General features: G+C 40.1%; 1 protein-coding gene and 1 long non-coding RNA gene across 5 annotated transcripts in view; both read right to left on the bottom strand.

Annotated features, from left to right (window-relative positions):
* The window catches only part of b3galt2 (UDP-Gal:betaGlcNAc beta 1,3-galactosyltransferase, polypeptide 2), a 12995-nt gene extending 2675 nt beyond the window's left edge, over nt 1-10320 (bottom strand). Inside the window, exons 1-2 of one of the 4 annotated variants that reach the window (XM_031282380.2) lie at nt 9470-10320; nt 1612-1721 (exon numbers count right to left, since the gene is read on the bottom strand). The gene's annotated coding sequence lies outside the window, so the exon portion shown is untranslated. The other 3 variants (XM_031282378.2, XM_031282381.2, XM_036007339.1) reach the window with 3 other exon arrangements.
* A 7835-nt stretch (nt 10321-18155) lies between these two features.
* On the bottom strand, nt 18156-39125 carry LOC116038177. The gene is made up of 3 exons (XR_004102047.2): nt 38933-39125; nt 23502-23505; nt 18156-18166 (listed from the first exon to the last, which is right to left on the bottom strand). It is a non-coding gene; the product is annotated as an uncharacterized LOC116038177 (long non-coding RNA).
* Between the last annotated feature and the right edge of the window lie 32964 nt (nt 39126-72089).

Here is a 72089-nt window from a genome sequence, read left to right on the forward strand (position 1 = left end):
TTGAAAAGGAGAAGCTGAATCAATATGACAGCTTTGTAGCATCTTTGATTGGACAGGGACGTAGAACACAACAGACTCTGGGGATGTGGCTTTCTGAGCAAAGAAAATGGTAGATTTAGAGAATACTGTGGTCAGTTTGAAGATTGCTGCTGTAAATTTACTCTGCATACAGCAACAACCCCTAACCCATGCAGATGTCTGCCTCGTTGAAATACACACATTTTCAGAGTAAAACAATCTCGCAGTAAACACAACGGACTAAGTGAGCACATTGTTCTATTACTTTACACAATGAAAGAAACTAAGAAAATTCCCTACATAATCACAAACACATCTCAGTTAAGACTCTAAAAATAGTAAAAGGAAGTACTCCATAACATTCTTCTTGGAAACTATGAGCTGGCTGTCTGGTGCTGGGTATGGTGAGATGGTAGTTGCTTCCTGCATGTCATTATTCAGCTTAATGCCTGGGGCAGAAGTATAAATTGCAGGTTTGCTCAACGTGATGCCGGCCAACGCTACACTGAGCCGCTTGGGCGAGCGAGTGCCATCAGTCCCCCACCGTGCATCGACAGCTAGGGAGGAGATGTATCTGTCAAAATGAGTTTTCAGGGTCCAGCAGGCAGTGGTGCCAAAGCCTGAGCCAGCCTCTGGTGATAACAGCCTTCACCCACCGTTCACTTTCCACCTTCGGCTTATCAATGCTGCCTACTGTCTAGTCGAGACCACCCAGGCTGCTCGATCTTTTACCACAGGAATAAATAACAGGACATACAAGGAAACACGCACATAAATGCACACATGCATACACACAAAGATGCAACAACGCAGGACAAATGTGACATGAATGATTGCATCTGTTGCCCACAGGGAGTATGGCGCCAAGGGAAGCACAAAAGGAGATCACGTACACACACACACACTGATTCTCTCACTCACCAAGGCAAACCATCCGTTTGCACAAGCACAAAATGTACTGTACATGGAACATAATCATATGCACACCAAATACTGTACACACAATCATGTTTTTGTGGTCACAGACCCAGTAACACAAAAGCTAATGCAGCTCAGACTTAATGAACACAACACTCGGCACACAGTCACTCTTGTGTCTATAGACACACACAAAAAAGGGATGTGCGTATCTGTTAAAGAAAGTGTTGGGAATCGGAACAAAAAAGTTGATAACACGATGGCTTGAGTTGCAAAATGTTAAGGTGCTTTTATTTACAAAAAAAGTGGTTAAACCAACACAGGACGTCCACAGCAAAAACATAAGGAACAAAAAAAAACAACCATGTCTTTACACAAGGTTTTCACTAGCAAAGTTTCTCAAAGTTTCACATCACCTGTCTGGATTGTAGCCAAACTCAGAACACCCTGCTTAGGTGGCCAGAGGCTTATATATGTTAAGCCCCTCCCACTAGACCAAACAACTCTTAATTGCTTCAATTATCTTATTTATGTTACCATTTAGACATGTATAATTTCACTGCTAGTTTCTACCATAAACAAATAACAGACTCTTGAACAAACCATTTTCCACTCATCTAACTTTAGAAAACACAAACACTTACACACATTTTCAACTAGAAAATCTACCCTCACCTATGACCCAGATATATGGTATCTCCCACCATCAGCACACCTGAGTGTGACTGCTGTAGGCCCTGTGTGAAGCAGCACTTTGCCTCAGCTCTAGGGTTCAGACCCAGGGACTGGAGAGGAGAGAGAGAGAGAGTTCAAAATAATGGTTTGTTGTAAAATAGAAATGACTTAAATGAATAAGCTGAACTGACTAAACTAAAGTAATGTGGTGTTTTTTTCAACAGTGTTTTACTGAATGATATGTATAAAAGTGAAATCCTAATTATATCCACACTAGAAACGTACATCATCATTGCTGTGCATGTGCATGCACGCACACACACGCACGCACACACACACACACACACACACACACACACACACACACACACACACACACACATCACCAGTGAAAAGAGAATATGCCAGCAGAAACTTGCAGGTTGTACTGGACTCTAGTGAATATTAATGTAGCAGCAGTGCAAGTCTTGAATCAATCCTTCCTTCCTGAGTGTTTTCATTCATTGACTGCCTGCATTGCCTTTTTGTTTATTTGTTTGCTTGCTTTTTGATAATTTGCAGGTACCGTACAACAGAGCGTTATTTTGTGCGAATGCTATATGCCGGCTTAGTGTGAGGCGTATTTTTTCTAAACTTCCAATTTTCATTTCCTGCTATGTTTGCTCATTCATCATGACAACTGGCAAGGAACACGATAACCTTTTCAGGCGAGTGTGCTTACCCAGCGCAAGCAATTACAGGAGAATGAGAGGGGCCAGGGCCGGCTTTGTTTTAAAGGTTAACATACTTTACATCGAAGCATATCCAACGCTTGAGAGATTTTTCCTGTCAACTAAATGAATATCTAGTTACGTGAGCTCTGATGAAGTGTGCACACACCGAGGGGCACATATACACATAATGATGGATGCCCACACCCACCCACATGCTGACGACCATGAATGGTTAAGTCTATGACATTGTTTTTTGTTTTCCACGTAAATGTCAAATTCACGGGGAGAGCAGACATTCATTTTTACTTTTTAGCAGTTTGATTTATAATCTACGTATGCCTCTCTTCATTAATTCATTTTCTTTCTTCCCATCAATGTCACTTTTATGCAAGCCAATTAGTTACACTAGCACTAATTAAAGCCCCAGTGATTCTGCAGCCGTCAATAACCAAAATGAAGGCTGGTGGAGTGACACAGTGGTGACATACTAGGCATGCATTAAAGTGTTGTGTCTGTCACCACATCAGCTTCAAACCTATAGAGGAAAAAAATAAAGTGAATACTTCTACAGCGAGGTATAAACGCCATTCTCCACAGTTTGCTTTCTTTGTTTCCACGCCTATATCAACAGCCTAGCCTGTTTTTGCCTCCACATTGTGCGTTATGCATGCAAAACAAGCTTTGCTGATGTCGAGGGGGATATGACCTTCATTCAGTAAAGCAGTGCACGTTGTGATAGTGACACATTTTCCTCAAGACAAATACAGTACATCTCCCATTTGTGAGCCGTTTAGAGTGCTGAAGTTCGAAGTTAAATTCTGCTTTATTGAAACAGGCCTGACTCATTATGTGGCTGACTGAGGTTCACTGCCTTGAAGCAACAACTTCAACCACTGCATTTATGATGTATTCTAATGTGAAAGTAGGATATGTGGCCTTCATCAGGGTAAAGAAAAGTCTGAGTTCTTAAAGTGGCCATATTATGCTCATTTTCAGGTACATAATTGTAATTTGAAATTGTATCAGAATAGGTTTACATGGTTTAATTTTCACCAAAAAAAACAAAAAACAAACCAAAAACAAAAACACCATATTTTTGTTGTACTGCACATTGCTGCAGCTCCTCTTTTCACCCTGTGTCAGGTCTCTGTTTTAGCTACAGAGTGAGACCTCTCAACTTCTGTAACGTCTTTGTTATCAGTCGCACATGCGCAGTAGCTAGCTAAGGATTACATGAGCTAGCTAGCTGTTTCTCCAACTTCGGCCTGTAAAAGGCAGGATTAGCCAGGAGACTTCTTCTAAATGAGGGCGCACTTCCAACTTTGTGTGGAATACCTGCAGAACAGGGACATGTAAGTAGTTCTCTACAATTTATTTTGTAGATTAGGGGGAATTTGTGTGTGTTGCAGCAGTGTTTTGCCATTGAGAACGAGCTAGCATGTTAACGGTTAGCCACCTAGGCTAGTTACGTAGAAAGCTGTGTAGATTTTGAACAGCTCACCCGGAGACTGAAGGCAGGACACATTCAGAAACCAGTATCTCACTCAAAACACCATGGATGTTTTTTTTTTCAAAGTTTGTATGTGCGTGGAAGCACCAGAGACACAAAATAACACCCCAAATCCTAGACAAAGTGTTTTTTTTTCATAATATGGGCACTTTAAAAAATCCCTGATGAAGGCCATATGTCAAAAGAGTAATTTAACAAAGAAGAAATCATTGTTCTGGCTGAATGAGGACCATCGCACCTGGGGTTGCAACCATTGTCTATTTTCAATATCAACTTTTTTTTTTTCTCGACTCCGAGAAGGCTTCACGCACCTCAAATCTGTCATAAAGTTTGTCTATTTGATGCTTTATCGTATTGGTGAGAATACAGTTGTTATGCCTGATGGCCATTAGTGAGCAAGGAGGACACCCACTGTTTTGTTTCTGTTTAATTTAAGACTCAGTCTCCATTGTTAGCATTCCAGATGGGAGCCAAAAACCAAACCTAAGTCTTAAGAAATATCTTTGACAATGGAAACAACTTTATCGTCAATCTCTCACTCTCTCTTTGAGATCTCTCCTCCCATTGCTTTCTTGCTGTATTGCTTATGTTGGCAGGAAACATCTAAACTACTTTCACTGCCATTGTGGCTTGGCCTACATAGCAAAACGTTTTAAAAAGTTCACATCTGCTTTTGTTCTCTCAAGGTCATGCTGGGCTCATCTTAAAAAGAATCTTCCAGGGAGTTCAGTTTATTATTTATTCAGAGCTGTCCCTTGAAAGCAAAGAGGCGGCTATTGTGTCCACACCTCTCCCCTCAGTGCTGCTGTGGTCTCGTCTTAATCCTTCCTCGTCCTGGTCACTTTCCTACCCAGCTATTCAGCTACCCTCTTCCTCAACAATCTGTCATTTCCTGACTATTGTTTACCATCTGATTGTCACGAACAGTTCATTGCCAAGAAAACAAGTGAAATAGAGGTAACGGTTGGTGCTATTGCTTCTTCCTAACTTTCTGTGTGAATTATTATTTGACAAGCTGGTAGTCCCAATTCTCCATAAGTGGTGTGGGGTTTTCATAATGTTGAGCAAATTGCAGTGTTTCATAAAAAAGGCTCCCAATTTTTTTTTTTCAGATGTAGCCCCACAGCCCTATCAGATAAAGCTTCCTATTATTTAAAACCACCCGATAGGGTGACCAGACGTCCCGAAATCCAAGCAGTTGTCCCGAATCCCGAATCCTGCCCTAATTGTCCCAAAAATTCTCCCAAAAAAGTCTCAAGAGCAGACTCTTGAGTAGTTATATTCTGATAGAACATTAAAAACTGTTCATGGTGATTGAGTCGTCCTGCAGCCAGCTCCCGTCGGCTGCTCATTGGCTGCAACAGTACGTAGGCCCTAACACGCATTGCTATTTTTCATTCATTCATTGTTGAAATGGAGGCTCAGGCTGGTGTCCCGGGACCCGATGAACACGTAGCTAAAAAGCAAAAATGTCTCTGCAGGTACCGGGAGGACTGGGTAGGGAAATACCCCTGGATTACTGCAGTTTTATGTGATGCAAACAAAGCGTTTTGCAATGTATGTAGGAAGGTTTGGTATTTCAATGGAATGCTAACGGTGCTAACGGTTTGTAGCATTAAAATGGCACCATAGGAGATTCTCGGTCCGAGGAGAAGCTTACCCCCTTGGTCGCGACCACCATGCGCGAGTATAAACAGATTTACGGAGTTACGGAGATCCCATGACGTCACATTTGCGCACGCCAGGTTGGGAACGGCCAGTGTACTGAACGTTTAACTGACTGTCACTAAACTTTTAAGACTAAACTGAAAACTCTCCTCTTTGATAAAGCTTATAGTTAGGGAGTGAGGAGTTGCAGTGAACGCCTAGACCGGCGGGGCAGGGTGTATAGCTGCAGACACAGCACCCCTGCTTTTCTCTGCTTCTTTTTACAGTCATCAGATTTACCTATCGTATAATCAATAATATAGTGCCTCTCCTAGTTATGCTGTTATAATTCTAGACTGCCGAGGAAGTTCCTTCTTATGACACGCTCTTTTCTTTTGTTTCCTTTTATGCACATCCTGTCTCAGAAGTGCTTGTTACTCACCTAGCTCTGGGGAGTTTACTCCCCGGAGTCCTTATGTTTCTTCTTCGCCCAGAACATCGCCTCAGATTAGGGTGACACCAAGACCTGGGTCTTGGGTGCAGCTGTGGCTATGGACCTGCTACACCCTGCTACGCTCTGCAATTCCCTGCAATGCCAGACTACGTCCTGCTGCGTCCACCGCGTCCACCCATGCTCTGCTGTGCCACGCTACATCCTGTACCGTCATAACCCCAACCGTCAGACACCGCCCACCAAGAGTCTGGGTCTGCTGAGGTTTCTTCCTAAAAGGGAGTTTTTCCTCGCCACTGTCGCAATAGCCACTGCTAATGCTTGCTCTTGGGGGAACTACTGGAATTGTTGGGGCTTTATAGAGTGTGGTCTAGACCTACTCTATCTGTAAAGTGTCTCGAGATAACTCTTGTTATGATTTGATACTATAAATAAAATTGAATTGAATTGAATTGAACCCCCACCCCCTCCCCCAACCATCTTGTCAGTGATTGGCTGGAACGTGTTTGTTGTATTTTGAAGCCTATCCTGTGCCTCTAGTGTTTGTTTGACATTTACGACCCCTGTGTTGTCTCCCAAGACCGGGCTTTTTCACAGTGTATTTAGGGGGCAGGCAGCTAGCGGATCAAGGACAGATGCCTACGATTTGAGACAAAAATTAAATTGCGCTGAAACCATGCAGGAACACATAGTGCACCTTTAACCAGCTAACTACTTGAACTTTTTGTTTATTACAGCCTCTATTTGAGCCATTCATCCTTTTCTTTAAGCTAACTGCTAAATTCTTCTCACTTGCTAACTAGTTTTCAAGCACTCAATCAGTCTCAATCAGTGTTCAGCTGTTACAGCTTAGTCAACTTACTTACTTTTTTAATTAGTCAAGGTACTCCACAATCTTTCCACGTAGCCCCTAGCAACTACAGACGTTCCCAAGTAGCACTGGTTGGAAAATACTGGTATGACACATACAAATCGGATAAAAATGTGAAATAATGGCTACATTCAAGTAGGCCTATCATTTGCCAAAGTGTATTTATTCATTAATTAACTTAATTAACTTCTAAATAAATTAATTTAGCATTGCAATTATCCTGTTTTTTTAATTAAACTACTGGGCAACATGTGACATTGTTCATTCAATTAAATTTTGTTTCCCTCTTTTGCACGTGTAGGCCTACCTGTAGGCTACCTGCTTGAGTTCACTCAAATACAAGTTGTCTCACTTATTACTTACTGATTTAAAAGATCTGACTCTGAGATTTAGGCCACAGCCCAAATACAATTAAAGTAAACCGAATTTGTGTTCAAATCACTGAATTACATTTTATTAAAATCAACAGCAACATCTATTTCCAAAACCCAGTGTCTCTGTTCCTTTGGATAATCAACATACTTTGTTCTCTTGAAAACTATACACAGCAAACACCCTATCCAAGAAATAGTCCCAATAAAAAATGGCAAGAAAGAAAATGTTTTTTGGAGGTATTTGAGTGACCTAACCCTTTGAGTATGTTGTTTGGTGTATATCCGACTCAACTAGGATAGGACCGCTGGGAGAGGGAGGGTTGCATTCACGCCAAGTGTTGCAGAGCAGATGAGTGACACTGGATGGCCAGCTGTGTCTTTTTTTTACCCTTCATCACTTAGAGGCTGGTCAGATCTGGGACAGTCCACTGGAGCCCCTATCACAAAGCATGGCCATATCTAATCCTTAAAGAGTCAGTCGGTTCTCTCTTACACCTCTGCAGTTTAATTCGCACCTGTTCTGACCATCTCTGCCTTCACCTCAACACAATACAGGGAGGTATTTTCTTTTAATAGAAACTACTTCCAATTAAAACTTTCCTGTTAATAACAAGAGCTTTGTTTCTTTAAAGACATTTTTCTGTTGCGTTTTTTAGAACTGAAATTACTCGGCTAACCAATTAGTTGATCAACAGATCATTAATAGGCAAAAATGCCAAAAATCCTCAAGTTTCTTGAGAGGATTTTATGTTTTCTTTGTTTACTGTGACAAAAAAAGCTATTTGAAGATGTCACCTTGGGTTTTAGGAAACCAATTGCCTTTTTTTTTTTTATTGTTTTCAACATTTCTTCAAGACCAGACAATATGTATTTATACAAAAATAAGGCAGATGATCATCAATGAAAATAAACACTATTTAATCCCCTGAAAGGTGGAGTTTGCTATTCAAATCAGCGAATATCTACTTAAAGGCCGCAAGCTGTCCGTTCTGTGTATGCTGAAAAGTATCCGGTGTTCATACACAGCCCTGGCTCTATAAATGGGAAACAAACTATTCCGTTCGTGCTCATACACAGGAAAGGGCACAGGCCATGGATTTATAAAGACAAAGGGAGTGGGAGCGAGAGGGATGGTAATCTGGCACATGCCAGATATGGCCAAAGCTAATGAGAAAATGTTTTTGTACACTGTGTGAATTGACCATTTAACACACAAGTCAAAGCTGTATAATGTAGACCTACAGAGCAACATTTACATTCATTTGTCCTTTAAAAAAGGCTGTAACAAAGGATGGAGCAGCCTATTAAAACTGGACTCAAAAATACAAGAGCCCTCTGGGAAATAAAGCTTTGGCAGCTCTGAGTTACTGTAGCTGTAGTAAATATTAGATGATAGTGATTTTCTTCCACTCAGCGAGAGTGATACCCAACCCTTCTCATTGTGTTGCTGCCAACTTTTACCACTGGATTTGATTCCAACTGTATTTCTGTTTTACTTCGTTAATAAAGCACGGCCATATTCTCCTCGCTTCGATGGGATGTCTGGGATGTCTATTCAGACGCCACAGCAATAAATTATGAAGTGGTTTAAAAATTATACCCTATTAAAGTTTCATAGTCTAGTGGGCAGAGTGAATACGCAGATGTTGAGTTTAGCTGCTGTATTTTTTTTTTTATGTCCATCTCAGAAAGCACAGGCTTTCAGTGCCAAATAGCTCAGGCAGCTGGACGTGATGAAGTGGATAAAAAGCACTGTTAATTGAACTGGATCAATGGGAACTCCCTGGCCTCGCCTCTTGGCAGGTCCAAGGAGGAGTTTCCTAAACTTCAATCTATGTAAAGGAATACAGTTTGGTCTACTGACCCCTTTTTGATGTCAGTGATTATACCTTCAGGAACTTACCTTCTGCTTTGGGCAAGGATGAATGAAAGCTATCATCCACCTTCATCCTTTGGGGGTGAAGTTATAATAAAAATCAAAAAGTAGGCCTATTCTTAAATTTCCTCCTGCCTGACAGTGTCACTGAAACATTTTGGAAAGTCACTGGTGCTCCAAAAAGTGCCTGATGGATAGGAGATGCAGGAAGTTGGGACATAGACAAGGGCAAGGGCATCTAGATGGATAGATGCATTGATAGATGAATGGATGGATGGATGGATGGATGGATGGATGGATGGATATTAGTCAAGGCGGCTGGGAAGGCTGGATGTAATGGAGGGGAGAGGAGGGCGGGGAAGGCTAAATGAATAATGAGGATGTGGAGGACTGATGAGACATGCAGTGCTGCGTACCTCCTCCTCCTCATGCTGCTACGGCTGCTGACTGGGCTGCGGTCGGCTTACGGAGTGTGTGCACTCCGGTGCTTTTACCGGCCATCACCGCCTGTTTTTGATTGGCAATAACCTGCGCTTTAATGCCTCTCCTCTTCCAGCTCCCTCTCCTCTAATCACACTAACACCTGGGCTGTGTTAGGCTGCGTCCCTCCTCGTCCTCATCCCCGCAGGCTCAACAAACCTGCAGGTTTTTGGTTCTCCTCCTGCTGCGAATCCTCTTCTCCTTTCTCTCCTGCTCCTTGTGTCCGTTATACACCACAGTCTCCCTCTACCTCACTGCTTAATAAATAATGTTAGTTCCCCTCGCTGTTTCACGGTTGTTTCCTAATCTTATCATAGTTTATCTCCTTCCCAGGATATGTTATTTTATGTTAAACATGTAAAAGAAAACAGCACAGCATCCACACACGATTATCCGGAGCCCGAACGGCTCTAAAAAGGAGGGGAGAGCAGCGGCGGCAGAGCAGAGTGAGACTGGTCCTTCACGATGCTCGGCAGGCTGATAAACACTATCAGCGCAGTGAAAGCGATGGAGAAAAACAATGAATAAAAAAATATACTATCCCACCTCTTGAGTCCAATCACTGCCAAAATGTTTACCGAGTAGCCTACTGAATGAAAAACAAAAACAACTAGTCGTCTACTTTCACCTCCCCGCTTCGGTTAGCCAGTCCGTTCCTTTTTGTTTTTCTTCTGCCGTTATTTTTCATCCGCTCCGTCTTTGACCGATCCCTGCCGGATTTCCCAGCCGGGCAAGAAAGCTTCTGGCCCGTGCTTGCAGGCTGTCAGACACCGCTCTACTGACGGAACTCTACCGCGTCACTGCATTATTAGCGGAGCATCTCACGTGACCCTTATGCTGCGTTCAAGGGGCGTAAGTCCATATTTGTACATTAGGACAATGAAACATGTCTCAAATAAAAAAACAGCACCTTCATGAAACCATAGGCCTAATTGAAATGTCCATATTTGGCTAAAGATGTCAGAAAACCACAATTAAATTATTCTGAAGATATTTCTTTCTCCTAATCAATTTTTTTCAAACTTTTTTACAATCGAAACAAACAAAAACAAGGAGAAACTCATGGATAGGCTACACATCCAGGAGGTCACTGCTCTTGATGTGGAGATGGACGGCTGGCAGCTTTATTTCTGTCATGTAATTTCGTTTTTGTTTGTTATTGTTATCGCTTGGTTGTAGTGATGATGTATTCCCTTGAATATGACATGTGCCTTTTAGATGCAGCTACTAGCCTAAATAGAAAAGTTAGCTAGCTATCTTATAATTCCACCATACTTTCATGTTGTACTAGTTACACAGAAAATGTCCTTTACAGCAGGCTGGTGGTCAGACAAGCTAACTAGACAGCGCAAGCTAGCTAACTAACTAACAAACGGCAATTTACACTTGTGTTAGAGACTCCTCCTTGCTCTGATTGGTTGTTTTTCTTCATGGCATTTAGAGAGGCAAAGTCCGTCCGCTTCCGGTGGACCACTATGGGACCTTAATTCGGACAAAATATGAATAGTAGTGAAAGCCAAGAAAGACTCAGTTTATTGTTAAACTGTTTAAGTATATGATTGTGAAAATACGTAATTAGAAAGACTACACACTTCAAAGTTGCATGGATGACATCTCTCTGAAGCTACAATGTCTGTGTGTATCGTACTGGGATGTAACGTTACTCACACGAGCTGAGGATCTCGCTCATTCTTTTGCTTCTCTGCTGATAAAACTTTACTGGATAAAACACATCAGGTACAATAACATTACATGTGTTGTGGAACAGAACTAAGCTAGCTAGCTAAGCAAGCCGAGCATCAAGCTAGGTGACATACTTCTGGCCACTTTATTAATGCATTTATTTAAAATTGTATGCCCAAACTGGTTAATATAATAGCCTGCTCAATTGTTAACTGTCACATTAAGTAACATTTAGAAACAAGGAAGGAAGTGTAGGCTATGAAGCAACCTAACAAAGATCCTGTAGGACTGAAATGTTTTTATTCATCTGAGAAGAAAGAACAAATGATGCAACTTTATTGTGCATTTGACAAAAAATGATAAGTCTGTTGTCATATGTATATTATGTATATTTTGTGGCCATGTCCATGTTAAAGCTTTAGTGCATAACCTTTTGATATGAATGAACGTCTGTTACATTCAAGCTATTGCCAAATGAGTTGATACAAAGATAATTAAGACTATCAGCTCCACACCACTCTCTCTGTATTTCTCAGTATGACTTTGTTTAGAGGATTGTGTCGCCTGGCGACTTTCACACACAGAAACTCAAGTGACGTTAATTACCTCTTCTGAAGAGTCCATCATGTTTTTTTAATCCTCCGTGTACCGACAGTTTTGTTGTCATTACTTAGAATTCCTCATGGGGGCGACAGAAACTATGCACTATAGCTTTAAGGTATTTAAGTTAATATTACTATTTCTTACTGGGGTTTATATTGTTTATGTTACAGATATCACACACAAATACAAACAGCAAACTTATTTGTATCCTCATTCTTATTGCTGGCTAAAGTTGCCAAAGAAATATCCGTGTCCACTCCTTTACAAGAGTTCCACTGTGGATGAAGTTCTAGAGCAGTTTTAATTGTCATTCTGACAATAGTGTAGATTGTTTTTTTCTTTTGTTCCAAAAAAAAAAAAAAAAAAAAAAAAAAAGAGATCTTGGCTACATGTCAATGTCCAACAATGGCATACTTTTACTTTTGATTGTGATTGTGATGAGCATTTGCTTTAAAGGTCCAATATGTAATATATTTACTATAATAAATCCAAAAATGACCCCAAAAAGTCATCAGATAATTAAGGAAACATGCTAAGTTTAAATACTATCTTTTCTGACAACAATGCTAATGCCAGTATTTTCACCTTTTGAAATTTCCGTTTCGTGACGGAATTTTGTGTTTTGGTCTGTGTGTTGTTATCAACTGCCCAGTTTGACAGCCAGGCCGGGTTGCCAGATATATGTGTAAACCCAGCGCGCTACAACTGTAACGTTAGCACAGCCATGAAAGCAGCAAACAAACTAACAGGATCATCGGAGATAGAGTCTACCCGACATAAAAAAAGGCATGTTTCTAACAGTTATGTGACCAGAGACGTAACAAACCCCAGGTAAATATTGGCGATGTATTTGAAAGATGGAGACAGTTTAGAGCCCAAAAGGACGTCGGGTTGGCTAATTTCTTCCTGAACAGGTAAGCATTAGCTTCAGGCTAATTTATCACGGCTACAAAGGACGGGCATTTTATGTAATTTCAACATGAATGTACTCACATTGAATTATATAGCTAGAGTACCCGAGTTGTTACTCGCAAAAACAACTGAGACACAGCCAGTAAAGACTGTATCCCGACTGGTCCTGGCTAACGCCGCCATGCTAACCCTGCTAACTGCTAACGTTACCGAAGGACTAGGCAAGCGGGCTACGGCTGTTTACAACATGTAGCCTGTTCAGTGGCCATAGCCAACAACAGTGAGTTATTGTAAGCCAAGAGATGGGGGCTGTAAATCGGAAAGAGAGGACTGTGAGTTTGCAGTGTGTTTAGTGATTGTTGCCGTAATTCTAAGCCAATAAAGTGTGTTCAGTCGGGTGGAGAGGACGTCAAGGTAGTGTTATTTTTAGCGGTTCCTACCATAATTCTAAGCCTAGGAAGTGTGTCTGTCCGTCGGGTGGAGAGGACAGCGAGGTTGTTGTGTTTTTAGCGGTTCCTACTGTAATTCTAAGCCAAAAAAGAGTGTCTGTTCCGCGTGAGCACGGGTTTTTATGACTGTTAATATAGCCAGCATCTAACGTTAGCTACTCCGCTGTGCTGCGAAGTAATGTCTGGCCATGTGAGACAAGCGTCTAGCAACATTGTTGTGGATGCTGCAGTCTCAGCCTGGCAACCTCCGTGAACTTCGATCCTGGGGAGGAGGGTGCGGGGGAGACGACTCTCTCCAGTATTTTGAATATGTGCTGCAGTACCTATTTTAAACACTAGCTGTCAGTATTAAATATTGCACCTTTAAATTACAAATTTAAAAGCCTAAGTGGATGGTATTTCCAAATAGGAAACTCATTCCTTCTATTTTTCCCACATTCACTGAATGCAGCATCCCTCCCTCCTCTTCCTCCTCGCCCCCTCCTCTGAAGCCAACCACCCTGCTCCCCTCTGTGGGCGGAAAAAGGGGATTTAACTCCGTAAGAGCATGGTGGCCAGAGGTTGTCTGGTAACAGCTGGATTTGCCACCATTGTGCTCTTTGTTTAACCCTGCCTGCAATGCTTCTCTCTGGACAGCATGCTTTTAATTCACATTTTCGCCTGTTTGTTACATTAGTAATGCATCATTATGCACACATGATTACCAACTATATTTAGCATGCTTTCACATCTAGACTGATGAGGGAAAAAACACACACTCAAGGTCCTTGACAGCACTGACTCTACTCTGACCTCCACTACAGCATGATGATGAAACCCAACCTGTCTCATTAATGACTTAAACACAGTGTGAACCATTCATCAGCCTTCAGTCGTGTTTGCGCTCATTCAAAACTCCAGAGACTGCCGTGTTTCCTGACAAGCGATAAAAGCAGCTTGTCTCTTTCCCTCTTTCTGCAGTGGAGCAGATGGAATTATGGCTCATGCAAAAGCAGCTCACCACTTTGGGGAAAGTAAGCCGGTGGGAGAACGGCCCCTTTGCAGCACTGTAAATATTGTAAGGTAGCACCACAGCATAGGAGCACAGGTGACTGAATAATTAATAGGAGCTGTGTCTTTGACAGATATACTTTGGAGGCCATTAGCTCGGCTACCTGGCCGGTGAAAGCATATTTGTCAAAAGAAAGTAATACCGGGGTGGTGATTGATTTCCCGAGGCTGCCAGGTTAGAGGCAGCGCGCCTCTGTACATTAATATCATGTGGCATCTATTAGATAGGTGACTTCCTCAACTCGTCTGGCCCAGCTGCCTTGGCAAAGACCAGCGTATCAAAATTTAAATTGTCATCATTAATTGCTGGTGCTCAGGGAGTATCTTGGAACACCACGTCTGCCTCTCCTGCTGTAACTCGGAGAAACCCAGTCTCCTGCACACAGACACATATGCAGATGTAGACAAAAATGCACATGGACACAAACACATTATTATTTTTTGCTTAAAGGCCTTACTGATGCCTTTGCAGTCAATTTTTATAAAGTGGATTGCAGTTCCTGTAATGTGATCTCCTTTTATCTCACAAAATTTAAACACCCATGCCTTGAAGTGGAAAGTCAATAAAAGCATGTGTGAGCTTTGGCAGGAAGTAAGGTGCTATCCACAAGATGTGTCTACTGTGGAAAAGCAAATAAAGACATTTCTTTATTGCAGTTTTTTCTTCTAAAAAGTGAAAAACACAGTTTCTTTTGTATGCAAAGCAATTAGTTCATATACAAATGGTCCAACATTTGCATAGCAGCCTGGAAACTATTTCACATTTGAATAATTTCTAATTTCTATGCTTTCAGTCATGGTCAATTCGCCAAATTGGCAAGTTCTGAAAAAAGAAATGCTTAATGACATAGCAAATAATGCATATCTACCTATTCATTCTGTGAGTGTACCCATTTTATAAGTCAATTGATTTTTTCTTTGTTCTAATTCTTTCAAAAGAACATTTTCCTCAGGTTTTTATGTACCTTCCTTTTGCTTTTTCACTCACATACTGCTGGAGGAAGGAATGTTTGGTTATCTCAACGCTACGCCTTTTAAGAAATGCAGTCTCAGATTACATGCGAGCTGTTATTGCTTCTCTTAAAGAGTGCAGTCGCAATATCCTGTGGCGGAGCCTCAAGTGTAGGCAGAGATGTCTCTGTGAATATCTTTGCCTTCACTCAGACTCAGGCCTCTGTTCAGTGAACAAAAAAATGGGGGTCAGCTCTGTTATACGCTAGGACATTATCTTATAAAGCATGAAGCATTAATTCACTTAATTTCATATTATCTTCGGAGCTAATTATAGCGTTAAATTACACAGGTATAAATGTTACTTTTATCATTCAAATCATAAGAGGACACATTTACATGTGAAAAAATGGGTTTTGCTGATAGCGACTACCATCAACACATTTTAATTGTGTGTATATGTTTTGATTAAGTTAATTGCATAAGTCACACATACTGCATGGCACATGCGAACACATAAAGAAACACCTGAGAGATTAATTTGACCAAATTAATGACAAAATGAAAATGTAATTTATGTCAGAACCATATGGAAATGCATTTTCCTGAGCAGATCCAATCAAAAAATGCATGCAATTCAAACAGTTGGCAGGCAGTTTGGGGAGGAGCATGCCTGTCAAAATGGATTGTCTGGATTCTCGCAGATGGGCGCTGCATTTACTGTCAATATATAAGGACAGAATAATGAGAGCCAGCACACATGCATGGTTGTCTGTGTTTCTTCACAAGAAAGAGAATGTGATTTTATACAGGCAACACACTTTAATTCCATATGTAAATCCATCTCAACCATATACACACACGTTTGGACATGATATTTGTTACATCCTGGGCTTCGGAAAACCAGTGCTGTACCCCAGTCACTGCCAGATATAGATGTGGTCAGACAGTCTGAGATCAAGCCACAATGTACAAATGAGCAATGCAAATAAGAAGAGCTGGAAGTGAAAGCAGGAACTCATGTTGACAGTTATGATGGATGCATTAAGCGTTTAGTTTAAATGTAATAAAATAATAAAAATACAGAGGCTTCATGTGAACTGCATGGTCTTAAAAAACATATAAATATATGGTCTGGCTCCTGTTCAAATTTGAATTGAACATAGATGCAGTCCATTCACGATGCACATACACGTGAAATAAAGGGAGAAGGAAAGCAGGCAAAACATAATCCAGGGGTTGTATTGTCATTGTCAGCAACATAATCTTTAAAGTCCAATCTTGAGTGTGTGGATTTGGGACATATATATATATATTTATATGCGAAGCAGAGCTGAAGAAAATAAAACCAAATTTTTTAAGGGTATAGTCTTAAGGCCACTTAGTCTGCAGAGGCATGTCTTACAAATCTTGATTTTTTTTTTTGTTATATGAATAATAAAAATATATGTATCTGTATTCTAGCACACAAGAAAAATAATACTATGGGACTAGGCCTACTTCAGCTATAATTGACTTTTCAAGGCTGAATATGACATTGGAGCATATCTAACACATGCTTGCAATATGCCACATAAAAAGACATGTTTAACTGGCTCTCACAAATGGATAACGATCCAATCCATTTCGTAATACGTGCTTCCGATTATATGTGCTATATAACCTTATCCAATTAGTTGTATATTAATATGATTTAAAAAGATGAAGTGTGTAGGAGGAAAGCAAGAATGTGGAGTAGTTAGAGAGGCTGTCCATCAACCACAACCACACCACTCAGCCTCAAGGCTCTATGTGGGCCACCTGGATGAAATGTCCTCAGCCAAGAGACTGAGTACATACCAGCTGCTGTAAGATGTCCTCTGACCTCAACTGTCACCTGCAACCATGAGTAATAAACACCATTTATTTCTGTAAATACCAGAAATGTGATCACTGTAGCTTGTTGTTTAAGTGCAATAGTTATCATAATGAGATGACTGTTTGCAATCCTTTCAGGAAGCACAAATTCAGTTAAGTGCCCAACACATCAATGACAAAAATGGCCAGAGAGGGATTATAACTATCAGCAACATAAAGAAATGGCCAGATCGTTTTCTTTTTAGCAGCATTATCACACATTGCATTAGGCTGCCTTTTTATTAATAGCATTCGGTCTGTGTAATTACATACAGCAGTGAGTGCGGGAAAATGGGAAGCTATTGAGATGCTAGGCTTAGCTGTTTTCAAAAAAAGATCCAAACCATGATCTTATTGTTTTCCCATATATAACCAAGTAGTGTTAACCACGTGTTTGAAACTATCAAGCTGAAATAAAAGTGTTGACTTAACACGCGATATACACTATAGTGAAAACATAATTATGAATATGATATTCCATTTCTGCTAATAGATTCCCATAAATCCTAAACTGCTCCTTTAACTGTTAATAATAACTGCACAGAACCCTCAGTTGCTATGGATACATGCCGTTTAATTTACATTGTGCACTGATTTAGAATGGCGGTTAAATTGCTGAATGGAACTGCCAGCCAATCAGAGACAAGCATTTCCTGTGGCCAAGGTGATATGGCTGTCATCTGAACTGCTGTGTGGGACTGTGTGGCATTCATGGTTGGACATACAGTATATTCTATACTTCAGTATATTCTGTCTATACATGAATTGGAGCCCATGGGGTCCTTTCAGGTCTGGGTCAGTGGACCAATATCGCGCCATGACTCAGCTGAATTTCTGACCTAAAGCACCAGACAGCAGACAGATGAAAGATCAATCAGTGGGGTTTCTGGTGGGATCATTTTTCGAATATTGCAATTCTGTGTAAATGTTTGTTGTACCAAATGGCGTTCAGCTGACAGAGCAGTGCTGGTTTGGAAAGATAGCCTCTTTAGATCTTCAGAGATGGAGATGGAAGCATCCAGCAAGATGCACGGTATATACGGCACCTGTATATTTCTGATAATGTAAGCACTAGATGTGGGTCAAACACTGCTCTAGCCCCATCGATTCCAAAATGTATTTCTTTTAGGTCTGGTGTTTTTTTGCCCCCAACGTCTCCTCCCAGGCAGTGCGGCAATGGTTATGTTTAGGGTTAAGGTTAGGGTTAGCTGCCTGGAAGGCGCCGTTGGAGGCAAAAAACACCATCAAGCTTTCTTTTAACTGTCAAATTTCCTAAACATTAATTCTATATTGTATTGTATGTGTTAGTAAAACATGTTGGAACTGCAGTTCTTTAAGGGTTTCTGGTGGAAGATCTGTATCTAATACCACATCTCATACTGGTTAAAATAGTCATGCTTAAAGGGTCAGTTCACCCAATAAAAAAAGTGGTATCTAGCCAGACAAATTGTTTTGGTTTGTGTGCTAAGCAATCTCTCCATTGCTCAGAAAAACCACAGACCTCATTGTCAACAGTTTTCATTGGCTATTCAACCTCTTTTTTAGGGGAAAACATGTCCGATAAAATCTGTTTACAAAGAGGTCTGTGGATTCAGAGGAAATGGGATATTGAAAAGACACTGCTGCTGGCTTACAATAACTGTATTTTTTTTTTTAAATTATATTACCATCACATATTAAATGTCTCCATTGTACTGAGGTGGCAGCAGACATCTCAGAGATGGTTATCTCAAAACCTTGGCCTATTACACCAAAACTACAGTTTATTCATGACACCACTAGAAGTAAGAACATATTTTTTTTATTTTTTTTTCCGGTAATTTGACTATACCGACCCTTTAAAAGTCATTGCTGTAGATAAGAAGAAAGTATTGTATTATTTCATACCAACCAGCCTACCTTTTATTTTTTATGTCAGTTTATTTTTCATTTAAATATTTTAACACAAGTACTTTTACTTGAACAAAATGTATTCAATTGATGAGCAGACTGCCAACAACAATGATGTGTAGTTGTATTTGACAACACAAAAAAATATGTACTGGACACGTAAAAAAAAGCGCCCAAAACGTTGGAAAAAGGCGACAAAACGTAAGATAAAGCGAAATAAATTTTTAAAAAAGGGACCCAAACGTTGAAAAAAAAAAAACTTACGAAAAAAGCGGCTAAAACCTTGAGATAGGGACAACAAAAGTGTTTGTTTTCATGGTTGACAGGAAGACAACACAAGGGTTAATTGAATTTTGTTGGTGGAAAAATGTCCAGTAATGTCTGACTTGACTATGTTTGTTTTCTTGTTACAGAGGGTTTTGAAGTGGTTTGCTCTGTAAAATAAAGCAGTTTGTTCGAAGGAAGTACAGACGGCGCTGATCTCATCCGGGATGCGCAATTACTCATATTCTTAGCATGCTGCCACCAAAGCATTTGTGATTAATTCATGTCATAACCCCAGTGCTTTGTGATGATTTGCCTGGAACTTTATCTCTCCTCCCTTTCTTTCGTGGAAAGATGACAAAGCCTTGATTGAGTTAGTGCTTCATTAATACTGTCAAAGCAGCATGAGGAAACTCTGCACTTTGGTGAGCCCAGTGGAAGCAAGAGATAGCAGTTTAAATTTAAAATATTTGAGAGTTGAATTAACTTCCTCACCCACACATTTAATTGTCAGTAAACTTCACTCTCCTCTGACGTAAATATAGAGAGGCTTAAAAAAAAAATATCCTTTTGACCGTGAGTTTTCTATGGACAAAGAGAAAGTTTCCTGTGATCTACGTCACCTTGCATTTTGTTTAGAGTTGCATTTTGTTGCTTCCTGCTACCTAATATTTTCTTTAGGAAAAACGGTGTTGCAGCCAAAAAATTAGATTTGAGCTTTAAGCCAGTTTTACTCATTGAAGCTTAGGGTTTCTCATGAGGGCATCCGTTAGAAAATGTGTCTTTTATGTATGTGGGCTGCTTTTTCCTTTTGTGCACACAAGCACAGATGTGTCTGTTTGTGTGTGAGGGTTTTTTGTACTGTGTGTGTGTGTGTGTGTGTGTGTGTGTGTGTGTGTTCCTGTCTTTGCCCTCATGTGTGTAAGTGAGCATGTGTGTTTGAAAAACGGCGGCCGCTGTGGGCGTGTTGGTGGTGAGATGGGTAAAACGCAGAGGTCAGCTATCACTTTGAAACATGCTGGTCCTTATCTCTGTCATGAGGCCTAATAGAGTAATGAATCAACATAAAGCCTGGGACTCTCCTGAATGGACCGCTGCCTCCTCCACCAACACTTGCGCTTTACTTCGACTACACTTACTGCCTCTGTAAGCATCTTTTGCCTTCCACTGTTGTTTATGGGCGGTTTATTAAAAGTGTCTGAATTGTGACTACTGTCAGGGGTGTGTTCACACATGAGCAGCCCCGCTGCCTCATCGTACACTCTGCCACTATGAAATAACCCCGGTCACGGACAAATAGGAGGGAAGGTCTTTTTGAAAGGGAAGGTAATAGGGCACAAAAGGGAAATGATTCACAGCAGGAGGAGACAGAAACAGAAAAAAAGGTATTTAAAGTAAGTATACGTAACTTTTAAATGTTTCTGAAACTGTGTAATTTTTCAGATCATAAATGACCTGTAACAGCAAACAAGACTAACAGAAAAAAGAACGCTATTTAGGGACTGTTCGTTACTTATGTAAAGTGCCACCGGAGAAGTTTTGGGATCTTTATTAAAATTAGACTTGACCCCCCCTTTGCCAGTAAAAATTTTTCTATGACCCTCCAAAATGATTGTGAAAAGAGGCATGACCCTCCCCATCAATTTCTGGATGCCTTCTGTACTGGGTAGCACTTAGCAAAGATGTGCAGATGTCCTTTATTTTTTACAGCCATGACTTACATGCTTTAACCTCTGCCTTCTCATCTTATACATCACACTCCTCTGTTATGGTGTGGTGGCCATTTCAGTAGATTTACTCACTAGCATTGTTGTGGAAACACAATAAGCATGGAAACTAAATGCACACTTCCTGCATTACTTCAAATACTAAGTTACTCCTCTAATTAACTAGTATTCACCTGAAATATAACAATAAAACATTGAGAGCATTCAGCAAAACACAGTGGGTAATTCATTCAACACACAAACTGGTTGCTATGGATTCGTCACTAGGCTTCCTCAGTCATTGTATATTTTAGCTACATAGGTAAAGCTGCCGAAGCTGAACATTATATTCCAAAACATATATGTTTATTTTTAAAGCAGATTTTAAATTGCATTGTGACAATTTAACAATTCGCCCTTATGAAATCCAATTGCGGCACGGCTGTCTTGGAACGCAATAGACAGACGGTGGCGCAATCATGGGCGCAATGCCCCGACACTTAAATTCAACTAAAATGTAACAGTGAACAATCAGTGTTGGACCTACAGTCTGTTGAGATGCCTCTCCAAATGCAGAAATGAAGCGCAGTCACACCATAAAACTTTAAGACACTTTAAGAAAAAGTAATCCACAGCGATCAGTAGATCCACAAAAAGGTAAATGATACGGTGTATCCAGCAAGGCCTACGCGCGTCACATTCAACAGCCACCTCCAAACAGGTGAACAAGGTGAACTTCGCCGTTTAAACAAAGTGGAATAAACGTATAAAAGTCCAAATCTACACAAAACCTGCAATCAATTAGTAAGCTGACATCACATGTACATACATGGCATTTAGGAAACCTTTATTGCAACGTTGGCATGGCAAGATGTCCAGACTAGTGCAACAGTAATTTCCGTTTTTTGCGTCCTGCTGCTCCCATCGTCAGCCAGGTAATATTTGTTTTACTAAAGCAGTATATGAAATCAGATGTATTACCTATCACCATTTAGATGTTTTGTGTTATTTAAAATATTTATAAAATGTCTGGTCATGCCAAACATAATTATTCCACTCATTTTTTAAACAATGCAATTACCCGTTTCAGCCACCAGGGGAGCAGTGCTCCTCCTGCCCCCCCAGCAAACTCATGGGTCAGACCCATCTGGTAGGGGGCCGAGACTAAGAGCTACATGGAAAAATATGCACCAAACAAGCCACTTTGAAATTTTGCTGTTTCATAAATACAAAAGTTGTGTGACCCCCCTCTTAGACTAAAAAATGTTGGGTGACCCTCCCCTCAACAAAGAATAAAAAGACATGACCCTCCCCTATTTTCCTCCGGTGGTCCATTCCATGAATACCGAATCGTCCCTTATATAGAGTTTTTATTAATGCCTTTGCCCGATTTTTCCTGCAAAATCACAAAATGATTTACGGCTCTATAGTCACACATTCTGATGGGTAACAGGTTTCGGCGTAACACCGAAAAAGCCTGTGTTAGCGTATCCAGCCGAAAATGCCTGTGTTAGTGCATCCAGCCCGGTAAGCTTGTATCAGTTTGAGGTAAAATAGAGGAAGTTCACTATAAATACAGAGAAAAAACACACAAAGTTGAATATGAGTCAAAGTATACCACGGGCCCATTTTCACCAAATTTTTAAAGCTTTAGTGCGTAACTTTTTGATATTAATAAACGTCCGTTACATTCAAGCCATTGCCAAATGAGTTTCTACAAAGCTAATTAAGACTATCAGCTCCACACAACTCTCTCTGTATTTCTCAGTATGGCTATGTTCAGATGATTGTGTCGTCCGGTGACTTTCCCGCGCAGAAGCATGAGTGAAGATATTTACCTCTTGTGAAGAGTCCATCATGTTTTTTTAATCCTCCGTGTCCTCCTTAGCTACTAGCAACTGCGTGGAGGAGGGAGACAGTGCACGATCACGTAAGGCTTGTATCATGTGAATGCGCCGACAGTTTTGTTGTCATTACTTAGAATTCCTCAGAAACTACTCACTATAGCTTTAACTAGCCAACTGTGACATAAGATCATTTCTTCTTGCTCATTTTGACAGGTTTTACCAATAAATTCAAATGCCTTACCTGCAACCCATGCTTGAGCATACAAAACCACTATAGAACCCGGAAATCCAAACCACAATTTCTTTTTCTAATCCTAACCAGTCGTTTTTGTGCTGAAATTTAACTGTCGCATGACCATCACGCTTTTGTCGGCTAAACTTAACTGCAAGGGCAGCTTAATCAAGCGGGACCTTAGAGTGCTCTGTACCGGGCTAAAAGTAACATTTTCGCCAGACACTAAATGTAACTGTCATGTTACGTGACTGGGCGGTGGTCGGCATAGTTTCATGGGATATCACACGAATTGTTGTGCATACATTTTCATAGGACATCATCACCTTTCATGAAAATGCGTTGCATAATGTGGTCATTTCCGCGCAACCACATTAATAAATGACGGTAATGCCAGCGATCATTCATTACAGTCTACAATCATGACCCATGGCCATGTGGTATTTTAGAACTTCATAGGCGGTCTTGGTGTGTTTCTTTGGTACACACCTGAGATCATACGAAAGTGTCAGCAGACAGATATAAACCACACCAAACAGGCCAATGCACCAGAGTTTAAGTCTCTCATACTATGTGATATTGCTTCTTTAAGAACTTCCTCCACATATGTATCTGACATCTGATCACTTTTATTAACCCTAAGGGGTTCACTAGAATTAGCACCATCTGCTTTTTTTCATACATTATGATTCTCATTTCATTGCTTTGCCTACACTACTGTGCTTTTTGATGAGGATATTTTTAATCATATAAGGCACATGGACATATGCTTCATGCTTTCCCTCCAGTCATATTTGATGTTATCGCATGTGCTGAGCAAGTCGTTGCTCACTCAGTCTGCATGATGATGCTTTCATGATACTTGGTTTGTATCTGAAAGTAAACCGTGGCACAAATTGGCTAGGTTACCAGCCTTCAAAGAGAATACATTAATCAATTTCCATTGGCTTTGAAATGCAGCTTCTCTGTTTGAAATCTGTGTGTTCATAGACTGAATATGTTTTGTCCTTAAAGAGAACATATACTGTAATCCCTCTTTCTTTGTTCTTTTTCTTTCATTTTCAGTCCCTTTCTCTTGCTTTGATTTTAGTGCAACAGTCGGCATTTCTACTCAGTTCTGATTCTGCAGTTCAAAAAGCATTTTAGCGACTTTTTTTTTATTTATTGTTTTGTTTTCATGGCTTTACGGTTCTGTCCTTAGCAAAAAAAACTAACAATTAATGCAGGTTTAGAGTAAAGTGAGACTTTTCAGCTTTTGAGGAAGAAATGACACAAATAGGGGTTTTGCAGCTACAGCCTTATGCTAACTAATGTTAGCTAACTTTAGATAGGCATTGCTGTCTGTATTGTTGTCGCTGTCGAACTAATATTTGCTGACTTTATGACATTACTCTGCTTGTGCTTCTGTTAAACTACATGTCACGGATAAAGATTTAATGGTTTTATCCCAAGTAAAACAAGCAAAAGTAACATAAGATTCTTTTAAAAATCATTTACCAACAGCAAATATATCGTCTCCATGTCTGTACTTTCAACTGCTCAACAATGGAGGACTAAAAGGCTAAAAAGTCTTATTCACGACCCACAAAATAAACACAATAGCAGTCTTATTGTTCTATATTTCGCTTGGTTTGGATCTCTGCTCTGATTACTTGATGACCCAAACGTGTATTTATGTTCCAACATTGCCCTTTTATAAATAAAATAATAGTGCCTTCAGCGCAGTACATGCTCAAACACCCCAACACACATCACAGACTAGAAATGGACGTTATTACAATGTGTATTATTCCCCTTGTATTTTGGCAGTGCATCTAAGAAGCAGCATTCGGAGGGTTGATGGCTCAGCATGATGCTCAGATTTGTCGTTCCTTCTTGGCTGAGACGTCTCACAGAAGAATTACGGAGATTCCTTAATGTGAGGTGGCTGCTTACAGCACCGCCACTTAGCCCTTGTCAGACCCAGCAATGCCTTTTGAGTGGCGAAAATAACGCTACTCGTGCGATTGTTTTGTTTTGCCTCTCTGTCTAACTCAGAAGAGGCGTGCAGTTTGGCACGCACATGCGTTGGCTTCCCTCTGCAGAGCAGACACATATAAATCCTTTTTACACGCAATCCTGCCAACTATACCCTGTAGGCAGGCTTTGCATTTGAAATGTACAATTAGTTATCCCTTTTTGGTTTCAATGCAACATTTCTAAAACATCAAGCCTGGGGGCAACACACAGAGAATGGCGGCAGCGACCCCATACATTGTACCTCCTTGTTGTTTATTCTCTGTCTTGGCTCCTGTCTCGCTCTTTAATGCTTATTTTCTCCCCCATTTTCTCTCTTTCTTGTATATCTTGAGATTAACTGAAAAGTGTGAGGGGGGGGCGTCTACAGTCGTGTCTTTTTCACCCCAGTACCCTGTATGTGTTTTGGCAGGAGCTTAACATACTCCCTGAGTGGGAGTAGATGGGATAAACTGAGGCACTTCATCTAATCAGCAGGGCCAGCGGCGCGCTGTACAGCCAGCTGTTGGCCAATAGCGGGTGGGGGCAAAAATCTGCTTGTACTACCTGCCTCTGGCACTGACCCCTAGCATGCCCCCTCGTTGTGCCTAATCTACGAAGACATTAATACAGGCAGAGCTGGCTCTCAACAAGGCTGTTAGGGGAGGCTTTTTAATCTCGCTGAGTGTTCTGCTGGCAAACGGAGAGCTTGTTTTGTGAACTCCCCATGAAGAAATTCAAATCTAGTTCAACGTGTAAATGCTTGTGTTAAAGGAATGCATTTCCAGCCCCTTGTTTGTGATATTTTTTTTATTGTTGTAATTTTCCATTTTCTACATCCTCCTACAGGGCTTGAAGATTTGGGAACAGTTTAATAGCAGATAAAGCTGCATGGAAATTCCTCAGTGAATAATGTTTGGTAACATATTTCCTGCCAATAGCAAGCATAATAGTCTTTTAAATCAAGGCCAGAAGAGGCTTGGTGAGGTCAGGTGGAGCCACCTACACATCTCTGATAAGCACAGATTTAAAAAAAAAAAAAAAAAAACACACGATTGTTTTGTGTGATGCCACAGCGAGCTTTGCGGATGAATTAAGGGAAATTGTGTGAATGGACCTGAGCTTTCTTTTCTCACTCTGCTCTAAAATAACACAAAGCTTAGAAAATAAATGCCTCAATTCCTTCTAGACCAAACACTGGATTCAAATATCGGTTTTAGTAGGGATGTAACACAAAAGTATGATTTGTATTTCAAACCCACCTTCGGAAAAGAAGTCTAAATGTGTCTTAATGGAAGCTGTGTAATTGTTAAGGGTGGATAGTGGGAGAGAATGGAAGGTTTGAACAATGGAAAAATACAGGTCAGACAGGCCCGGCGCCAGGGTAAAATGACTAAGGGGGCAGGTCAATATTGCGAGGGGGTGATTTTTTTTTTCATAGTAGGCTAAAATTAACTAATTTACCCAGGCTTTACCCGCGCTGCCATCCGCACTCGCAAATATGGCATTTCTTAGAGCAGTTAAGATGTCCATTTTGATCTATTTTTTAAATAATAAATACTTGACAACTTAACTATTTAAAAGTCAGTTTATGAGCTTTAGGCTTTCATTAACGTTACAGATCGAACATACACACACACACACACACACACACACACACACACACACACACACACACACACACACACACACATGGCTGTGACTGCACTCTCCCAGTGCGTGCTCCCGGTTGTAGCTGACATTTAAGAATAAAATATTTCTAATAAGTTTAGCTAGTGCAGTAACGTTAAGCTAACGTTAGAAACTGCTTACGTTACACAAGTTATGTCTTACTAGGATCATGTGTACTTGTCACATCAGGGTCTGAGGGTGGCTGCGCTGCGATGATACTGGAGAGCTGCGCGCTCCTCGTCATCAGATGAAGATTCCTCATCTGATGAAAATGACGGGTCACTGATCTCTCCCCGATCATATTCTCCATCACTCATGTCCAAATCTAGCTTGCTCTAGCTTCTGATAATGCAGCCGCCTTGTCAAAAGACATGTAAACAATATGTGTTGCTAGGCTACCGGCGGTGGTCTGAGCGCAACACTGTTTTTTTTAAGGGGTAAAGTCATAGACTTATTAATGAAGTGAGAGGATGGCTGGAGCGCTCGCTCTCTGTGTCAAATATTGCTGTAGATGGGATTACATTGTTTGTAGTTGAAAGCCCCCATACAATATCTAGACGCCAAGTAGAAGTTGTAGCCACTTGTTGTGTTTGTACGTTTTATGGATGTATGATGTTGAAACAAGGGGGCTGAAAATACAACCGAGGGGGATAAAACCCCCTTTTGCCCCCTAGTGGCGCCGGGTGCGATGTTAGAACTGCATTGGGCCTTGTTGCATGATCTATCTTCAAAAAGAAGAGTTTGTGTATAAAATGGGAGGAGGTTCAGAGTGTTTATGACGAAACAATATTGAGCGCTAACTTATGAACAACAATTCGTATGATATCCTACGAAATTATGGCGATTGCAAGCCGGCCACATGACAGTTAAATTTAGTGGTCTTTACAATTAAATTTAGCCGAGAAAAGATTACTGTGAGCCGGGTACAAAGCACCATGAGCCCCAGGTCATTTCAGCGGCCATTGCAGTTAAGTTTAGTCAACAAAAGGTGAACCAGAAGTTAAAAAAAGATTGTGGTTTGGGTTAAAAAACTGGTCCCCTTAAGTAGTGCTCGCGGGACACAAACACGTGTTTCCTGGGTGAAAGTCTTGTGAAAGTCGTGCTGTTATACAGCGACAGTCATTGCGGTGCGTACAGTAATAAATCCGTGAACACATACAAATTACAGTGCATTACTTTCCGTAGCTATATGTACGAATGGTTCATGAAAACACCCTGCACTTTTGAGACGGTCCCTAACTTTAGCTCATCTGCTGTCAATGCTCACAGATCATGAGGTAAAAATGACACCTGTGTAACATCAGTCCGGCTTTGTTAATGAAGGAAAATTACTACCATGTACATGTACCGTTCAAGTCAAAATAATGTTTTCATATTTTTTATCTCGATGATGACTGCCTTCTGCAAGTCTAAATGGCACAGACTTAACATTGCTGTGCAATTTTCTCATGATTTCCCACCCCCGAAATGTGTGACAGTAAGCGTTCCCTTATCTTTAGTCTACTCTGGGGGATTTCTGAGGACTATGGTTAACTGCTCCTCAGATCTCTGCAGGGTAAATCCAGACAGCTAGCTAGACTATCTGTCCAATCGGAGTTTTCTGTTGCAAGACTTAAAACAACTTTTGAACGTACACATGTTCCACCAAAACAAGTTCCTTCCCGAGGCTATTTTGCGCTTAGCACCGCCCAAGACGATTGTGATAATAAACCAGAGCACGTCTTTCTCACATCTCGGAATGCTGTGTGGACCAGCCAGACCCTCCTTCGCAGCGCTGTGGAGGAAGGTCTGGCAATGCGAGACTACCTCATCTTAAGCGCTTCGATGACTGACCTCAAATAGGTATAAAGTTTTCTTTTCTTTCTTCTTCTCAGCTCACTGATGAAATCTAGTGCTAGTGTTCCGTGCCTCATTTTCAACACCACTCTCACACACAGCAAAGTAGCGAAAGTAACCACTCATGCTTAACTGGATCGACTCCATGCTTTCTGCTCACATTTCCTCAGGAATACTTAGCGTATTCATGGGCTCTTATCCCTACGGAAAAACACATCAGGAGGGAAATGAAGTTGGGGGGGGGGTATTTCCCTTATTTCTTATCAACAGGCGACAATGGGCAGAGTCAATGAACAAATCCTAAACTGCTTCAGTATGAGCAGCGGTGGGGCTCTTCAGCTCAGATTCCAGTGTGTCTGACTGAGCAGCAGATATTAAACATTATTGAATTTTTCCAAAGACCTGGACTGCAGGGTTTTGAAATTTGATATAGCTGATGAAAGCTGTGAACTGAAATCAAAGCATCAAAGAGGATCACAGAGCCTCAACAAGAGCAGCACTTTGAAATACATTTCATAAAACTGATATCCATTTTTTTTTTTAAATAATCTTTGTAACAAAGTACAATTTAGGCCTACATTTTACCTATAGCGAGTCCTGGAATCCATCCCATCCCTTTTATATACATTGGTTGAAAATATTGGGAAGGAAAAGGGTGCGAGTGAGAGGAATGCTGCGGCCTATAATTGGTCTGAGGTTGAAAGGAAGCGAGTCCAGAAGCGAGCACATACCGTCGTTTTAATGAATCAGTCGCAATGAAAGGGAAGCGCATATTTTCAAAGACATACATATTTTAATTGGAGTGTTCAAAAGCAGCTTTCATCTCCTCTTCATGTTCTTTCATTAGGGTGGCATAAATATATCCTACAAGGTGTGTGGTGTTGACAGTAATACTATGATAAACCCATATGTTATCCCATATTATAAAAACTGGCTGAGGAAAAAATGGTTTGCCTTTTTGAATTTTTTCATTGTGTGTATCCAGCAGAAGTGGAAGAAATAAAGTCAAACTTGTCCTTAGAACATCACAGCTGATGATGCCAGTGTACACATGTTGTCTATGTGCATGTAGGAAAAAGAAAAGAGTACCATTGCAATTTCTGTCAAAAAATAGTTCTCTAAAAAAACATTTTGTTTCGCTTCAATTATTGTGTTCTTAAGCAGCCTTTCAATATAGTAACTGCCATTTCTCCATTCATTCAAATGCTACAGCTGATAAAGGTGCACAGCGGAGCAGCAGTAATGGCAGGAAATAATTCATTTTTCACCAGTGGAAGTATAGGCTCTTTCTAAAAGAGCTTGAGGAAAACATTTAGCAGTTGCTTGTGAAGTGCGATTCCTGTAATGTCGCAGTTCAAAATTAATGAAATTGGTCATGCTAAAATCTTCTTTAAACACTAATCTGTGTGTTTCTGTAAAATGTTCTCTAATTCTACCAAGAGGCATTAGTTTGCAATTACTGCAGCTTGTTCGAGTGGGAGAGGTTTTGAATGTGCTGCAAAACTGAACCATTTTCAACATTTTGTAGGCTGATGAAAAACTAGGTATTCCTTTTAAATTTATTCGTTCTTAAAAATCTCCTTTAGTTGAGGGAGGCTGTTTCCTCCTCGTATCCAGAAAGGTGGGGGGGAGCTGTTTCAGCCCTGAATGTGCAAAGGCTTCCTAGGGCTGCATAGGCATGTGACACAATCATGCACACATATAGACAGAACATAGATACAAATTAGTTAAGTACAACTAGTACAAATTGTTGACTCAATTTCAACCATTTTAAATCTTAAATAAGTATTAGATGTTTCATGAGACATAGTCTGTATCTACGACGTTCCACTTCTAGGATTGCTCTGTTGCCGCTGGAAATTCCGCTGGATGTCCCTCTTTTCGCCCGAATGTCCATTCATTCCGTTTTCTTTGTGTTGGAATTCTAAACTCCGGTGGATTTATGAGGACTATGGTTAACTGTTCCTCAGATCTCTTCAGGTTAAATCCAGACAGCTAGCTAGACTATCTGTCCAATCTCAGTTTTCTCGCCACGACTAAAACAACTTTTGAACGTACACGTTCCACCAAAAGTTCCTTCTCGAGGCTATTTTGCAGCGGCACCGTGGCTCCATTCGGCGCTTAGCGTAGGGTGACCAGACGTCCCCGGTTTCCGGGGACAGTCCCCGGTTTCGGTGACCTGTCCCCAGCTGGAGCTGTCCCCGGAAATGTCCCCGGTTTATACTGTGACTGACAGACCCAAAATTGGAATGAAAGAAAGAAAACATTGACCAAACGTATAGTCGTGCACCCTACACGCGCAGGCTCAAGACAGCCAGAGCGAGCACTGCTCAGAGCTCAGAGATGTTTTAGAATGCCCATATTTTACAATGCTAAAATTGCTGTTTAATTACATGGAGTCTGGTGGGTTTAGCGAACGCAATTTCGCTGACTTTTTATGTTTAAAAAAAGGATCTTATTCTTTAACAGAAAGGTCGACCTCCTTAGAAATCCTTTCCATAATGTTGTCAGACACTTAGAATATTAATCTGAGCCTGTCAGCGGCAAAACAAGCACTTTTATGAACGTAAATACAAGCTGGACAATTGTCTTGTTTCGCCGCTGCCGACTGCAGCGATTTCATTTAATACTGGACCAATGTCAAAGGAAAATATTTCCTCAATAGTTTTAATTGTATCTGATACTCAATGAGCTGTTGCAGAAACAAGCCCAGGTGTGAAGCAATAAAGCAAAAGCTGTCAGATAAATGTAATGCAGTAAACATTACAACATTTCCCTCTGAGGTGTAGTGGAGTACAAGTATGAAGTAGCAGCAGGGGCGATTCTAGGATCAGACCTTTAGGGGGGCTTAGCCCCTAATGAGAATGTGACACGGATATAATGCATGCAAAAGTGTTAACCACCTTGCTGTGACAAATGGTTTGCAAGAAAATTAACATTGAACTTACATGAAATGTTATCATATTTGCATTATGCACAAATCTATGCACACCCATTACTCTCTGTGAAATATCTCACAAACTCTTCACTCAACACATGCATCAGTACAACAAGCGGTTCCTGAGTAATACGGTTTTGAAATTGCAACAAAATTTCTACATGGTCTCCAACTTTATAATTTAATCTCATGTAAACTATTTATGTCAGCACAGATATTTTTGTAAATTGCTTAGCCAGTGTATCCCACCATAATGGTTATTATATTGCCAGATTCCAGACAATCCCACTTACTTATATATATCCTACTTACAAATATGAATATATATTTCTACTGCTATGCTTCCTAGTTACATTAATGCAAAAATATGAAGAAAAAACTATTCCACCTGTGTGTGCATGGTTAAAATTCCCAAGTGCGAAATAGTTCAGGCTACAGCACAAATATTTCCATCCATAGATAAGAATAATCAAGTCTAACCTCTGAATTTCTTTTCAAAGTGCACCAGATTGATGCATTTAAACGTTAAAATAGACACAATTTTCTTACAGGGGAGCATGCCCGTGGACCCCCCTAGGGGGGCTTGTTGGGGCACAAGCAGCTCTAGGTCTAGTGACGTCCCTGGGACAGTGTCCCGGTTTTAAGTTTACAAAGATAAAAACATTACCTGTTTTTGAGGTATTTACGCTTCTGAGCTGAAAATGTCCCCGGATTTTGTCTCAGAAATCTGGTCACCTTAGCTTAGCGCCGCCCGAGACTATTGTGAATGGTTTAAAGAACTGCCAAACCAGAGCAAGTTTTTCTCCAATGCCGGAATGCTGTGTGGACTAGCCAGACCCTCCTCCGCAGCGCTGTGAAGGAAGGTCAATGCGAGACTACTTGAGACATAAAGAGCGCATAACATGACATTATCATAGCAGTATATCTACTTTCCTTTACCTAGAATGCTACAAAATACGACACAATTTAGTGGGCTTTAATGGGCTCATTCATAGTACTGTATTTCCTTCAAACTAGTCTATTGGACAAATCATATTTCTGTGTGCATTAAAACTGTCTTAATGTTGACTTAAAGATACCCTGTTTTTCACCACTACTGGCATTGTAGAGCATGTTTTCATGAACAAGTCTGTGTGTTATAGCTTGTCCTTTACTAACGCATCAGAATGCACAATCACTATAAATTTCTACTGACTGCAGACGGCAGTCATGCATATCAATTGGTTACATATTGGTGGTGATGGGTGATAAGATGTGTAATGTGCATATAAATGAGAAGAAAAACACTGCAAGCAAATGTTAACAGATTAATGAATGTCGCAGCAAATCTTGTATGTGGTAAGAAGTGCATTCAACGTATTTGTTGTTATTGGTTTATAACAAATACGCCACATGTGGTGCAACAAATTGTGCACTTTTTTACAGTGGGTTGAAAATAAAAATACATGTTTTTCTATGGCTGCACGATATGAGGTAAAATATGCAATATGCAGTAATGTTGTTGAATATTGCTATACATACATATATTGCGATATTACTTGCGATACATAAACAGTGTACTTAAAGTGAACTCAGTTCTGCCTTTCTGCTGCTTTCATTATTCTGCTAAAATACAACAAATTGCTTGTTGAATTTAAAACAAATGAAAGGAAATCATTACCAACATTCCTTTATTGAACAAATTGAAGATTGAATGGAATGGAATGGAAAAAAAAAGTGACAGTTTTTTACTGATATTTTCTTTCAGCCAACACAAAACATCTCTGAGTTTCTTTTGCGATATGTCTTAGCCTTTCACAATATGGTTATTGCGACTGTTGATAAAAAAAATTAAAAAAACAATACATTGTGCAGCCCTCATTTTTTCCAACACCAGAAAGACTGTTGGTTGCTGCATCCAACCAGCAGTGAAGACGAGAAGTAAACAAAGTACATATGCTTCATTCGGTAAAAACTATTTGGTAAATTACATTTTGTGCATTATAATTAGTGAACATTGTAAAGTTGTGCATGACGTGCCTATAATTGTGTTACTGCAGAACTGCTTCTGGCCAAAAAAAATTGTTCCAGAACATAACTAAAACCCAAACATGTCTCTTTTACAATATATAATGTCTTAATTAGTGAGCTCTAATCTTCTCACCAAGCTCTCTGCAAAAAAACCCGAAAAAGCGTACATCCTGAGTAAGATTGACAACTCCCAACTTTAGCATGATATAGTATATGATTTGAAATGACAGTTATCTTGAATGTCTTCAAACAATCAAACATGCAACAATAATATCTGACAGTTAAATAGATAAATAGTTGTGTGCAGTCAGGATGATGACACGTACACTCAGCGTGTGCAGGCTGAGGTCGCCTTTGCTAGTGCTGCACATTCTCCTCACCTCACCCCATTTGTTTCTGACAGATTGACACAAGTGTGTGTGTGTGTGTGTGTGTGTGTGTGTGCGTCAAGCTGTGCCAGGGGGCTCAGGCGGAGGTGTTGATCAGTGAACTGAAGCTCTATGACTCATCTCTGACTACGACTACTGTAGCTTTGCCGAACAGCATACAGTGACTCTGCCCGAACATCCAGAGGCAGTTATCATCAGGGGTGAGTCCTCATCTAATCCCGACACTGCTAGGTTAGTAGTGGCAATAGCTATTTGCATAAACATGACATTCTAACTTGCAATACAATGTCCTATATACATGCTGCTCTTCGATGCAGAGGGAAAATTCCACTTTGAATAGTTTTAGATATCTTAATCCTAAACCATTAACCCTCACCATTGTTTCCTCTTTTTGTATAATCCATAATGTTATTGTTATTGTGATTGTCAGAGTTCAGCACTGCATACAGTAACATAAAAACATTTTTGGATAAACAGAAGTACAAAGGGAACAGTGACTTGAATTTATACTATTACCATGGGGAAAAAGTGGATCATTTGGTATTTTGCTTTGCTGATTGGTTGTGGCTGAAATATTTATTTGTTGTTAACCCTAAACATTTAATTGGTGCATCTTGCACACCGTCTTCGGTGTCATAACTCAATCAAAGAAACCAGAACACAGATGGCATACACATACTGCTACATACTGAGTCTTTCAAATACACCTTATTTGTAACTGACCTCCAGAGCGACGCATATAAGCGCTTACTGGTCCGACCAACCTGACATCACTTATCAGCGCATTCCTCTGCGTTGGCACCCCCCATCTGCGTTTGCGGACTGATCTCATTCAAACGAGGGGGCTGCGTTTTTTTGTGCAGGGCTAAAGTCGGTCTGAATGCATCTTCACAGCCGCCCTTAGAGGTCTTTGTCGCTTGAATAAAATAAATAAATAAATAAATAAAAAAAAATATATATATATATATATATATATATATATATATATATATATATATATATATATATATATATATATATATATATATATAAACATACCTTTAATATTGACTGTTGATTTGTGTCTATCCTACTGTCTACTTTATTCCCTTATAATGCCCATATTTAATGCTGTCTTTTTTTAAACTTTATCCTTGCACTGCTATAGTTTTTATATTACTATGTCTACATCATTCTCTTATATTGTCCACATTTAATGCTGGTCTCTAGACTTTATCCTTGCACTATTGGACTTTTTTGCACTACCACCATGACACACACTGTCATAGAGCACCTTACTGAATCACAGGGTCAGTCCCTGCCCTGTCACTGCAAGTGTCTAATGCTTATACATCCCTTAGTACATTCATGTGGATTTTTTATTTAGTATCTTTTCTTTTATTGTCCATATTATTCATGTGGATTTGTTATTTTATCATCCTGTTTATGATGTATGTGTATGTTGTGTGTGATGTCTTTAAGCTACTGGGAACTTGAATTTCCCGTTTGGGATCAATAAAGTATCTCTATCTCTCTATCTATCTATCTATTTATATATATATATATATCTATCTATCTATATTGTTGTTTGGCATTTGCTGAAACTGATGCAGTCCTTTTTCTTGGCGGAGACAGTCTCAACTCACAGCTAACTTATGGACTGTTTGCATCAACCAAAACACAAAACATAGTATTCTTCCCAAATGGAAATCAAAAAAGACAACAAAAGAATATGTGCTTGTCCCACCAAAAGGGTTCTTTTATCCCTGGAAAGCTCATATCCTCCTCTACCTAGCATACATTTATACACATATTAGCTGTGGGTTGAAACCTCCTGGACATACTGGGGAAGAACAATTTCAAGTTGCGTAAAACTTTTGCGTAGTGCCACTCACATGCCAAATTATGACATATTTTTAGTAGCCTAACTTCATCTGAAATTAACAATACATAGCATAGTTTATTCCCACCTATCCTGATATCTTATGCTATCTTGCAATTAATTCCCCCATCCAGATTATGACACAACTCAAATAAACCTGGTGTGTAAAAAAGGTCAATCACATTGTGAGTAGCGTGTGTTCATAAAAAAAAAACTCTTTGAAACAGCCTGTTCTCCACAGAACAGCTTACCCACCACTATGAACACCTAGTCTATTATTTAGAAATGCCGCAAGTATGTAATGCTCCATCATTTATCATTAGGAAACATAAATGAGTATAAAGCTCCACGTGTTCCGTTCCCACTGCAAGATAATGACATAAAGGCCGACTGTTATAATGAAGGTTTGATTTTAAAGGGACAATTATGCTATAGCTCCACGCTGAGCTAAGTGCAAATTAATTCTTTACAACTCTATTAGTCAGTGTGAGACTAAGCCTCCTACCAGGCACGCTGCATTGTTTAAGTCAATTTTGACACTCATTTGACAGACTTAGCCGTGGTGGCTGTGAACTACAAGTCTTTAAAGTAGATTTCTGTGGGTATACACAGATACACACACATTTTGTGAAGGATGATAGCTTTTTTCACTTGATTGCTGAATTCCATATAAAATAAATTTCACAACATTTCCAACTACCTGTTTTTTCTGGTAAATCCACTTTGAATGCAGACAAATCTACAACCATGGATGCAATTTTTATAACATTGCTTAAAGCTACATTATGTAAGAATTTCTCCCATCTAGCGGTGAAATTGTATATGACAACCAACTGAATATTACCTTCTAGCCCTTCCCGTTCTGAGCGCGTTTTAACTCCTACAGTGGCCGAACCTGAAATTAGCTCTTAGCATCTCCATCGTTCACACGCAGCTGTTGTAGCCACTCCAATATTAACTTTGGTCTTGTTGTCGCGTTGTCATTTTAATTTTCTTTTTCGCTTCCCTGGTGAGTAATCTCCCCCTGGCATTCGTCACGGTGCCACTGAATGTAAGAGGGCGAAAGGCGGAGGTATGTGCCTCTTTGGCTAATGTATTTTAAAGATGGAGGCGCAACATGGCCGCCGTCATTCGAGCGACTCGCTCGGATGTTTTCTGAAAGATTCTAAATGGCAGATTCTATGCTTACGAGAATACTTTGATTAGTTGGTGGAAGTAATTACACATGCATGAGCACATATTTGTGAAAGAACAAAGGGGTTTTTGCTAAGAATCAACTCAAAAAATGACACAATGTAGGTTTAAACATTGTTTCTGTGGCAATCACGTATTTTCTACTTTATTATCACACAAAAGCAGTTAACTGTAACTTATGAACAAGATAATTAAGATGAGTAGAGGAGTTTCAGGAGCTGATTAAGGCTTCAGCCTTGGCATTGCTTGCTCTTGTGGTGTAGTGTGGCTCGGCCTTGTTGATTGTTTCTGGCTTCTTGCTTGAATGCCCTCTCCTACCTTGTTTACTGTCATCATCTGCTGAGCTGGATAATGAGCTTCAGTGTCCACACACAGACCCTCTTCACTGCCTTATCAACTGGTAAGCCTAAGCTTTTTGCCCCCTGCCACCACCAGAATACAAGACCCAGCCAAGATGCTGTATCTGCACTGTCAAACCGGCAAGTTTTCACTTCAGATTTCACTCACATTAGTTCCTATAAGAAATGAGGTGCGAATGTTTCAGGCCACAATAGGTCTTCATCAGTAGCTTTATCAGTACAAATGCATGACGTCCTGTAAGGAAACCAATAAAGGAAGTTACCAAAATTACAAAATAAAATGCACTTTTTCGTGGAAATATTTAAAAACACTCTGCAAATAACGATAACACACTGCCAGAATATTCTAAGCCGAAGAAACTTAATAGTATTTAAATTATTTAATTTCATTGTTCAATTTCTGGGATGCAGGTCACATACTTGTTGAATTTCACCACATTTTTGCAACTAGTGCACTCAACAAAAATAGGTGCGATCCACTGGGATGAGTTTTACTCATTCACATTCAATGCCAAGGTTCAGTGCCAGTACAGGAAACAGTGTGCCCTTACAGTGTGTAACGAGGCAGAAGGTAAGGGTGGGAAGGTAGAGGGCATGAGGCTAATGATATAATATAAAATAAATATATATACATATATATATATATATATGTATAACATATTTGCCTTTTAATTTACCATAACCACAACCTTACCCTGACCTTAACTAAGTTTTTTGCCGAACCCCGACCGTACCTCACCCGTACATTATTTGCCACAACCATGGTCTTTCCCAAGCTGCCTTACACAGATATTTTAGAAAGCAATAATTTTAAAAACTTAAGCCACAAAATCCAATCCAGTTTTTGCAGTATACTGAGGTTCTTGTCCAAGAATTGGATCGCACCTCCCACACATAAACTTACAAAGAAGGTGGTGAGAATATGCAAACCTCACGCACAATTCAGTCCAGGCGCACACATGGTTTCCTAAGTATTCTTTCTACTATTGTAGGCACCATTTCATTTGTCCTGTGCTTATGTGTTTTTTCTTTTTAATCTTTTGTAAAGTCTGTTTCAATATGGCCGCTATAAACTAACATGTTGAATTCCTGACTGACTTTTGATGATTATGATTGAGAACTCACTGCCAGTGTTGGTTTACAGGTACTTGTGATGGAATGCTTCAAATAGCCACAGCCATGCGTAATGATCATGTGTTATGGTGGCTGCTTTGGCATTGTTGTCTAAAAGAAATTGCCATTACAAAGTTGTCGCTGTTCTTCTTCCGTGCCTTTCTTTTTGTTCACAGGTCTAAAGACTGGTGGAGCAGAAAGATATGAAGCTGATGTGCAACCTAAGGTCATTACAGGTATTTGCTATGTCCAAAATGGCCAACTGTAAGAGTGGAGGCTTGTGCATGTCTGCGCAGATTGAGATTCATAAAACAGAACCTTGCATACCAACCGGTTCTCATTCCCAACTCATCAAATGACGCTTGGTCAGTGGCTCTCAACGTCATATACCTATGCAAAAATCACCCTTTAGCGTCTGTATTAAACGCACTAGGCATAGCAGTAGTTTGACTGCTGCGCTGTAAGATGACGTAGTATTAACAGTAGTATTGTAGTATGTAGTATGTATGTATGTAGTAGTATGAAAGATCGAAAATCCACATAAGGAAACAGGTCTTTCACCAATGAGACCGGGCTTCGTGTCCCGTTCTTGTCCCGCGTGTCACTAAATACGTACATTTTGTAACCCCACCCATGATCTTTTCCTAAACCTAACTGTCTCATTCTTGTGCCGCATGTCAGTTAAACATACGTCCCGACGCAGAGCGTCAACAATTGACTATAGGAGGCCTGACCAAGCACGTCTAAAAATGCAGCCAAAAAGAATAGACGCTGAGGAGACTTTTTGCATTAGTAACAAATACCAAAGGCACCTGACCAAATGTCGCTTTTTGACGCGTTGGGAGTGAGAATGTGCTGTGTGTACGCACTGCTTTATAAATATGAAGAAAAGGCTGCCTATGCATATTTCTGTATTTATGTGGCTGTTTGATTTGTAAACCTACATAAAGAGTGTTATGCATCCTGAAATGAATTTGCAAAAAGTGCAGAGAGGTGCCATTTCACAGGGTTGGTGCACAGTTCAGGCGTCTCTTTAGTATGTGCCCAGCATAGAGAGCAGCTGTGTGACCAGATAGCGTAACTCCCTGTCACTGACATGACCTAATGTGATAGTCACAGGGATTTCCTCTTACCTTCTGCCCTCACACTCCTATGAGACAGACTGACTGTTTTGACAGGTGGTACTTTTTCAGAGGATTTTTTTCACGCGCAAAGCTGGAGACTGACAATCTAGTGTTCTCACTCAGCATTTGTGCTGAAGCTGACAGTCTTCATCTCAAGACTAAAAGACCACGCGTGGCCACTTCAACCGAACGAAATAGGCTGCAGAGGCTGCTGACAGACGAGATCAAGCTGGAGCTGGCGCTTTGTACTTTGTACTCTGAAATTCTACATATTTACTTTATGTCTTCCAGATCCAACCTGCCGTAGCGTTGAAAGGACAATGTCACCCATGCAGACTAAGAGTGCCACTCAATTTTCTTCAAAGGAGCTAGGACATCCCTAGGACAATAGGACGCTTTAGTACTTTATCTCCATGTGAGTTTTTGCGGACAGTGAACCATGGACAACAGCTGCATCAGGAAGCCGCTTTTAGTGCGAGACAGCAGGTCACAGGTGTTTGATGTACAGTTTTTTCGACAAGGCTCTCACACAGTGTATTAAATGGAGTTCCCTGCATCACGTGTTGTACATGATTCACTGCTGACAGACTGACGGCTGTGATGAGCATGCTACATATACCACGTGTTCTACTAAAGCAAGCGAGAGCATCTTGTGCTGCCATGATCACAATGATATATCACACATAACCAGCTATGCAAACGAGGTCAGTACTTCAACTCATTTGTGCATTTACCAGTCAATTGCTGTTGCCGTGTAAAAACCTTGTAACTCCAGTTTTAGTCATGTGAACATTAGGGGTGGGGGGGGGAAACGATACAGCATAGTATCGCGATATTTTCCGTGGCAATACTGTATCACAGTGCACAGACGCCAAGTATTGATCTGTTATTATATATGTGTTGGTCAGTTTGTCTGCTTGACAATCCCATTTTGCAGCAATACAATTAAAGTGAGATGAACAAACAGAGAAATGTATCTTTTTAGATAAAACAGATGTTGACAAAGTTTCCTTTTGGGGACATCATTTGAAATTGGGAAAAATGTGAAGTTGAAAAAAAGGTAATAAATTGCTATATATCGCAGATTATTGCAATATGTTTAAAATCGCAATAATATCGTATTGTGACATACTCGAAGATATTGTATCATGAAGCCTCTGGTGATTCCCACCCCTAGTGAACATGCCAATTTTCAAAAGGTCCTTAATGAGAAAATATGTCGTCAGTGCTTTTACAAAAAAAGCATATGCATGTGATGATCTATGGTTAAAGAAGCCCAGTATCTGAAGGAATTACCTCCATACTGAACGATTCAGCACCTCTTGATTAATGTCCAATGGCTAATGTTCAGTGCCAATGCAGGAAGCAATGTGTACTTTATGCAGCGTTTGTGTCACATACCTGTAATTAACATCTGCCTTTTTTATTTAAGGTAACCGCAGTCTTTACCTATCCCTTATCAAGTGTTTTAGTTGCCTAAACCTACCACATTTTAACCTTAGTTCCTTTGCGATAACCACAAGTCTTTCCTTACCTAAACCATACCATACATGAGCAGATAATGAAGAAAGCAATCATTTTATAAAATGGCCTTGGATGTAATCCTGGGTTTCGTGGGATCCTCCAATAACAGTGTTCTTTTCTCGTGATAGTGTTGGGTTTAAGGAACCTGGATTCATATAACCTGGGTCTTATTTTTGTCATTTTGTTGCTGAGATCTGGAAATCTAGTAACATTGCAAAGACACATTTTGAGGGAGCCAAAAAAAAGGCCAGTGAATCCCCACAGATAAACTTATTTGGAAGAGTAAACTAAAGAATCTCATTACTTCTCAAACTGTCTGTTGTAAACCTTAATCAGTTTGCAGACTAACTTCCTGGTTCGTCTTTGACCTGGTGTCCTTACCTTAGACAGTTTTCCTGTGCATTGAAGGATTAACCGACATTTCACTTCCTGCTTTACCACCAAATAAAGTGGTTTAGATAATCCGATTAAACTGTAGGCCCCTTAGGGATTCCTTGGTGGCCAAGACTTTTAGACCATGAACCCCAACATCCCCACTTTGAATTCGACAGGGGACCTCTATTGCATGTCATTCTTATCTTTTCCTCTTTCCTGCCTCATTTGCTGTTACAACTCTACTGTCAACCCTCTAATGAAGTAAAATGGACAAGATGTACTCTAATTTCTTTCTGGCTGGTTTACAACCCGCACTATGAAGTTTCTTACTGTTCATTGTTCTAGGCTTACTGTGTTTACTCTGTAATACAATGTATGTGTATGTGCATGTGCATGCTGTGAGGATGTAATTCCGAAAACCAAATTAAAGACAAATTGTTGGTCAGACACAATTTGTTTCTTATCTGGAAACCAAATATATTGTTTTTGAGGAGTTCACTTGAGATCTGAGGAGTTTGCAAAACATTAATATTCCCATCCTAACCTAGAAAAACTTACTCATAACTGCAGATGCAATTCAATTTCTTCTCTGATTTCTGAAGCCTAGACTGTTGCCTAGACCTGTCAGATCTGTAAACCTGATTCAGCCCACCTGCGTGCATTTCTTCCATCTTTGGCCAGCTCATTTAGCTGTGTGAGCCATACAGGCTTCAGAGACACATCTGTCTCCATCTAGTCCACTATATGCAGCTTTCTGTCATCTAAGGGGTGTGTTACATCTTGAGGAAGGTAGCTGAGGGAGTGACTGTTTTGGGCAGTGGTGAGTGAAATGTCCTTCACTAGTCACTCTGACAAGCTGCTGGTCAGAGACGTGGTGCTGGTGGAGCTACTGTATGTCCATAATGTTACAGGTGCTATAGTCCGATGATGTTTAAGTGATGCCTCTAGAATCAAGTGATTTATGTTTGTGAATTTTCTTAGTCTGGTACAGTTTGGCGTATCAATACCCAAATCTATTCAGACTTTAACAATATTAGAAGATAATGAGGACCAAACCCTAATTAAATGCCTCAGATCTTTAGGAGGCAACCAGCTGGTAGGCTATATTGCATTGAGTAAAAACCAAACAGGGTGCAGCTGCTTTTAGCTATTATCCTGCACACAGATGGAGCCAAATTCCTGATTATCTTGCATGCACCCCTTCTTTAACCACTTTAAAATAAAAAAAAATAAAAACTATGTTCTCCTGTGCCTTTTATTTATTTCTCTCTTGCACTTTCATTGAATTTGGGACATCTTATCTTATTAATGCACTTTCACTATACTTTATACTTTAACTAATTGCTTTTATTCTATTGTTTAATTGTGTAAATGATGTTCTAATGCATTTCTTTTTTTTTTTGCGGAAAAACATCTGCAATAACTGTAAAACTGAGGGATTTTGAAATGATGTGGCATCCATTCATGGACTTTGTAAAAACAACATCATGGAAGATTTGCTGACACTAGAAAAGACAACTATAAAATGCTGACCGAAGTTAACGTACAGACAAGCTTTGCATCATGCTGCACATGTTTTGTGTTTTTTGCATCTGATGTTCATGTACATACAAAAAAAACTGTATTAATAGGTTACAAAAATAATGTCAAAGTGCAGACTCCAGTTCAAATTTTCTGCAAATGAAAAGTACAGTATGACACTTATTTCAACAAATGTTCTTATCGCACCACTCAGCCATGTCTTATAATAAAGAATAAAATGAAATGGAAATTCATGCCCAAAGGAAACAAAAGTGAAAGCGGAGAATTACATTCGTCAGAATTTTCCACATTTTACTTTAACTGTTAATAGCAGAGCTGTTCAGAACATTTCTTCAAATAGGAAAATTAGAGTTCACTCAGTCACGGAGAGGTGAATCTTGGGGCAGCGCGAGTGTTTTCCACCCGAGGAGGAGATTAAACTCCCTTCTGTCAATATTAAAGGCTCATCCGAGGGTTTTGGGGCGATTGGCACATCAGTCTGCAGGATTTCATCACGACAGTCTGGAGGAAATAAGGTTAAAGCCTCCCTATTGTCTTCTCTCAGCTGTGGATTTCTTATTGCATCTTTGGCAGACATATCATATGACATATCACAACGTAGGGGTGGGTGATAAGACCTCAAATTTATATCACAGTATTTTTTTTGCGGTGATGTTATTACTGTATATCATGGTATTACAAAATGAAAAGGGATACTCCACACCACACATGGCTTGGCTTCAAATACCACTGTGTGCCAGGGTTATCTTCTAAAAGCTGTAATGCCTGTCCATCTCCAGGTATAAAATAAATAAATAAATATGAAAGTGGCTATTTGTAACTTTCAGTTTGTGTTGATTCCAGCGGCCCCTTTGGACAAAAACAGTAGTGTTTTTACCACACCCGCTGTCATAAAGGTCTTTTCTTTACGGTGCCGTATTACTGAGTTAGTGTTACCGGTAGGTCATATAGTTGCGATGAATATTTTGCTCAGGCAGAAAATCATTCATTTACAATAAGAGAATACCTTACAGATGCATCGTTGCATTGTTGGATGTATTGGGAGCTAAACAAGGTAACATTATCACTGTCACTGTGTCATGAGCCAAAGCATTAAGAAGAGAGTTTGTTGTAGCAACCAACGTAATAATAACTTAGATTAATATAGTGCATTTCATGAAACCCAAGGACGCTTTATACAGGTACAGGGGGACAAAGGAAAAGAAAACAGTAAAGCAACACAAACACGGACTGAAAGGAATAAAACGTTCGTGCTAATGGGAAGGGTAACGTAATTTAATGTAGGCTACTAAGGTACAACCACATTGCGCAATCTAAAGTTATTTTATGAATGAAATAGACATATTACATACCTGAGGGCCAATAATAAATATAATGCACTGCTAATATAAACTAGCAGTGCAATACAACAAAAATGGTGTAACAATGGTTCTCTCCTGGAGTGCAAACCACAACTCAAACAAAACTAGCAAGTCAGGTTGCCAAGCCAATGTTGCCAGGAACTCCAGCCTGTCATCATTTTCTGGCCTTAGTGTTGCCCTGTATGGTTCTGAATGCACACTGAGAGGGTAAGCTTGTGGCTGGGGTTCACAGGTATTTCTCAATCAAGCTGTTAATCCGTGGAAAGTGGGTACGGTGGAGCCACCACCATTCCAGTGGATTTGACTTAATGTCAGCTGTCACCATCAGTGACTGTAGCTGTCTAGCACCGGCTCAGTGCCCTGCTTTGGTGATTGTTAACGACCGGCTCGTGGCCCCAACAAAGGAGGAAGATGTATGCGCGTAAATTTGATGAGGGGGGAGCAATAAACATAACATTTCTTAAGAGCAATTATTGAATGGGACACAAATAATACATACAAAATGTAACGTTTGTACTTGTACTGTATGGGATACGTGTAGTTGCGGAACTCCAGTAAGTAGGCTGGCAAAGATATTTTCTTCTCTTTAAACATCGAATGAAGTGACTCTTTTCTCTAATACAGATGATACTAAACTGAGACCTGAGCCTCCTAGCAAAGCAAGCTAACTAACTAGCCAGCCAGCTGGCCGCTAAAACAGTTGAGTCCGAGTCAAGTCTCGAGTCCCTAGTGTTCGAGTCCAAGTCAGAGTCACCAAAGAAGAGTCAGAGTCGAGTCACCATTACGCTAGTTTGAGTCTTGAGTGCCCAGTGTTTGAGTCCGAGTCCAAGACTGAGTCACTAAAGAAGAGTCTGCATCCCTTGTCTTTCCAATGTGAACATGTAGTAGGGGGCATACATCATGAACTACAGTTGCTGGTGGAGAGCACCCTGCCCCTGCATGAAACAGTTACAGACTAAACATATATCAGTAGCTTATATCAAATTTTTATGACCTATTAGCGTTTAGTATTTTTTTCCGATACCGGTGCTAAAACCATACTTTTAAAATGGTGCCGTTGCTTAAACGGTGCCTGAACCGACACTTAAAGAAAAAAAAAAAAAGTAGAGCACACAACTAAAGTCTGTGACAGAGCAGCTTGTTTTTGCATAAGACCATATGCTCAAATTTAAATGATTTATTTAAAATATAAACTTATAACAATAACTTATTTCACCAGTAAATTGCTGTTAAACAACATAAAGAACCACTAGATGGCAAAAGGCTTTTTTACAATAACTTTGAATGCACCACAGGGCTTTTGTTCAGTTTTTTTAAAATTGCACATGAGCGCAGCATAGAGCTGTCTGTGTTGTTTTACCAACAACTGCAGTAGGCATAATGCAGCTGCACTGTGTCTTTGGCTGCAGACTGTTGTACGTCTCGGTGTTGAAATGTTTTTCTCTGAAATTCAGTCACACTTTACACTGTTAAGCTGTCAGCATTTTAACCATGCGCAGCTATTAGCTAACGGTAGGCTAATGTTCCTTGCTACCAAGTGTAAATTAGTGTTAACTGGCGTCACATGCTGCGATGATTCTGTTTCCTTTAATGTCTCTTTCGGAGCACCAGAGAGCATCGCAGGCATGTAAGTGGCACCAAAATCCACAATGCTAATTGTTCTGGTAGATGCCAGACGCTTAGGCAGTAGTCAGAAACCTCATCCAACTTTCGAGTCCTATTTCCTGAATGCTCAAGTCCGATTTCATAAATCTTCGAGTTTGAGTCCATGTCATCAGTGCGCGAGTCCAAGTCGAGACGTGAGGACAGAGAATAGCAACTTCAGTCAAATTCAAATCCAGGACTTGAGTACTCCATCACTGGATGGAGGTTTGGAGGATGTCTGTACGAAATTCAATTGCAACATCCAACAGTTGTTGAGATATTCCAGTCTGAAGCAAAGTGGTGGAGCGACCGACCAACAGAGCTATGCCGATGGCATGGCTAAACGAAGTTACCATGTAAAAGAATTAACATCTCTCTGACCCAGTTTTGGAAACAAAACTGAATATCATGCTTTACAAAAGGTTGATTGATTGCAGATCTGCTGCAATGGATTACAGATTGTTCAGGTAAACTTGTAACTCAGTATAGGATTTACCTTTTCTTTTATTCCAAATCCTTTAGAAACTAGCACAATCTTAGGGGCTCCAATGAGTCTAAGAATGGGAGAATATTTCTCCTAGTGAATGAACTGTGTTGGCAGGATTGTTTTTGTGGCTAGAACTGGGAATATTTTATTCTGAGCAGAGATCCTGTTACACCCGAGGAAGATCACATGCTTGGCAGGATGACCACTATGAAAAGGCTCTGGTCATCTGCAAAAAAGAAAGCCCCAAGCAACAACATTCCCCAGGAGAGGAAGCTGGCAGGGTAGTGGAGCAGACTCAAGTCGCTGTGTCCTGATTGCTAAGTGTGATTACATGATGGAGTGTCACCTGCAACACACCTCAACTTGAGGGCTTTTGTTGCACGACAGATTTGAAGCTCCAATATATTTCCATGGACCCATTCTGGGTCAATTGTTTTTTGTTTTTTTTTGTCTACAGTCATTTGATTGGTCAGTGCAGTTTTTTTTCTCTGCTGATATTTGCAGAAATAGGTTGATATTTAAAACTTTGATTAATTTTTGTGAATAGGTTTATTATCTCACAGATTTTTTTTTTTTTCAATCTCTTAACATTTACTATTTTCAATACGCGCTTGGGCAGTGGCTCTGAGCGTCAGATACGACGCAAAAAGCACCCTTCAGCGTTTGTATGGAACGCACTGGGCAGAGCAGCAGCTCCGCGGTGCTTTAAGATGACGTAGTATTAAGAGCAACAACGGTAGCGAGTAGTATGAAAGCCCAAAATGTTGTGTAGGGAGGTTGGTTGGGGTGGTGGACGGGTCAAAAAACACAGGACTTTCACCCAGGAGACTGGGGTTCGTGTTCTGTTGTTGTCCCGCGAGTCATTGAAACGTACATTTTATAACCCCACCCATCTTTTCCTAAACCTAACAGTGAAATTACACCGGGTGCGTAAGCATCGCATATAGCTGCGTAGCGCAGATATTTTCATTTCAGCGCCCATGTTATCCAATCTGTCCGGCCACACTGGGCGCTGAGCGGGCGCTGAGATCGGCCCGAAGATGCAGCGATATATTCGGCGTCTCCTCTATTTCTTGCGCGAGATGTGTCAAGCCACGCAGGTAATCACATACAGGAAGACAACAGTGCAGCTGGATACTTTACAAAATAAAACACATTTCAACATAAAACACCTATATATATATATATATATATATATATATATATATATATATATATATATATATAAACTTAGCACAAAAGTAAGGAAATTTGTGTTTGCTAGATTATTTCTCTGTGGTAACAATGCTTTTTGGCAATAAATCTTATACCGTTGGAAAGCCTGTTTAGTTCCCTTTCAAATGTTGCCCCATTTGTAAGGAACATGCATTTGTGGGATGAGCTGCAGCGCTGAGTATGTGGGTTGCGCCCATGAAAAATTTGCCAAATCTTCTCTACCAATGCCAAACAGCTTATTCTGCCATTGACTCATTTGGTGTTTGGTGGATTGGATGATTAAAGTTTGAAGAAACAAGACATATTGGCAATTTATTCATTTCACAAACAGGAGCCTCAGTAGCGTGTGGAAGAACCATACACAGCCACAACAGCCTGGCACCTCCTCCTCATGCTGGTCATCAGCCTGGTTACACACTGCTGTGGGATGGCATCCCATTCTTCAACCAGCATTTGTCACAAGTCAGCCAACGTGGTTGTGTTGGTCACTCTGGCACGAACAGCACGCCCAAGCTGATCCCACAAGTGTTCAGTGGGGTTGAGGTCAGGACTGCTGGCAGGCCATTCCATCCTCTCCACTCCCACATCCTGGAGGTAGTCTCTGATAAACCCCGCCCTGTGGGGGCAAGCGTTGTCATCTTGGAGGATAGAGTTCGGTCCCAGACTGTGGAGATATGGGATTGCCACGGGTTGCATAATCTCATCTCTAAATCAGGCACCTGATTGGCAGCACCTGGGGGTACCAGAAGCTCAAAACAAGTGTCAATAGCAACAGCAAAATAACCTTACAAAAAAAAAAATTTGGGAAATTTTTCATGGGCACAACCCACATACTCAGCACTGCTGCTCATCCCACAAATGCATGTTCCTTACGAATGGGGCAACAGTTAAAACTAAACAGGCTTTCCAATGGTATAAGATTTATTGCCAAAAAGCATTGTTACCACAGAGAAATAATCTACCAAACACAAATTTCCTTACTTTTTGTGGTTAGTTTATATATATATATATATATATATATATATATATATTCGGGACGGGACTATATTACTTAATTATTTTGGCACATACAAAGTGCAAGTAAATAAACCAAACCAAGTAGTAAGTGAAATCAGGGATAAAATGGCAAATGGGAAGATCACATGCTCAACACAACCTAATTTAGAACCAAACCACCGAATAATGAAGACCAAAGTATACTTAGCATTTGATGGACCATGAGTGATCATAAAACTGCGATGGGTTTTAGGTCATTGCTTCCTGATTACCCCAGCACAGTCATCAATTCTTTAAGAACTGCAAAGTTGCCTCATGTGTAGCTCTTTGCCATTAAATGTATGGTGATGTATGCACGGTGTAGACTAATGGACATACAGTAACAGTCTGGTTTAATGGGTCTCGTCTTATGTGCTTGCCAAAGAAAAATCCTGAGGTATGTAAAAAGAAACAAAAACAAAAAAGAGTGGTGCATATTTGGTCTGGTAAGCACTTGGAAACAGGCTCGAAGTTGTGGGGTTATTAATCACGGGACTGTATTCTATAAGTGAGCAATCTTGTGTGGCGTAGCGAGGTGCAATGTACGTTTCATTCCTCTGGAAAGCAATTTATTGGACGTGCTTCATTCTGCAGAGGAGTGTTTGGGAAGGGGGATGACACATTCTGAACAACCACTTTTGTCATTGCAACTATGTATGTGCTGTTTGTGAAGATTTGCTGATAGATTACAGGTACAGAATATTGGGTGCAGTCACATGTTTTACAGTGCCAATTAAAAGTAAATGAACCCCTTTCGTCATAAAATGTGTGCTGATATTCTTTAAATTCACAATAACGGATGAGCTTCATCTGCCTGAAATAATAACATGAAAATACTTGCATGTTTTGGTGTATTTATTGAAATATTTGCTTAAACAAGTCAAAGTCAGGTTAGAAAAAGAAAGTGAACCCTTGGCCTTTAACTAGTAAAACTTGTTTTACAGCAGTGACCTGACCTCAACCAAATGTTTCCTGCATATGTTCACATCTTCACATTGGCCAAGAGGAGACCATTTCCCCATACAAAACTGTTTAATTACATTGATCCTTCAGGAATGTTCTGATTATGAATGACTCTCTTCACAGAATCCCAACTGATTTGAGGCCAGGATTGAACTTACCCATTTGGAAACATTGATTTTCTTATGTCTTAAGTCATTTTGTAGTTCATGTTTCACTGTGTTAAGGGGCATTTTCTCTTTTTAAATCTCCCAATTTCTATTAAGCATCAGATGACTGACAGCCACCATAAAACTTAAACTTGTAAACATTATTTTTATACGTTTGGGTGCATTGTTTCTGTTATTAGTTTACATTGATGGTATTTGTCTATTATAGTGAATTTGATGAAGATCACAGACCACATAATAGATAATTAATGCCTAAATGTGGCTAATTCCAAAGGGTTCACTTTTTAATTTTTTTCTTGCAACATATGAGCTTAAATTTGTTTATGTGGCTGCTGCAGGTGTGAATGACATTTCTCTAAACGCGTTCAGCTTGCAGGGAGTTTGCATCCCTAAAAAAAAAAAAGTCTCACCTCAGTGATTGAGCCGTCGTGTTGAGATGTCAGAGGAGTGTACTCTCGTCCTTTGGTGTAGAAAGGAGGGTCACTCTCTAAATTGATTTTCCCTCGTTGCTGAAACACAAAGCATTTAAGGACGACAGCATGGGAAGCACAGTTTATCTTTATCAGCGGATATACACAGAGACACCCTGAGCTGTTTCTGAATCTACTGAGCTTCTAAGGCTGGATCACAAAGTATAATACAAATACAAAAAAGACTTTGTTAGAGAATACAATCAATAAAAAGCAATAAATAAAGCAATGGTTCCAAAAAAAAAAATAGTTTTGTTTTTTTAAATACATGGAATTGACATGAACACTTCGGTGTTGTTGCAATGTCGCCTATATCTGTTGATAATATAGTTTACATTCACATTCAAAGCAAGTTACATTTTTGGAAAAGCATTTGCCTTCTTGCTGAGATTAGATGAGGAGATACATCTCTTATATCTGTATGCTGTAATATCAGGCAACAGCCACCAGGCAGTTAGCTTAGCTTAGCATAAGAATGGAAAACGTAGCCTCCTTCTATCCAAAGGTTAAAAATTCTGCCTTCTAGCACCTCTAAAAGCTTAATAATTCACATATATCTTTTTTCTTTAATTACTATGATATATATATATATATTCACTCAATAGAGTTTTTGCCAATATGGAATGTGTTTGTGATTAACCGCTTGTATTGATTCGTTGATTTGATGGCACTCTACCCTCCCGTCTCCCCGGCTGTACCACTTCTCCAGCACACCAGTGATTGAAATGTGAATAATGAATATGTGAAAATAAAGCACTTGACATTGTTTGTTGGGATTTGCTTTCTCTGAGTAGAAAATATATTTCTGCAAATAGCTGAAGCCTAAAATACAATGAAAACACAAACTGCAATAAAATGACAAGCCATGGCAACTGTTTTCAGAAATGCAGTGTTTCTGTAAGAATGTGCTCTAATGAGACTGAGTGAAATAGACATGATTATGTCTGACTTGACGCTGCTTGGCGTAAATTAAGTCTGTTACGGTCTCAGCCCTCTGAAGTCTGACAGTTTATTTCTTATCATTTTTTTCGTTGAACCATCATAACAATATTTGTGACTTTTTTTCTCACTCCAAAAAAGACAAACAGCCATTAAGTGACTTACCTCAGGGCATTAAAACAGACTCCAGAGTCTTCATTTTTCATCTTTTAAATGATGCATCACTTGGACAAAGATCTTGTCACTTTTGTACTAAATACCTGCAGAAAAAAATACTCATGGTTTAAGACTTCATATAAAGGCAATGTTAGTTTTTTGCTACAACAACCCATGGGATCATGTGTTGCGAGCTGCAGCTGTTACCAGGTCACTTTTCCTCACGGCATCAACGCTTGTGTGAGGCAGACAGGTGTGTCAGAGATTACACAGGAAGAAAGAAAAGTTAAAGTCCTCTTTTTTAACACTATTTTTTTCAAAGCTACATTTAAGTCAGGGCCTTTGTCAGACATATCAGGAAACCAAAACACCCAAATATGACACTGGGCTGCTCTGGGGGACACAACAAAGGGGAAATGAAACGCCACAACGGGGAAATGAAACGCCACACGTCGGCGACAACAACGGGACGGACCACACATGCGGGACGCGTTCCCCGGGCGCAGGGACACAATCCGCGGTCTCTGTTGCACGCAACAACGGGGAAATGAAACGCCACATGCCGGCCACACGCCGGCCACAACAACGGGACGGTTGTGGTTAGAAAAAGAAGAACTGAGAAAGGAACCGTAACACGCAGGACACGCTGACAACAACGGGACGGTTGTGGTTAGGAAGAGAATAAAGAAAGGCCTGTGCTGTTTGACCCATCCACCACCCCGACCAACTTCCCTGCGCGGATTTTCGCCTTATCAATACTACTCACTACTCACGAAATAAGCTTCCCATTGAAATACATTACTTCAAAATTTGTGCTCACCACACGAAAATAACGACATTAACGTGTTCAGTACACGAATCAATAGATTCAATAATGTGACCATTTCACAAACTGCCATGAGACTGGGCTGAAATATTTCCAATTTTAAAGTTACCAGTTAAGGTTTTGCATTTTTGCAAAGTGACTTAAACAATGCATTTTCAATCAAAGGGGGTGCCAATTATATTCTGTTGATCAACTAATTGATTAATCAATTCATCAATCCAGCACTAGTTTAAATTAGTCAAGTAACTCAAATAGAATAACACCTGGAGAGGGGTGGGGGGAAGTATGGTCCATCCAGGTAATCAAGTACATTTTGACAAGGCTAAAACAATGATTAGACAGGATGCGTTCAGGCACAATATTGAGTGTAGTTTTAGTAATGTCACCTGCATTGTGGCAGCACTCAGAACCCAATACACAGCCGCTGGATGTCCGCGTGCAAAACAGAAGAAAATGTACTTAAATATGCTTTGGGTCTAGTTTGCGTGCATATAGAAAACAGTTCCAACGCATACAAACGTATCAAAATAACAAATTTAAACACTAATTTAAAAATTTCTTAATGTTCCTAAAGAGATCTGAGATGGACAGTGGTTGTAGCAGGCTCCATTACTGCAAACGTTTGATGGATAGATATCTAAAGAAACTAAGAATCCAAATGGATATCTCCACATTAAACTATGTGATCTCTCCACTGACATAGAAAGCGTCGATGTCGAATGAATTGTGTATGACTGACTCTGTGTTTGCTCAACTGGGCTTTCCCTGTGGGGTAGGACTTCAGCCAGACAGATGTATCCAGGTGGAAGTGGACCAGAGGGCAGCACAGTGTTTCTGGAGCCCTGACACCAAGAGCTCCACCTGAATCGACCCGCACAGCATGGCAGACGACTCCCTGGGCCTCCCTTACCACCCTGCTACTAGAGCTACTACTGGATCAATAATTAACTCCAAATACTGTAGCTGGCCCGGCATAAGCAAAGGGTGAATATTTACGCATTGTGAACAATCTGACTGGTTCTCATGTGTCAGGATAGATATATTAATGCCAGAAAAGTAACTGTATTCCTTTTGAATAGTATTTGCTACACTTGGCTGCTTATCCACTAGCATCTCTGCCACTTCAAGGGCTCCATGGGAATCTCTTTTTGCTGCATCTAATAATTTAAATACTACAGCCAATTCTGATCATTACTTTCATTTATTTAAAGGGACATTTAATGTTTTTGCCACTTGGGAGCAGCTGAACAATCTGTAAACACAGCACTGGCAAATTGTCATCTTATAAATTTGATGGGTGCGTTAGTGAACAGTCATCCATTTACACATACAACAGACACAGAGCAACATTACCAGTTATTTGAGTAATATTAATACCTGACAAAAGTCTCACTCTGAATTTAGCTCTGAATTAGTCTATATCGACAACGTTTCATTTCTGGGATTGCTCAAGTGCCACTGGAAATTATGCCAGATTTCCCTAATTTTCAGCTCGATTTTTGTCACCTTCTTTCTTTGTGTTGGCATTTTAAACTCCGGTGGATTTATGAGGACTATGGTTAACTGCTCCTCAGATCTCTTCAGGGTAAATCCAGACAGCTAGCTAGACTATCTGTCCAATCTGATTTTTCTGTTGCACGACTAAAACAACTTTTGAACGTACACATGTTCCACCAAAACAAGTTCCTTCCCGAGGCTATTTTGCAGAGGCACCGTTATTGAGTCCGGCGCTTAGCGCCGCCCAAGACCACTGTGACTGGTTTAAAGAAATGCCAATAAACCAGAGTACGTTTCTCTTCCATCCCAGAATGCTGTGTGGACTAGCCAGACCCTCCTCAGCAGCGCTGTGGAGGAAGGTCTTGCAATGTGAGTCTAGCTATGAATGGTCTACCGACTCTCAAGGAGATAAACTGGCTCTTTTGCTGCTAAATGCTCCAATATGTTCACCATTCTTTGCTAACTTTGAGTGAACCAAAAAAGTAAAATTGCAGACTGTGAAACCAAAACAATGAGCTCTGGACGCTACGACACTCCGTAGATCTGCAGGGAGCTGCAGAGTAAGGTGCAAATTCTCTGTGTGTTTGAGCGATACCATTCCCGTTGTGTGTAGTGCCATTGTAATAATATGTGATAAAATTGATTAGTGCAGCTTTAAAAATGCCAAATATGTGATTAAAAATATGTGCATGTACATTTAAGCTCAGAGAACACCACGAATCCACTGGTCTGTAAAAGGCAGAACTGTAAAAGTCACAGTCTCACAGTGGGAAGGATTAAGCTAGCTAATTACTGCAGCTGGCTAATTAACTGACTTTGTGAAATACTGGAATACAGAGATGTCAGTTGCTTAATTATCTCGAGAGGAAAATGGTGTCAGTCCTTTATTTTTGAGCACTTCAAAATTGTTTACAATTCCAAACACTGGCTTCCATTGTGATCCTTGACGGAGACAGAATGATAATTTGCCCCACAGTACCAAACACAATGACAAGATATGTTGCTGAGTAAAAAATCTAAACACTTTTGTCATCACTGACTTGTAAATCATTCCAAGTGAAGAACGACAAAGTTATCAGCTGCTACTGGAGTGTGACCAGTGAAACGTCTTCACTATGATGACATCCAACGCTGCCATTTGAGGATGTTGATGTCAGTCTTAGTTTAATATTCTGTCCCGTTATGTGATCTCTCTCGTCTTGTCTGGTTGTAGCTCTGACTGACAGGCACAAGATCAGAGTCCAGATCGAGCCTCTGTTTCCCACGATGATGGACACTAATAGCCTGTTATTAACACCTCCCCCCCCCCCATCTCTTTCCCCACAACCTGTGAGCCATCCGCTAAATAAGCACTTAGGGAAAATCACTTGTCCTGTGCTCAACTTTTAAAGTAACAGCCTCGGGATGGACTGATGGTTTTTGAAATGCGTCAGATTGACTGCCGCGGTGGCACTTTCGTCGTTCTGCAGAGCTGACACTTCATTCCTGCTCTCTCTTTCTGTCCTTTCTTTCTCTTTCTCTTCCTCGCTCCACTGAGGTTCAGCCCGTACTCCACACCTCTATGCAGGCTCTTTCACCTTTGTCTCAAACACAAATAAACAGTTGCCCTCAAATCCCACTTAAGATTCTGAACCAAGGCTGCCACTTATTTTGCAGAGGACTGGATCAAATAAGGCCAAGGGCTGCATGCAGGGAAGGGGGACCTCTGTTTCAATGTAAGGCCTTGAAAACACAACAATAGAACCATGCTACATACTGTGCATTCTATATATAAACTCTCCCGACATATGTCCCCTGAAAAAAGAAAACGTGAACCAAACACAAAAAGTGCTATTCTGCCCTTGGTTTTAAGGTTAAGTGCTTGTATTGTATGAGAAAACTCCTCCGGCTTTTCATTCAGACTCTGGAGGTGTATATTCAATTCAATGGAAACATCTCCTGTTACTAAAAAGTATAATAATTGTTCTCTGTTCACAGTAATTAGATTAGGAAATATGTGTGTGTAAGCTGTCTTATTCCTAATGGTTACTTACCGATTATTTAATCAAACTCAGACTCTAATTTACATTTGATGAGTTCATGAGTCGAATGCAAAAGAAAATTAAACATGTTCATTCCTCACTTCTATTCCACTTAATGTAATTATTTTTATTAAGACTGGTGATATGTCATTAGCTTCAGACAGTATGGTGGGCATCAGTTAATAAATGTGTCTCTGTAGTCTGACACTGACACAATGGTATTATGTAAATGGTTATTTATTTGTTTCAATATTCCATTAAAGCAGCTCAATGATCTGACTTGGTGCCTCAGTTTAGGCATGGTGATGCTTGATGAGGTTCGTTGCTAAGCAGAAAGCAGATAAAATACAGCTTTAATAGATGATGTTGTTACAGCCAAGTGAATACTTCAAGTAAGAAATCAACGTTTGTTGTTTCAAATGTGACTGGGTGTGTGTCTCTGATGTGTGTTCAGACAGAACGCAAATCAAATTTTAGAGGCGGCGGGCAAGGGAAAGACGTGAATTTGACCAAAGTGATGCAAGTGAAATTGTTTCAAATGTAATACAATAATTGCTGAACCCAGTGTCCCATTCTTGTCCGGGGTGTCACTGAAACGTGCCTTTTATAACCCCACCCACGATCTTTTCCTAAACTGCCCATTCTTGTGCCACCAAGAGTTCCGACCAAGCACGTTTAGATATAACAATGCTGAAGGCACATGCCCAAGCGTCCGTATTTTACACGATGGGAGTGACAATGTGATGGAAAATACTAACACTGTACATTTACTAACACTTCAAAATGTTACTGTTAATTTCTTCTCTGTTCCAAATGCTAACAGCGGTCTGCTCTGAGCTTATCCGCTGTATACACACACTACGTACTGAGCTATTCCTGAAAAGAGCTAGGCTATGCTACTTTTATAACACTGTCCTCTACACCGGTGCCAGCCTGTAACTGCCACTACTGCTACATAGGACAGGGGAGCAGTGGATAACGATATGCAGCCTCTTTCATTATCGAAAGACAAAACTCTGTTTCTTAATCGCTCCTGAAGTGAGACGCTTTCGCAGATAGTCGGCAGCGCTAAGAAACCAGGTTAAGGTGCACACATGCAGCAGTATCCCGGTTTTTCTTCCAGGTTTCTGAAAACGGGTTATGGTGTTTACATGCTTAAACACATAAAAGGGATACTCCAAAATCTTGATTTTATACAGGTTATTCGTGTCCATGTTAACCCACTCACGGGCTGTTTTGCGGGCAAATAAACACAGCTGGTGTCCAGCTGCAACATGACATCATGACTTTGCGTAAAAATACACGCCCGCTTTCTTAAGCCAAGTGGTGTGTTATCTGTACACATTTTGAGCTATCCGCTTGTATGTCTATGCTGTATACAGCTGACGTAAACATACACGCCACTTTCTAAAGCCAAGTGGCGTGTTATCTGTACGCATTTTGAGCTCTGTATACAGCGGACGGGCTGGGTTTAGGAAAAGAAGAACGGGGTTGGGTTTAGTAAAAGAAGAAAGCGACGGTTGAGTTTAGGAAACGTGACACACGGGACACGATCCCCGGTCTCCTGGGTGAGAGTCCTGTGTTTGACCCATCCCCCACCCCGATCAACCAACCTACGTGGATTTTTGCCCTTTCATACTACTCGCTACGGCGTAAATTCACACGCAATCGCAAGGTAATGTAAGTCAATGGAGGCCAAACGGCGTTGATAAACACACTACAAAGGGAGTATGCGTCTTGATAACACGCCAATAATGGCATACGAATTGGCATGTCATACATACGCCACTTCATGAGATCAGTCTGCCAGCTGTTAAATTTGACAGAAGGCAAAACTTGGCTTCACTTTCAGTGTAACACACCTTGTGAACTACAGCGTCAGCATACAATAGTTGATTGTGATATTGTTATATTATGTAATGAAGCTTTTGGATAACTCGGCTACAAAAAGGCAAAGTAGAGAGGAACATTATTGAAGTTGTAGCTTTTTCTCATTGGCATTATCACTCCATTTTCACTGCTGTATGCATTAGCGGTTCACACGAGTTAACTTCTTCTCTTTTTGTTTCCTACCGGGTCAGTGCGAGCATACATCAGCACTGCTGGTTGATTCCCTCACCCTATTGCCCTCCTCTTCAACTGGCCTCATGGGAAATCTATATCTGCACCGTATTAAGTAAAACCCCATGCTTCAGGAGTGTAGTCCTGCTCCTGCTGACTCATAAAAATGATAAAGAGGCGGTGCTGACATCAGCTGAATATAATTCTATTAGAGCACCCATTTGTTGTTGGGTTTCACTAGAGCTTCATTCAGTTGTCTAAATGACCCTTCATTTATTTTAGTGCCCTGTTAGGAAAGAGGGGCGGCACCCGAGCACTCTGGATGATACTCCGGAAGCCGAGCCATCAGAGCTCAACTGAGGGAAGGAGCTGATGCATTTTCTACTCCTCTTTCTCTTGCTTTTCCCTCCACTCTGCTGCTAATGCATGAGACATTCTCTCGTCGTCTGGCTGCAAATGGAGCTCTTAGCTGCTGCTTTCAAAGTGGATTACTTGGGTTTTTTCTTTCCGAGTTTTTCCTGTCGTAGCTCTGGCATGAACATTATGTGTCACGTATGGAATTTCAGCACAACTGTGTACGTTCAAATATATCAATAATTCATGCCATTTCAGTCCTTTTGTGTTTTTGTCAGTCGTGAGCTATTAAACAACAGTCTATGGGCAGAATGTTGACTTTTCATCATGTTTTACACTCAGTTGGATGCCTTGTCATTGGTAACCCCCACACATTTTCACATGCTTGAAAGTATGCAGTTGTCTGCCTCGCTTAAGCTTCTGACACTGCACCATTTACATTACATCTACACTTTATCTTGTTGACTTTAACAGTATGCAGTTCTCCCAGCTCTTCCTCATTCAATTTCTTCCTTCATCTCTTATTCTCTTTCTCGCTGTCTGTCAATCTCTTTTTTTTCTTCCTTTGCTCTGTTTCTTAGCTTTCTATTCTTTCTCTCCTTCTCTTTCCCCTGGCATGTCTGAGAATCAAGTAACCCTTGATTCTTCTGGTTCACCCAGAGCTAAATACTCCCCACCGTGATGTGGCATGTGTGTGGGCTGAATGGTTGTAGTTGTTGCTTTTCTCAAAGCAATAAAGTCAGAAAATGTACAGCTGTTTACCTTCAATTTCACCCATTATTTATTCTCTCGCTTGTCATTACTCTCTAATTCCCCACTAATGAATGAAAAGAGAAAATAAAGGTGTCCATTCTGGCCAATATACACTCCTGTAACCAAGGGAGAGGCCAACATTTTTATCAGAATACAGCATAGAAAATCTGCTTAGAAATATAGGAACTATTGGATACGACAGGACAACATGTAATTATGCTAAATAAAACATCCCATTGATTATTCATTTCCCTTATTTTCATGTTAAACAAATTGTATAGCCGAATACAATACACATTTTCTATAGGCTCAGTCTGCCACTTTTTTTTAAAAACTATTCCAGTGCTGGTTCCATGGTATCAGAATTGTGGATAGTCATCATGGAAACATTAATTGGTCATTTGACAAAGGCTGGGAAAATTTGCCAAGTGACAGTACTCTGATCCAATGGAAATCACAATTGTCAGATTGACAGCACTCTAGCCCAATGGATTGTCTCTGCATCTCTCATACTTGATCTATATGCATTATACATCCATCCACAAAATAGATTGCCATGTGGAATTGCCCGTCATCTTAATATGAACTCTTGAGATCAGATTTCAGATTGCACAAGAATATGAGGCAGATATAAGACCGACCTTTCTTCTTGGTATGAGTTGTTTTTTTTCTTTTTCTTTTCAAGAAATCAAGTGCACACGGCCAAAATGCCAGCTCTTCTTCCTCCGTCTCTGCATTCCACATGAAAGCGATGGTTGGAAAGGTCATACAAACACAGTGTACTTTTCACCGGCTTTCCTTTGGATCAGTAAGTCTGAACAGTGCGGTCAATAAATTGGAATGACATGATGCTGTCTGCGGGTTCCTACCTGTCTGTTGTTTCATCCCTTGTGTCAATCTGTCAAGCCTGTCTTGATCTGGACACTCCAACCAGCCTTCGTTAGCTTGCTGGCTGCCGAGAACACTGATGTTACCCAAAAAGCTTTTGACAGAGTGATGTAACAGGATGGGCGAGTTAAAGCGAGTGCCACAGTTTTGCAATATGAGACCAAAATACAGCCTTTGAAACAGGGATTCATACCAGAGAGACTTCTAGATTAAGATGTGCAGGCTGGAAAAGGTTTCAACTCTTTCAGCCTTCCCTTTTGGGTGTGCTGACAAATTGATGCGAAAGTGTTCAAACCTGGGCAAAGGCAAAGACGCCTGTGTCCATTGAACTCGCCATGTACCCAGGTTACCATGGCAACCTCAGACCATGCGTGCTCCTGTCTCCAAGCAGCCTGCAGGTTTCCATCAGTGCCTGAGGTGTGGTACTGTGGTGTGGATTCTCTCCATCCATCCATCCATCCATCTATCCTTCTCTCTCTCTCTCTCTCTCTCTCTCTCTGTTGTCTCCACACAAAAAAGCAGAGAAAAAACTGCAGTCTCTTTTAAATTTCAGCTATGCACCAAGTGACACTACTGACTGTACATCATTTTAACATTTGGGCCATGCTTCTTTTCCATCACATTGCAGTTTTGCCCGTGTTCAAAACTATTTTTTCTCTTTTTCTGCTGGTCAAGCACAAAACATTTTGTGACAATATTAGTTTAAATTGCTTGCTGGTACTCAACATCGGTTCCATCAATAAAAGCTAAATTCACAGTTTGACTGGAGCACATCCATTTTTCCACTACAAACCTACGCTACACAATAACAAGTTAATGTGACGTGACTGAACAACTTTGGTTTCTGTTATTGGTGGGTGTAATTAACTCATCTCACCTGGGGCTGCAGGCCCCGTGAATTCATCAAAAGAAACTGTGGTGACGTGATGCATTTGCTGCCAGGGCAGAACAGAATTGCAGGAGCCTTGGAGCTGAAAGCAATAAACTACAACAACTCACTGGTTTATTTTTTATTCTGCAGTATACCTCTGCCTGGAAACATAGCTGAAAGAAGTTCAGGTTGGATCTTTTAGAAAACAAGAAAACACTCAAGCACACCAACCTGCACCACCAATATTTGCCTTGCTATGAAATCGATACTCGCCCCGCAACACATGGCCCCAAAGGTTCACTTCACACTTTCCTCGTAAAGGATTTCCAGCGCATTGGTGAGTGCAGTATAAAATAAAATGGATTGAACGCAGTCTGGGTCATCTTTGTCCAAGCACAAAAACACAGGTGCTTTAAGAAAGGGCAACAATTTGATGTGGATACAATAAAACATCTGTCATCTTTCGAAATGAAAATGCATGAAAAAGGCAGGTGCTTGCCACAATGGAGCAGTATGAAGTAGTAAAAATCAAAACCTTTATCACTTCATTACAATTAAGTTGGTGGCACAGGTGCCACTGCAGGGAAAATACAGTACAAACCCTGCATACATTTTCTCAAAGTTATCTTAACTGAATTCGCTATATAGCCGTTGTATTTAAATGGTATGTGATGCATGGGAGACAGGAAAACAGATCACAAAAATTAAAGGAGAAGAAATGTACTCAAAAGTTAAATATAGAAAAAGAATGTTGGAATAAATGCTGACATTGACTTGAAGCTGAACTACATTGTAAGGTGAGAAAGTACATCAAGAAGTGATGTGCATGTGCCTTCTTTTGGAGAGAAGGAAGGCTATGACGCTTCGTGCTTTACTGTAAACTAAGGGGATAAAAGAGAGGCAAGAGATGTGATGTTGGTGAGTCCAGCTTTCTCTGGCAGACTTCTCCCTCACTGCTGTATAGGACAACGTTTGTATTCACTCTGAAGATTTTATTTAGCACTCCCTGTGAGAAGTTCTTTCTGGCCACAGCCATCAACAGAATTTTACAAATCTACTGTACATTTTAAGGATTGGATGCTGTTATCTGTTGTACCTCAACTGTGAGATGTAGCCTTAATGTGTCATTTTTTCATATACTTTCATATACATTACTGCCATGTACTATTATTCTTCCATTAGTTACATGTATCATGGACTCCTCACATGCATGTTTTAACTGTGAATACCAACTTTTGTCTATTCATTTAGACACAACAGGCTCAACAGGTGTTTCTTTGTCATGGCAGTTGATGTGTTGTCATCTTTTGTACTATATGTTATAATTGTTGTCTAACTTTGTGTGTACTTTTCTCTTTTTTGAGCGGAGCTGCTAGGAATGCAAAATAAATTTCAGTGTGAACTAATAATAAAGTTGTATCATGTCGCATCGTATCGTATCGTCAGGGTGCGATTTTTGAAGAAAGCAGAGGCGTCACCAACGGATGTCCCTCAAATGCCTCTGGGCGCAATTGGATAAACCTAAAAAAGAGATGAAGGAGATGACGCTTCAATGTCGCTGCGCTATCGTCATTGTGTAAAGCCCGCCTCAACGGTTGTGATTGGTGCCTCGATTTGGAAAAATTGGAAATGGGCTTGAATGGGCTCTTGGCCAGACGGACTTGCAGAGCAAATCTCAAATTTTCTGGAAGTTCGTCAGGGTTTTCCCAGCTAAGTCATCCTGTTGTGTGCTCTGTGTTTTCCCTGCCACCTTACTAACCCTCCTGTCATTGCAGGCCCAGCCACTCCCTCCAGCCCTGCAGTAACCCCTTTCATACCTTTTCCATCACCTGACCTCACATACTCACCTGCTTCCCATTTCTCTAATCTCCACTCATTCCCTGCCAGATTGTGAACATTTCTTATGTTAGTGCTTTCCAGCCATCTGAACCCGTACCTGAACCTGTTCCTTATACCTGTTCCTGGAATCTGAACTGTTGCCTGCCCTTGATTTTAGTTTCCTATTGTTTTTTTTTAATAATAATAGTCTTCTGATCTCATTAAAACCCACATTGAACATTTGTAGAAGGTGATAAAATACACAAATCAGCATAAAGCATCATTACAATACCAAAGAAGGAAATATATATTTCATATTGTTTAGACATAAATACATATGTATTCATATTGTTGTCAATGAAGTAATTGACAAACTGTTGCTGCATTATGACATCACAATCACTATATTTGACTACATTATCCCTAAAAGCATGTTTTGGGTGTATTTATATTAATATGGGGATAATACTCAGGTGTCCACTTGTATATGAATTATGTGAAAATGTACCCCAGCACATACAGTAATGCTATGGAACATCCCAAACTGAACACATCTGAAAGTAACTTTTTTCATGTAAAATGTGAATATTTCAATGGATATTCCAAATATATTTAAGACTTAGCCTATGGGTTAGGGTTAGACCCGCCCTTTAATAGCATTTATTGGCCAGGCGTCCATAACGTAACCCCATTTGTACAGTGCCAGACTGGAGCAAAGACCACTATAGGAGCCGTTAGCGCGGATACAACTGCCCACCGGCCTGGGAGTGCACCATCCCTTTATCACTATTAAATCACTGTTCTGTATTATCGACGTTTCATTCCTTTGAAGACATTTGGCAGAGCAGCATTGTCTTTTTTTACCAAGTTGGATTGCTTTCATGAACTTCTACTATCTAGCCTACTTTTAGTTCTCAACACAGAGTCTGTTTCAGCCCTCCCTCCCCTTACCCCTTCTCAGCTTCGTTGCACAGCGCCTGCAGCTGCAGGAGGCGCCAGTGAAATGATAGATAATAGAAAACTGCTTCGCGGCACAGAGGATTTTTTTTTTTTTAAGTGCTCGTGCCACCCCCCATGTGTCATAAAAAATGCCACCCCGAGAGGATGCCCGTTTCGCCCGTGCCAAAAACCGCTACTAATGATATCCACTTTATTACTTACACAAGTGCCTACTGAAGAGTTCCTGGTGACTAAATTGTGGAAGAAGGCCAGTGTCTCTGTTTTCTAAATCTGTTTTGTATGTCTGCATTTTGATTTTCTTTGAAAGGAGGAAGTTTATCTTTAGCATCCAATATTTGAGCATTTATGCAGCGTCTTTCTCTCACAGATAATGACATGCAATTATTCTTGCAGATTAAACCGCTGAGATGAAATTGTATGCCCTTGAAGCTATTGATTTCATTGGATTTTTAAAAAAATGCATGGGAATTCATGTCAATACAAGCATTTTGCATGACCAAAACTAAGCTAAACCAAATGAATGACAAACGATAGAAACTGACCGTAGCATCAGTATTTCAATTTTGCAGTTATTCATGCTGCAAATTTAAAATATTCATATTGGTTTAAAAATACACCAAAAGGCAAATTGAATGCAGCAGCTATGTTAAACTATGCATGCACCCACCATTGAAATAAGTACTTTCAATCAGAGGGTGTGCTATCTGCCATGTTATGTGGACTCCAGCTGCCTGGGTCCCAAGATTCCCCTATACTTACTCTTTCAACGGGTGACGTTGATCTCCCACTATGAGCCGTCCTAAAAGCCAACATAAAGACAGCATGAAGTAAACATCACTCTGGCTAGTCAATCAGCCTTTTCTCCCCCGTCCAATCAATTGAGTGCTTGCCTTTAGAGGCCTGAAAATAGATTGAGGTTTGCTTTGTGTGGCACAGCAGAAGAGAGTGCACTTAACTACAGGGAGAAAATGGGTAACATTTCCATCCTCATCTTTGCAAATGTACATCAAGAGGGGTATATTCCATTTTGGTAACATTTGTTCAGGGTAGTATGCTTTTAGAGTCCATTCTCCTGCCCGTTATCCGTCTCTTTACGTCACAGTGTAAATGTTTCCACATATCTAAATCACAGGTTGCAATCAGAGAGACTGTCATTAAGGAAGCACTCAGGCCTTTGAATACACCCAACCTGCAGCATGTTAAAGTAATACTTGCTATTAGGCTGTAGACTTGAAATGGGACTGTGAAAGTTGGTAGTTTCCACCTTTTGTAATTTAGGATTTCATGCTGTTCTACAATCAATTTCAAAGGCCACCTATGTGTACATTTCCCTGACATTCAACCTCATGCTGTCCAAAATCTACCACAAGTGATGTTCTAGCAGAAGACAAACTAAAAGCATGCACTTCTAGTTGAGGAAGTGACTTGTTGTGTGTGCAGTTTTTATCTGCTACAATCCCATTTCATGGTTTTGGGTTTTACCTGTTTGGCATTAAGGTTTACTGATGTAGCTAATCTCCAGGACAGCCATCAGTGAACCTACAGAATACCAAGCTGTTACTTTAGAATATGACACTAATACTACTCAGAATTCATAGAAAACTGTTTTTTTCTCTTCTGTTACACATTTCCAATGCTGGAGAAAAAGTAAATCAGTTTGAGATTTTATACTCATTCCTGAATAGCAGAAGGATAGAGTAGTAGCTTAAAGTGATACTCTATCTTTTAAAACCTCTGGAGGTTTGAAAGGTGGCAGGTCAAACTTGTTTCACAGAAAAGAGGTGCTGTGGTCAGCTTAAATTAACATCCGTTACAATGTGCTAAAACAACAGTTTGACTTCTTAAACCACAGCTGCAGCAGAGCTTCATTCTTATGTTACTCATGTTCCAAACCCACTCTTTGCATGAATACGCCTGAGTGTGGCATCTAATTATCTAATCGCAATTAGATATTTTCCTCATATCGTGCAGCCCTAAAAGAAATGTAATGTAATAAAAAGGACAACATCATCCGCAAATCCGCAGAAATCATCATAATGTCACTAACCCAGGGATATAAATACACAAATAAAGCGGAGGTAAGGACAGGAGATTTTAAATGTACTAAACTTCACTACATATCGTCTGCAATCAACAACAGATGGGAGGAATCATAGAATAGTCCCACTAGTAATACATATATTAGGTTTGAAAGGGTGTAAAAGACACATTTTCTGATTAATTACAATTCTGAAACGCCCACGGGTGTGATATGAAAATTTGCATGCGAAACCCTCAACACTTTTTCTTTTTAAATAGGGACAATTTAGTGTCAGTCCTGTTTGCCATCTGCTCTGTGAACGATCTGAAACACAGGCCATCATTTTGGAGAACTAACAACATCAAGGACAACGTGAATCAATAGGGAGGGAAAATGGATAGAAAGGGGCTTATCAACGGACACATCCAGAGTTTCTGTCTTCTTTTCCCCTGGTTTGTAATTGGGAGACTTGCCTAATTAAAATAGAGTTCCCAGGCAGTCGATGACGGCCGTTGCTGCTGTGGTTCTCCCCTTCAGATGTTCAGTGAAGAGGAAGGGGTATTACAGCCATAAGGAATGACACAAAGCTGGCTATTCACACATAATTGCTCACCCAGGGAGGATGCAGTGAGTCTGGTGGCCTGACGAACGCCCAGCGTGTCAGTTCCTGTCAAGATGATGAAGCTCTCCAATGCCCCCCGGCCCTGCTCTGAGACCCCAGCACGGTCCAAATGAGACATCAATTTTAACTTTATAAATCCAAAATTGATGAAATTTGAGGTGACTGTAACTTCAGTCTAAGCCTTAGTTAGGTTTCCTGTGCAGAGGCCCCTTAACTGGGGCTTGCCTCGTCTGAGCTGTGGATTTATTTATGGTGCCGATAAATCTGTGTGTCTCTGGAAAAGAAGGTTTTGTTTGAAACCATTACCCGATGTTTAGAAGGATGTTTTAGAGCTTCATGATTGAGCTCAGTCAGTGAAGTGCCATGAAAGTCATGCCTTCAGCCATATAGATGTGCACAATGGAGGTCCTGAAACATTTTACAATATAATAATACCATGTAAATACATTTTACAATACATAAATACAAATTGACTGAATGCATGCTGGTAGAGGGATAGCTGGCTGCTTTAGAGCCTACATTTATTTAGGAACCTACAATTAGTTAAGAGCCATGAAAATGCAATTATCTGTATTATCTCATTTTAGGTCTATTCAAACTTAAAAATAAGTAAATAAACTAGCCTTGCAAGCAGGTATACCAGGGTCCAAGCACCAGACGCAACTCGGGACCGAAGCATACTGACTCGGAGCGACCAGAAGGTCAAATTACTGATCATTAAATTAAAACAGTAATTCAGTGGTCAGTTAGCTCAGTTGGTAGAGCAGGCGCACATTTATATATATGTAGAGAGGTTTATTTTTTCTGGCATATTTTCCCTCTCACTCCCCTTTAATATCGGAGCTGTCCTATCCATTAAAGGCGGAAATGCAAAAAAAAATAATCTTAAAAAAAGTAATTCAAATCAAAATGTAATCAAATGTACAGTATATCAAGCAAACATAACGCAAATAATCTACAACAGGGTTATACTTATACGTATAACCGGTGTAACAATGACATGCACCAGCAGACTGACGAACAGATTTTTTTCCCAGGTCATAATAACACTGAATGAATGTGCAATCCAACCTATGCAATACCCACCATCTTGAATATAATTCAATAATTAGGTGTGCAATTAGTCACTGTTTTGTAAATAGGCCTTGAATGTATGTATTTTTTATCGCTTCTTATATTTTGTTATTCCATTTTATTCTATTATATTTTATGTCTTTTTTTATTGACTGTTTTTCCCTCATTGCATCTTAGATTTGTCACTGACTTATTTTATAATATTTTAATTAGGGCTTAACGCGTTAATTTTTTTTAATCACATTAATCGCATGCTGCCATTTATTAATTTATTTTCACTTCACTCGGCTTTGCGTCGTGCCTAACAGGATACTATTTGCCTCGTGGTGCATTCAAAGTTATTGTTAAATGCCCTTTTCCCATCTTGTGGTTGTTTTTGTCGTTCAACAGCTATTTACAAGTGAAATAAGTTGTTATAGTTATTACGTTATTATTAAACCATTTAATTTTGACCATATGGCCTTAGCAATAAACAAGCCGTTGTTTAATGTTGCCAACTGCTGTTTAGTACCCTTCTTTTTTTTAACTTTCTTAAAAAGTATCGGTTCAGGCACCGTTAAGGCACCGGTACCGTTTTAAAAGTACCAAACAATACCCAACCCTAATATTGACTCTAGATTCAATTGTGTGACTAGATTTACACATTTTTCTTTTGTTTACAGTAAATAAATAAATAATAAACAAATACAAATCTTAAAGTCAAGTTCATAAAGTAACTTTCTTTGCATTAATTTGATTCCCAATCAAGATACACTGGTAAGAATTGCTTTCCATTGTTAATATGTACTTAAAAACAGTTCTGAAATGCAACATAATAGAATTTTAATCATGTGATAAAACATGCGATTAATTGCGATTAACTATAGAAATTCAGTGATTAATCACGATTAAAAAAATTAATCATTTGACAGCCCTAATTTTAATATGTTGTTTTTCTTTAATGGAGCCTTGGATCTTGTAGTGTTATCGATAATAAGGATTCTGTACAAGGCCCCGACTATACAAGTCTACCACCAATGTTTTTTTTCTTGTTTTAGATCTACATTGTGTTCTGCAATGCTTTGTGATTGTTGACAGCCCTGATTCTTCAAGTCTATCTGTCTGCGGTCCTTTCTGTCCAATCACTTTTTATTAACATGATCCTTTGATTTTGGAAATGCACCAAGCAATGTATGGGTTACTTCTGCTAAATCTCAGTGAAAAACCTGTATATTCTTCAAAATCATTAAGTGCTAACTAGTAAACAGAAAAAAATAATGACATACTTTTTCTTTAATAATTATGTTTCTTTTTTGACTCCATTTATTCTAAACTGTACATCGGACTGTTTCTTTCTAAATGCTCCTTGTTTGTCCATCATCACTACCTGTTCTTGACTGAGTGATTGCCCATCCCTCTGGGGGGCAATAGTGTACTTGGGCCATTTCCAAAGTGCAGTGTTTCATCAATACTTGAGGGATATTATTTAATTTTCCATTCTAAAGGGCTGAGAGATTGGAAGGAAATGATAAATAACATTGCACTTTGCTGCTCCCAGGCAACTGCCTCTCTTGACAACTCTGAATACTGCCTATGCCTGCCTATACAGCTGTATAATGATTTGGTCTACAGTGTAGTGTAATAGCTTTTTACTACATCCTTTTCTGCTTGCTGCATTTGCCACGATCTCTTTAAAAAAAGCAGGGGACTGATCACAGTTCTAGTACATGCTCCTTATTCAGAGTTCTCTGACATATACATCATCAGAAGCACCCGAGGTTCCCACAGGGGTTCATTTAAATTAGAAAACAGATAGAAGATGGACTAGCCAGGCCCCAGATATGACCTCAGATGACATGGAGTCACATCTGGTACAGAGGAAGCCGGCCACATTTCCTCTGGAGAGGAAAAAAAAGAGAGTGGATTAGAGTTTGAGGGATGTTGGAGCTGTAAAATAAATCAAATCTGACCGGGGGAGTCACTTGAATAAGGTGACAAATGGCCCCCCGTGACAGACAGGGCAGTATTTTAATCTCCTTTAGTTAATTTATCCAGGGCCCAAGCACAACCCTTGGAAATCGGTCATTATTGTCATTGCAACAGACCTGCCCGGCGACAAAAGGATTTGAAGATTGAAAAGCCTGGAGAAAACGTTTATAAACCAGTTCTGAAGTCATACAAGGGAAATAATGAACAGATGTAATAGTGTAATTGTGCACCAGGGTCCTTGAGACAGAATTGTCTCAGGTCATTTAATAGATGAGCGCTGGCCTGTCTAAGCCTCGCCTGCATGTGTCCATGTGAGGAGATGCCAGTGGCCCAGTATGTCCTGACATGATTAAAGAAAAGACCTCACAGAGAAACATCTGTTTGGCCGGCAGACATGTTGTCACCCAGATGAGGTCGAAGGAAGGATTCTCAGGAGATTGTCATCTGGGTTTTTAATTTAGAAAATCTCCTCTCTACTTCTATCAGTTCAACTCTTTCCGTCTTTTAAATCTGCTCTCACTCATTTCCCCTCTAATATGATGTTCTATTTTTAAGATGTTGCTCTAGTTAAGGTATTCTTTTCCGTTAAAGTGGCACTTATTACAGTGTGTTCAACCAATTTTGAGTGTTAACATAACAAACATAAATGATGAGGATGTCAACACAGACGGTGCTGATAATCACTATGTTTGCAGTACCATTGAAAGGGTTATTCAGGGACAAGATGTAACAGGCAAAATGTAATCTGTGTTTTACTCAAAGGGGACAACCTAATGAGAAAATGGGGCTTATTGCTGGGGGAATGAGATGTGGTTATTACATTAAAACAGATAACAACTCTTTATGCATCAAGCTCCTACTGCAGCATAATCTAATAGCAATACTCCTTGGAGATTAATGTTGGAGGAGATATAAATTGCCACGTGATTGATGGGGTCATTAGCTCAACTCTTACATGAGAGCACAAGTGTAGAAAATTCAATATGATTAGTTAGTTGTGGGAAGAAAAAGGGTAGAAAGGAGTCCTACACAGGGTCTAAGAGTTTGTTTTTTTATAGTCCTCAGGGTTAGTCAAGTTATTAAAAGAAAAAAACAAGTTATTTGGATGTGAAGAAAGAAATATATAAAGCTTTTAGAGAAAGATGATGGCAGTATTTCAAATGAAATGAAACTCTGATAAAGTCTAAATGCATTAGTATCCAGCATTGCTTCACTGAAAGCGTTTTAACAGTTTATTTGCACCGAGGAGCCACATATTTGTGTGTCTCTATTGCTGTGATATCACCTGTATTTCACATTAATTTATCTAACAGCACTCACACCACACAGTGTTGAGGCCCCGTCATACCACCAGCAGCATTTGACTGTCAGATTCCATAACTGCATAATGTTAACTTGACAGACGGTGTAATTACTTGTTAACAGGGGTGGAGGGGAGGGGACTATATCTGAATATCTGGCAAACACACATCCTGCGAGGTGAGGGACATAAAATGACCTCTGTTCTAATCGGTTGCTGTGGAAACGCAGGTAATCTGCATAATCCCATCTAATTTTTTTTCGCTCTGGTCAATATCTTTGGTATTGCTGGAGCGTTTCTGCACATGTCAATCAATAAGCACTGCTGTAACATGTTTTCGTTGGATGTTATATTGATGGAGTCAGTGTTTCTGTAGGTGTCACTTCGTTTTTATTGCCTTATTTATTTTTGCTGATGCTAAACACACCAGCTAATAAAACAGGACATGTTTGAAATGGAAGAAAAAAATATGCCTTATTGAGCTAAATATGACACAACCCACCCACCCTTCACCTCCACTTAATGAAATGTTATTTCCTGACAATATTATAAATATACAGTATTCAGGCTAATTCAATACAAATATTACCCAGGTTTACATTCAAATATAACTCACATTTTAATTGGAGCATTATTTTTGCTTTAAATGGTTTTCACCTCAACCAAAGAAATAATTACATATTATCACTAATGAAGTGATAATATGTAATTTAGTATGTATGTATGAATGTAAGTGTTAGCAAACAGTTTACTACATCCAGCAGTCCGAAAGCAACAGTAGCATTCAACGGACAATATTTCAGATTATTTTTTTTTTTTAAGTCAAACTATCAGAATTAGTTTTACAGAGCAGATAGGGGGCTGCTGTGCCAGGTTCAGTTTCTAGCTTTAGGCACGGCAAATATTCAGGATTAGGATCAGCACTCATGTGCCTGTTAAGAATGATTGCGTTCAGGAAAGGCGCTTTGGTTTATTGAACACAGGGATTTATCTGATCCTCTCAGGCAGCTCAGATCGTTTAATGCTGCCTGGCTTTCTCCCAAATGAATTCCTGTGATTAGACATGGCACAGCCCAGCCTATCAACTCCAATAAAAGGGAGAGGCAGTGAGGGGGGTTTACATAAGTCCAAATTGTTATTGTGTCATATTTTATTATTGGGAGTGAACAGGATGAGCAGGAAAACAGTGTGGCGAGAGATGGTTCCAGTAATCTCAGGTGATATTTACCAAACTATGGGGTGAAGAGAGATTCTTTGACATGGTCCTTTTCTGTTTCGAAGGCCAAGGGTTATTACATGATTTACACAGGATTATCAAATCACACACTCTCATATTTAGTTATCAGACTGTGTGCATGTGTACATGAGGCACAGCAAGACAACATGCTGAAAGGCAATGGAAGATGTCATCTTAAGATATTAAAGTTTCTATTAATGCATTTTTATTGTGCATTCCCGTTGAACATGTTTAAAACATCTCTCTTCGATGACTCACCCTCTGCTTCCAAAACATCCCACAGAGTGCAAAGCATTTCCTCCTGACAGCCAAAGCTTGTTGATCTTCCTTCTAAAACCCAGAGGTTTACATTGTTAGTGGACAGTATAAGCTTTTTAATAGAATATCCTTCTAATAAGCTTTCCCCCTTAAATCCATTTCTAAGGACTCCGTTAG

The sequence above is a fragment of the Sander lucioperca genome, chromosome 11, assembly GCF_008315115.2.
Source record: "Sander lucioperca isolate FBNREF2018 chromosome 11, SLUC_FBN_1.2, whole genome shotgun sequence".
Classification (NCBI taxonomy): Eukaryota; Metazoa; Chordata; class Actinopteri; order Perciformes; family Percidae; genus Sander; species Sander lucioperca.